Genomic DNA, 71,839 nt, shown 5'->3' on the forward strand with positions numbered 1-71,839 from the left:
CTTTGGCTGGACTTGGCTCAGGTGTGCTTGGTGGCACTACTGATGCCTGCTGTGCAGGCTAGTGTCTGGCATGTCCAGGATGGACTTCCTGGGTGAAGCCTTGGAAGCAGCGCACAGGAGCTCTGCTGTCCCGTCTGTCCATCACTGGTTGCTGTGGCTGACTTCTCTTCCTGTTCCTTTACCCTGTCTATTTACCTATGTACCTTTCCTTCAGAGATTACGGCTGTAAGACTAGGCCTGTGTTTTGATGGCTGCGGACAGTCAACTGAGCGAAGTTCCACACCAGCAGAGCAGCATGAGGAGGGAGAAGCCAGTGTCCTGGCTGAGGCCAGCCAGTCCCTGCAGCCTCCTGCAGTAGCCATCAGTGTCGGGGTTGGCATGCCCTGAGATGCACACCATATGGCTTGGAAGGAGCCCTAGTGGGCCAGACCAGCCAACCTGGTATCTATCCCCCCGCCGAGCAGTTCTCAGGAGCTGTAAGACCCAGAGCACCTCTCTTCATTACTGAGCAGCCAGCCCCGGGTCTCCCCCGTTGCCAGGACTACTTTAGATAGATTACATCCTCTAATGAGCTCTATCATGTTTGGCATGTGATCTCCGACTGTGAATCCATGGCAGACCCAGAAGATGTGTCCTCCATGGACCAGGGGGCCGCACAGCACTGAGTTTGAGATCTGTTGTTCTCTGCACATAGGAAGAGTCATGGCATCTGCGGTCACCTGAGACCCAGCTAAGGGATACATGGAGCCTGGGACAACTTTGAGCTGTAGCCCATGGGAGTCTAACTGCCACTGGGTTTTTGTGTCATTCGTGTGGACAAGTGAGGGGCTTACTGGGCTCATGACACCAAAAAGGGCCCAAGGAATGCAAATTTCCCCAGACACTTCCAGTCCTGAGAGCAGACATCCGGCTTCACGCCCTGTGTGACTGCATGCCTGTCTTAGAGCAAGGCACGTAGAGATGCCTTGCACAGGCCATGAACCTGACCCTGATTACCGCTCTCCCTATGTTGATCAGAAACACCTCCTTTTGCCCACCAGCTTGATGCCGTCCAACCACCCTTCGTGTCTCTGTAATCTGAGGCAGAGTGGACGGGCCCCACGACACGCAGAATGCAGACATGGAGGGCGGTGGAGAAGCCCGTGCCTTTGGGAGCAGATGGACTGACCATGGGACAAGACCGAGCTTCTCCAGGTGAGGCTTTCCTGACCTGTGTGACGGTGAGCCTACCTCTGGAAAGCATCCCACTGAGGTGTGCCTCCTCTGTCTGACTCTGGGCCTCCTCCCTCTGATCTCAGCCAGCTTCCTTTTCCCCACACATGACCTCCACTTCTGCCCAGAGGGACATGTCCATTCACAGCGCATACAGTTTCCTGGTATTCCTTTATATTTCTGATTGGAAGAGTAAGGCATGCCCGTTTTAGAAATAAAGGAGAGTACGAATAATAAAGAAGTCACCCTTATATCTTCTTGCTGTATTTTGATCCGTCTCACTCTGTGGGTGTGTCTGTTTTGTTAACATATGTCGGACCGTCCCCTCTATGCTGTCCTAATGTCCTCCAGAAGCGTCCCTGCCTCCACACCTTTGGTCTTCCTGCTTCCTCCTCACGCCCCTCCCCTCCCAAATGCCTTCTTTGGGACTTGCCGCACTCCTGCCCCCCTTGCTCCTTGCAGACCCTCTTCTCTGACCATCCAACACTCAGGACTCCTTCTCTGAGCACCGGAGCCCTGTTTGTGCTCTTTGTCGCATCCTGACTTGTACTGTTCTCCAATTTTGTCCAACCTCTGGGGTCAGGAAGGCACACTTCCATTTCTCTGTGTATCCTGTGGCAGCCAACACTGGGCTACGAAAGGATGCTTTAGCGAGATAGAAGAGGATGTTACTGAAGACTAAAAAAAAAAATTAATATATTCAGAGGAACACTCATCTTCATTAATCATGGCAGTCTCAGCCACTAGCCTCTTTTATGTCCTGCTGGTAAAAGTTCATGTGCTTCTTGATTTTTATTCCCGGCAAAGATGACCGTGGACTTGACTACACTCGGTGTTCTCTCGACAGTGTTGACGGAGACTGGAAACAAGCACTTCCAGCTTCCCGCTGGGTGGACCTGTGCTTGGGAGGGCACAGCGGGGTGGGGTGGGGGATTTCAGGCCATCAGCCCCGCTCCCGACTCTCCTCCCTCTCCCTCTGGCTGATGCAGGATGAGGAGCTGGAAGCACACAGGACGGGTGCGGGTGTGGGTGTGACTTTTGTGGGGTAACCACTTTGAAAGACCTTCCTTTGGCTAAAGAAAAAAAAATGACAGGATCCTACGCAGCTTTGGTTTGTGATTCCGACATCAGGGCTCCCTGCCGTGGCGGGGGCAGACCCACGCCCATCTCTCTTAGTGATCTGACCCAACGGAGATCTCCTGGTTACAAAGACGCAGCCTCTGAATTTAAAAACCAAAACCAAAACCAAACCAAACCAAAACAAAACAAACCTAATAAATAATTTGTTTTAGTCACAGGGTGTCGCGTTGCCATGTTACTGATTTATTTATTTATTTGCTGTGTTACTTATTATGGAACTAGGATAATATTTAAATTGCTTATTTGCAGCATCAAAATAAACAGTGGTTGGGGCATTTTGGCGAACATGAGGCCACGCGTGATGAACCCCCGCCTCTTTCCCCGTCCCTGGCTTCCGCACATTCTTCCTTCCTGCCGGGTCTGGGTTCTTTCCCCGGTTGCAATTACTCCATTATGCTATTAAAGTTCAGAATGTGCAACACGCCCGACCCCTGAAGGCATTTGCCAGTCATTTTTTTTTATCTCTCCTAATACCTGTAGCTCCCTTTCTGTGCTAACATTTGACTGCGAGCGTTCTGTACCATCTGCTGGTGAGCTGTCTCTCCAAGGCCAGTGGCCTCTGCACCTCTTAAGGCCACTAATCGGGCCCCTGTCAGATCTCCGAGGGGGGTGGCGGGCAACACAGTGAATTAAATATCAAGCAAATCAGATCAAATGGCAGCCTGGCCCCCCAGGTAAGGAGCAGGCTCGGGGTGGCTCGCGTTTGGACGGGCGCCTGTCCTTCCCCGGTTCACGCAGGGCGCGGACCCTTGTTACATCAAGTGCCCCTCGCTTAAGCCCCACTAATTGGGTAGGATTGCTGCCGTCTGATGAGTCATAATTAGGACGAGACGGCTCCAGCAGGAGCCGTCTTATCGGGCGAAGGGTCAGGGACTAATGACTAGCAGAAGGTAAGGGTTTTGTTGATGCCTGTAGTCTCTGTTGGAAAAAAAAAAAAAAAAGGAAAAAGAAAAAAAAAATCCACTCCTGCTGCATTTCTTCCGGCAGCAGGCACTGAATCTTTCCCCTCATTTGATTCAGTGACCTCTCAAGTGCATCATCGCCCTGAGGGCTCCGGGCCGTCCAGCAACTGTTAAGCCCCTTGGGCTGATAATCTTCTCCCACGTTTGCCCTTAACACCGGTCGCCCCACCATTAGCCGCAGCTGCGCTGGTGCTCATTAGAGACGATCGATGCGGCCGAGCTAGAGCCGCCCGCACGTCCGCACGGCCGGCTCCTGCAGATTTATGGCAGGCCCACCAACGCCTTTCTGGCAGCCCCGAGAAAAAGGGGCTCTTAAAAAAAATGCAAAATGTGGACGAGGATGAAGAGAAAGTACTTATTTACCTTCCTGGTCTTGGGATGTTGTGGACTGTCCAGAGGAAATTTGGTTTCCGCTGTGATGTGCAATTTTCACATCTTTACCTCTGATGCCCCCTGGGTCAGGCAGGGTCAGAATCGGGAGATTTCCTCGGGAGAGAAGGACGGGTCCTGCTGAAAGAGGCGCATGAGGTGGTGTGGACTCTGGGCGCAGTTATCCGCGTGGTTCCTTCCAGAATAGGGCAAGCTGGGGAAGCCGGCAGTCTTTGCTGGAGTCCTGCTTCTCACCAGAAGGTGCTGCCAGAGAGCCTGGGAATGCTTGCTGCCCTCCTTCCCTAGGAGGGATCAAGGCTCCCAGGGTGCACTGGAAGCAGGAGAGGTCTGGGGAGGCGGGGTGGCAAAGGCTAGAGTCGGCTCTGCTCCTCCGACTTCCGCAGGCCAGCATCCTTCCAGGAGGGCTCAAGTTGCCCACCAGGCCATTCTTTTGTGATGGGCTGGGTGGCGGCTGGACCTTCCCGAAACGAGGAGCAGCCGTGGGCTCTCTCTCCAGGGTTAGCAGTGGGCAGCAGAGGTGCCTTTGGCAGGTGCATGGTTGCTGATCCCTCGCAGTTCCTGCTACCCGTGGGAAGGATGGAGAAATGTGAAAACAGGGAAAACCCAGGATGGGAGCGGGAGGCCACAGTAGCAGCTCCGCATCAGAAAACTCAAGATACTGGGCTATGTTTTCTGCTGAGGGGCCCAGATCGAATGAAGGGATGTCTTGGCTTTGTCTTCCCACTGAAGAAAATTTTCTAGAAGAATGTCCAACAGAGCTGCCCAACAGTTTGCTAACAGGGAACTGCGTGGGCTGGTGACCAAGGAGCTCAGGTGGCAAGAGAACCCATGTAGCCCCTGCCAGCAACCATGCCCGCAGAGGATGGGAGCTCTGCTCCTGGAAGTGGGGAGCTCCTAACCAAACTCGGGACAGGTGGGCCCCAGACAGAGCAGAGCTCCTGCACGGGAAAGCCTCCAGCTCTGCTTCCCTGAGTGAGGGATGTGACAAAGCAAGTTTAGAGCAGTTCCCAACTTTCTCTGTGTCCCTCGGTCTAGGCCTGAAATGTTTAGTGGCAGAATCCGTAACATCTGGAAAATGGGCCAAAAGAAACTTTCCTCTGTAAGGATAAGCAGAGAACAGGGACTTAGGACAAGAGGACCGCAAGTTCTGAGCAATGGCCTTCCATGCAGTGAAGTAAGAGCGAAGACCGGAGGACTCCAGAAATTGGCGAGTTTCTGTTGTTAACAAAATGTAGAGTGACCTTGCACCGGCGAAATCAGAACAGGGCTTTGTCAAGGTGGCAGAACTCAAGACCCTCAAAGGCACAAATAAATAATTGCTGAGTTTAAAACTGCGGGTTTGGGAAGAAGAAGAACAAGAACAACAACAACAACAAACCCAAAACCCAAACCTCCTCAAATCCTCTACAGTTTTGCAACTAGAAAGTTGCATCAGTGAGGCAGGGGATGAACTTGAGAACTTAGGGAAACCCAGAGAGAAGGGACAAATAAATAAAGTGATGAAGGAGAAAGTAGGAGACCTGGAAAGACAAGAGATCAGGGGCGCCTGGGTGGCTCCGTGGGTTAAGCCGCTGCCTTCGGCTCAGGTCATGGTCTCAGGGTCCTGGGACCGAGTCCCAGATCGGGCTCTCTGCTCAGCGGGGAGCCTGCTTCCCCCTCTCTCTCTGCCTGCCTCTCTGCCTACTTGTGATCTCTCTCTGTCAAATAAATAAATAAAATCTTAAAAAAAAAAAGACAAGAGATCCAATATATGTATAATGGGAATTCTGAAAGGAGAGAGTCGCATGAGCAGAGAGGCCAAAATAACGATCACCAAGGAATCCAAAGGGCTCGCTGAGCAGCGGCACAAGGCATGGAACTTGAATTTCAAGGTGGAAGCAAATACATGCGTAGGCTGAAAAGTAATTTACCTGCCAGGAAACAAGAAGCCACTAGAGTTAGCTCATCTGCCTACAGAATGCCAAGTGTGTTTCACTTTTACTGGAACCCCAGCTCTCACACAGTTCTGCTTAAGATTTCCATTTTTTTTTTAAAAAATTTATTTTGTTCATTCCTTACTGAAACAGTTAACCTGAAAAAAAACAAAAGGTCAATTGCAGTCCTCCTCATCTCCCGTCATAATTGGGATACTTCAGAGAAAAGTAGACAGCTGGTAGCCTTCTCTGCGGTGATGAAGACAAGATGACGCATCAGTGTTTACAGAACTTTTATAGAAAAATATTTTGACCCAAGTACTCTCTACCATCTACTCTGATTTCTACTCAAAATGTGTGATTTCTAAGTGGCATCCAGTTAGCTTGTAAGGTCCAAAAGATTGCAAGGACGTGTACCCTCTCATCATCTTCTCTCTCCCTAGCCCCAGAAGGTGCTCCCGACACGTACGCTGACTTAAATGGGTCACTGCAAAGGATACTCTCAGAGAGGAAAAGAACCTGGAAAACAAACCGTTCACATGTCCTTTTTTGAAAAATGTACACAGTGCAGCCACGTCCGGCGGGATGGGGAATCCCAGGGTAACAGAAAAGAGATAAACGCAGGATTTGGTCACCACGGAGAGCTTGAAGAACTCGTGTTTGTATGATGAAAAATAACCCCAATACAAAAAGGAAATATTGAGAGCAAAAACTGGGTAACTTAGGCAAATAATATAGTATGAATTATCTGGTCTGTGCTTTCAGATAATAGCGAAGATTGGCAAATCAGAGAGGGAGAAAGCAAGCGCATATGCTACATTTTTGTTTCACTTAGAAAACGGTGATAGATAGTGTCCCAGTGCTAACAGTGACCAGGGAAAAGTATGGGACATAAAAAAAAGAGGTGTGAAAATCACCACACATAGAACCAAAACAGAATTTACAGTGTCCAAAACTCTGAACAAAACAACAAAATAAAAGGGCTAATAAAAATCATTTTTATCAAAAGATAAAATGGAGTGAAAAGAAAGTATTAAAAAAAGACTTATCATAGTAAGTCTAGAGATAAATATACAAAGGTCAAACTCCCCAAATGATAGGCTTTCAGGTTTGACTGAAAACAGAATCACATTAGAACCTATTGATAAGAGACACAGAATTTTAAAGACTTTGGAAACTTTGAAAAATAATGGCTGGCCTAAGACATATCAGGTAAATACCAATGAAAACTGAGAAGTGGTAGCAACATTAATCTCAAATTAGAGTTTAGTTCCAAATGATTGATTTTTATGTTGCTAAAATGTAAAATTCACCATGAAGAGACATATCTATTGCACATTACATAAATAATGAACACTTACATGTAAAATATTCTTATTAGAATGCCTAAAATCAATTAAAAATGTTAGAAGAAAGTGACAAAGGCATAAGTGATAGGAATCATAAGTGAGTGGACTTCACATGAACAGGAGTGGATGAGACAAGTTGACAAAAATAAGCAAAGAATTGGATCATATATTAAAAATAGAGCTTATTCAATATTTTACAAAGTATAGTGAACTTTATATCATTGGAAGAAAGAAGATGATGCCCATGTTATGTTTGTAAAAGTTGATGACAAAAAGAATCTTAATCATAAGGAAAAATTTAATGTATTTCCTTCAACAAACTGTACAAACTGAATCCAGAGCTGTAATAAAATAGTAAGTTTAATAACAATGTAACACAGATCGCAATACACTTAAAAAATTAAGATAATACTCTTCTAGTTCCCATTATATAAAATAAGAATTTAGTCTATAATTCCAGAATACTTACAAAATAAGGACATATAAAGCATTAAGGGTTGAAGCTCAAAGTGAATTCAAGGTCAAATACATCAAATTAAGTGTATTTGTCATGACACCAGAATAAACAACAATGCACAAAGTAATAAGCCCTTAATTTAATATTGCTTGTAAAAATCGAAGATATTAGATATATAGATATATTCTATATAAGACTATATCTTATATAATATATACTATCTTATATAGATATAAGATATATGTAGATATACTAGATATAAGATTAAAAATCTAAGATATTAAGTTCAAGGAATGTTCAAAAAATGAAAGCAAGAAATATCACAAAAGAGAAACTTATGAATTAGGACATAGTAAGCAGTAAAGTTAAGAAATTCAAGAACTTTAAAAATAAGCAATACACATTAAAATACATTAAAATAGATAAACCGTTGGCACATCTGATTTAGGATAAATACATAGAAAAGGAGGAGTAAGTGAATGTGACTGAGGAAACAAACAAAAATAAAATACTAGGATATCTCCATGGTAATAAAAATTATAAAGAAATACTGAGAAGTAAGTGTACAGTTGACCACTCAGTGATTGGAAGATTTTTTTGAAGAAAATAAAATCTCCATGTCTGACTATAAAAGGAGAAAAATTCTATGGGCTAATAATCTAGGAGAGTAATTTCAGATGCTGCTTATGGTTTAATTATTATACCTCTGTGAGATCTTAAAATGAATCTCTTTGTCAGCCCCTCTCCATTATTATTCAGTATTTTGCTCCTTCTTCCAGAATAATTTTAGAATTCTTTAGAGTTTGGGGGTGAGGGATTTCAGTCCTGTAAGAACAAATAATTCCCCTGCTGTATGAAAGATTGCCAAGCACAGGGAGAAAATGTTTCCTGGTGCATTTTACATAGCCAGCTGGGGCTTGAATCTAAAACCTTTAAGGCAGAAAATTCCAGACCCATCTCACTGGGAAGGTGAAGCTGGAACAGTGGGTGGGGTTGGCCCCTGGTGAGATCAGACTGGAGCCATCGAAACAAAGAACAAAAAACCCTAAATAATATATAACAAATTGAAAACAACAGTTTCATATACTATGTAGATCTATTTCAGGGATGCAATAATGTTTTAATATTCAGAAATCCATTAATAAAATATATCACATTGGTAGATTAAAAGAGGAAAAACTTAAATAAATTCCCAGAGGACACTTGATAAAATTCAACATCGATTTCTAATAAAAACTTAATAAGCCAGGACTAGAAGAATGTTTCCTTGACATGGGAAGACAATATGAGATCTGCGGCAACGTCACATTTAATGAGGACTCTCCATGGGTCCTTGAAAGTCTGGAGCAGGGCAGGGATGCTACTATTCCTTCGTTAGGGACATCATTCTAGAAATTCCAACAAGTGTGATAAGACAGGAAACAGAAATCACAAGATTAACTTCTAGAGCAGACACAAATCTACATGTGGTATGGTTAGATATCTAGGAACCCTAAGAGAATATTTTAAAGAAAATAGTTGGCAGAGTTTCTTTTGATAGTTGCTTGTACGAATCAATCGCTTTCCTATATTCCATTAAAGATCAGCTGGGAAGTAAAGCAATACAAGGTTTCCAATCTCTGAGATCAATATAACACACTAAATCTTAGGAATAAACCTAGCAAAATGCGCAGGGGTCCCCATGAAGGGAAGCAGGTTTTGAGAGATGCCAACCAAGCCTTGAGTATGTAGAGATACAGACCTTGATACTGAATAGTGGAAAGAAGCCACATTTCCCCAATTTAACTTATGCTTTTAGGACAATTCTTATCAGAATTCAAATTTAAGGTTTACTAGCTTATTCTAGAAGCTATTCAGATATTGAATACTAAATCAGAAGGAGGGCACGAGAGAGGGTTTGAGAGGTATTCCACAGCTCAGTGCGTGGTGGGGGCGGGCATAGGAGGAGACCGGTGGATGGATGCCCACTCACCCGACGTAGGGTACTTGTGGATTTCAAACACATAAGGGAAGTTTGATTGCTCAGTAAATGATGATGAGATAGCAGGCTGATTATTCAGAGAAGCGTCCCGCTCTCACCTCTAGATGAAAATTCATGCTGTGATTAAAGAGGTAAATACAAGAGAACAAACGGACTTTGAGTTCTAAGGGCTACACTTCTGTCTGCTTTCCAGGTAGGGAGGGAGAACCAGGGAGAAACCCAACAGGAACACGACAGAGGGTTTTTTTTGGTAAAAATTGGAAAATTCCCAACACCAAATTACACCCTAAACAGTCTTGACAAATGGGGACACATTGTCGCAGACTGTTAAGTAAAGAATGGTCACCTTCAAATACATAAAGAACTCTTACAATTCAGTAAAAATTTGGGTGGGGGGGAATGCCCCAAAACACGAAATAAGAACTACTGGTACTCAGTAAGCATCTCCGGAAATATTCATCCTATTAAGAATGAAGGAAATACAACTTTAAGTAATCACAGTTATATTGGCTGATCAAATTAATAAAGATTTCTGAAAGAGGTAATGCCCAGTGTCGGCAAGGTGATAGGAAAACAGTAATTCTTACGTATTTGTATATGAGATTTTCCAGAGGTGAAATTGACAATATGAATTAAAACTTCAACATTATCTGAGACCCCGGACCTGGGGCACATATCCCAGGTAAACAATTACCGAACCATGAAGGGTCACGTGTGGGGGTGGGGGTGCTGGGATCCGTGGTGCTCATTATAACCCCAAGAAAGGAGAAACAGGGTGAAGACCCAGGGAGAGGAACAGGTTCAATAAATTGTGGACCATGAAAGGCTACGGAGCACTAAGCTGCCATTAAAAACCATGTTCTCAGCAACGAAGCACACACAGCAATAGTCACAATATATTAAATAATAAAAGTATGGGGCCCCTGGGTGCCTCAGTCGTTGGGCGTCTGCCTTCGGCTCAGGTCAGCATCCCAGCATCCTGGGATCGAGGCCCATATGGGGCTCCCTGATCAGGGGGAGCCTGCTGCTCCCTCCCCAGCTCCCCTGTGCTTGTATTCCCTCTCTTGCTATCTCTCTCTCTCATAAATAAACAAAATCTTTAAAAAAATAAATAAAATCGTCAAAGTAGGTTGCAAAATGTTAGATACGTTATCATCCCAATGTTGCAAAAGTGGTAGCGATGCCAAGACAGAAGACAGAAGGAGACACAGAGCTCACCTCCTTCTCTTGGGAATAGGAGGAATTTTTATTTTCTTCTTCATCCTTTTCTGAAGTTTTCAAAATATATGCTATGACACTGTGTGACATATATGCAAGTCACAATAATAATTATAATAAAACATTTAAAAGCTTCATAAGGGAAACAGTCCTGGTCTTGTTACCTGGTGCCCATCTGAACGGAGCAGCCCAGGGTTCCAAGAACGGAAGGTTTGGCGTGCGTTCTCTCTGGACTTCTCGCTCTGTTTCTCTCTTTCCCTCCGTCTCCCCTTCCTGTCCGTCTCCGTCTTTCTTCCTTTCTCTCTCTCCCTCACTTCTCCTCTCTCTGTCTCTCTCTGCTTCTCTCTCTGTCTCTGTCTCTCCTTCTCTCTGTCTCTGCGTCTCTCTCCCAGCTGCCAGTCACTTATCTCCCTCTGGCCGTTCCCAAATGGTCCTGGTTTCCAGTTTCTTGGCTCAGAGGTAGCATCTCCTTACTTAATGTCTGACTCCCTCTTTTTATATCAGATCGATTTTCCTTCGCAGGCTTCTGGCATCCTGGCTTCATTTCCTGAGAAAGCTGTTTCCGAGTCACAGACAGTGCCTTGCCTCCGTCCGTGGAGTCCCTGTGAGGGAGGGAGGAGGTGGAATGTTCTCTCCTCCTGGTCGTGCTCTGCTCCGTCCAGAGGGGCCACTCGGGCTCCTGATTCACGCTGATTGTTCTGGGCGTGAATGAACTAGGCTGCCTCATTGACAGAAATCTCGAGTCAGAATTGCCAGACTTCCCAAACAGAAATACACAATGCCTAGTTAAATTTGACTTTTGATGAACAATACATAATTTTTAGTGTAAGTAGATATTAATCGTTTCATGGGACATACTTACCCCGAAAACAAGCATTGTGTGTGTGAAATTCAAATTTAACTGGGCAACCCCTATTTTATCCGATGACCGTACCCCACAAGTGCCTTCAATGGGTCAAATGCCAAAATGACCTCCTGTGTTACCTTGGCCTAAGTCACTCTGTCTCCAGTGGGTTTTTTGTACTCCACCATCCAGTGTTTGAGCAAACACAGTCGTCTCCTGATGGATCTATTTGGGTCCTGCCAATGGCTAGTCATCAACTGGCTGCTGGAACACGAGAGCTTGGCTGTTCCTGTCTGTAATCGAAAATGGAATAGCCACCAAGTTTCATAAGCAGAGAGAGAAAAATTAAGGAGCTGAAGAATTAATGGAAGTGGTTGTTGTTTTTAAATATTTCATTTTATTTATTTGACAGACAGAGATCATAAGTAGGCAGACAGGCAGACAGAGAGAGAGAGCAGGAAGCAGGCTCCCCACCGAGCAGAGAGCCTGATGTGGGGCTTGATCCCAGGACCCTGGGATCATGACCTCAGCCAAAGGCAGAGGCTTTAACCCACTGAGCCACCCAGGCACCCCATGGTCTTTGTTTCGTTAAGGAGAGTAGAACGCTGGCCTCATGGATGAGCTTCTTTTCCTCTACTGGGTTTATTAGAGTCGATGCCCGTCACCTTGTCTCCTTCACGGAGGGGTCTGTCGCTCTCCCTCGTGGACACACGCTGGACTGGGAAACACGGAGTGCGTGCCAGAGGGGTGCATAGGACGGCCTCTTTCCAGGCATGCAGACCCTTGTGTTTCAGCTCTTCTCTCCGCTGAGTGGAAATGATGAAACTGGCAGGATAGACCTGGGAAGAATCAGGAAAGTATAAGCACGGGAAGAACCATGAGCATCAAAATCCAGCTGGAGTCACTTTTTTCCAGTGATTTTAAAAATGATTAGAGAAGGGGCACTGCTTGTTACAAATTGCTCTAGGATTGAAGCTGGCAAATGAAGCTTTTGTTTGCAGCAACCACCTCTACGTTCGTTCGTGCCCCTGAGTTCGGTCAGAGCCAGGGCAGTGCAGACGCCCCGTGTGCAAGGCTGGGTTTGGCATCCTGGTGCCCCACACCCGGGGAAGGCATGGTGCCCAGCACCCCGCTGGGGACGTCGTTGGGTCCCTTCTACCGAGAGCAGCAGAGGCATGTGGTCCCGCCTCTCTCCTGGCAGGAGTTATCTCTTCTCCGGGAAGGAGCCTGTCCCAGAGCTGTCCAGGGAGCAGACCATGTTTTATTACCTCTCCGGCTTCTGGTTGCCCGCCAGGAGCTGGAGCAGAAGTGCCAAAATGCTGTAAGAAATCAGATCACGGAGAGCGGCTGCTCACATGGCATTTCCAGCTGTTGGCTCTGCAGCAAAGCTCTTTGTAAATTTTGTAAGAAAACATGCTCTCAAGAGGTTTCCATTTCAAGTTGGCAGCCTTAAGTCAGGAGAGCTGGAGTCAAACTTTTTAAGGAATGTCTGAGCTTGGATCCTGCTCTGTGTTTAGCTTGGTCTCCAAGTTTTGGGGCCTCGGATTTGGAAGCGCTGTGGCTGGCTGATAATGGGCGAGCTTGAACATGCCCGAAGGGGGAGCAGGGCGTGAGGCTCCCATAATACCCTCTTTGGCTTCAAAGGGCACACCGCCCGCCCAGGAGATGATTTATGGAGCCCGGTTAGGGAAGAGATTAGGGGCATCATTTAAACACAGCTCTGGTTTTCTTTCTTCTGGGAAAGTAGCCTCTTTTCATTCAGAAAAAGGTAGCAGGAGTTCTATTTAGCATATCCAATTTAAGTCATCTCTGGGCTCTTGAGCTCTTTTCCCCAAATCATTGTGCTGATCCTCTTCTGGCCCGACCATCCAATTCTGACTTCTGGGCTGCTCTCTAGTTAACACTCGATTTTTGCTCCTAATGTTTTTACACAGACGATTTTTCATCTTTCCTTTCATTTATCTCTCTTAGTCTTCTTGTTTTCCTGAGTTTTGCCGACGGCGGATTGACAGTGACTGACACCATGCAGAACCCGGTGGCAGGCGGCAGAGAAGGAAACTCAGCTGAAAGAGAAATGTGGGGTCTCCTAGATCCCCCCACCCTTGAAATGGCCCTCTGGTTCGAAAGGTGGTGAATCCCGAGCTGTGTCATTTTTAGGATTCCGCTCGTGGGAAGTTTGTACATTTTAAAAACGTTTGAATTTAGGAAGTCCCAAACTTTGCTGCATTTAATACTTTTGTCCGGAGAATGTCTTCATCCATAAAAGCAAATATTTTTCTCCGGATAGAGTCTGGGAATGATGAGATATTTCTGTACCGCAGTGTGGTATACGAGATTATAAACTTCCCAAACATTAAAATCAAGCACTTCTGGAGGGACATTAACTCTTTCAGGCCACTTCGATATCTCCCCAAGTGCCCGTCATAAATCCAGGAAACTACATTGTCACTGTTCTATTCAGGAATAATTTTGCTCCAATGCATTTCTGCACCATACATAATTCTATTTTAGGGAGTAAAGATGTTAACTTATGTCAGGAGAGCCTGCTGATTGGTTCTGTCTCGCACGGTATTATTTTAAATCGATGGCCGCGGCTGCAAAATCAGATAATTTCTCAGAAGACTTGCATGGAAGCATATTCTACGGTTGTTTATGTTTGAGGTGAGAGCTTTCGATTTGAATCATTGTTCCAAAATAGATGAATGTCACGTGTGATATCAGTTAATGTACATCAGGCGTTTGGGGAAACTGAACCAAAGTGGAAAATCAAGCTCCCCAAAGTGTTGCTTCCAGTGGGAGCTTAATCTCTGGTAGGCAGGAGAAGCCAGCATCCGGGGGCAGGGAGCAATACCCGGGGACAGAGCAGATGGGTGCCTTCCCCCAGCCAGGAAGACCCAAATGGAGCAGCCGACTCCAGAAGCCAGGCCGGGGCAGACAGGCACGCGGAGGGAGAGTCAGGCGGCAACGTTGGAGGGGTTGGACCAGTGAGTGCATCGAGGTTTGCAGAAAGCCCCAGACAGACAGACGGAGAGAAGGAGGTATAATCACATATTATTTCTCAGTCCTCAGACTCCACGAGAAATTGGAATTCTGAAACATGTCTTGGGAATTTGTAGATCAAAGCCTCTGGATTCCGCCTGGGAAGTTGCCCCAGAAAACTAGTTATTAGGGAAGAAACCGGCATAGATTGGCTAAGGAGATGACATTCTCTTTTTCCACAGCCAAAGGCAAACGTCTTCGGGACGCTCGCCTGACCTTAGCGAGACCCGGCTGTGCTCCCGATTGGCGTGTAACGTCCTTGGCACGACAGTGACCTGCGACGGTGCCCCGAAATGACTCAATTTGTTTCCCAGAAATAAGAAGGGATAGACATTTGTTGGAACCCTTTCAACTCCAGGAGGGGAGGAGTTTCAAGTTCCAGGGAGGAAAAGACTGGAACATTTTGTCACATCTGTGTGGAAATTGGCGGTCCAAATGAGCACGTCCCTTTTCCCTGGGCCTCACCGGGGAGCAAATCTCATTAGCTGTGTGTGTGGGACACGGGTGGTGCAAGGCGGACACACCTTTCAACAGGCACAAAGCACGGGAGCAATTAGGTGTGACTGAGACACAGCAGGTAACAGCCAGAGGACGAACACGACGGCTCCGAGTTCCGGAGAGTGTGTGGCTTGACTCCGCGCTGCAGATAATGAGGAAACATCCTGTCGCAAGAATTGCCACCATGTTTTAGGTAGACACTGACAGTTTCACAAAGGCCACCAGGAGGGGATGAGCCTTGGAAAATCTGAACCACGAACGTGGAGACTCCAATCAAATTGTCAAGCCTCACAGCTGTAGACAGCGTGGGGGCGGCAAGAGGACCAGGAGTCTGGGTCGGGAGGCGTCCTGCTCTGTCCCCCTCTGCCCCTCCTTCTGGAAGCCCTCTCGGCTCTCAGGCGCTGGGGAAAAGCCAACAACAACACCCTTCCCTCTGACACCCTGCTGCAGAGCTAACCCTCTTTGTCTGTCTCTTAGATGTGCTGATTTTTATGAACAGAAAGATATTTTTCCCACTGTTTTCTTCAGGGCCTGGGAATGTCCCCCAAAGTTCATAGCTAGTAAGTATAATACATTGATAAAGTGAGATCATGAGATTTGGGGCTAGCAAGAGTGATTATCTCTCCAAATTTTTGAGACGTACATAATATAAAAATTAAACGCCGGTGCAATTAAAGGAATTTATATTTTCAGCATCAGAATTACTGAAAAGAACACACACGTGGACATGGGGTTTGTTATAAATAATTCCTAGATTCCTGGGATCTCTGAAGCCCTTTTCCAATCCTAAATTAGAACAAAGAACAGGTTGCCCACCACGGTCGGTTAGGGTGTTACTAACAGTAGATGCCAACTAACGGGCCGGTGGTGGTCTCTCTCTCTCTCCCTTGCAGAGACGGAGGATTGCATCATTACGTCACGGACATCTCTTGTAGGGTCGGATGTTGCTTGCTTTGGAGACATCATTTCTCGGTCAATGGAGAACGGAACATTCTGGGAGGGGGAGGTGGAAGCGGGCTGACCCGGCCCGCTCCCCAGATCACCCGCTTCCTCAGTAATTCACTTGCTCTTTGAATCAATTTAGGTCTCTGCAGCTTTGTCCCATTGTAGGAACTTTTCCTCCACCCTTGGCCCCCAGCCTCCCTGTGACTTAGTCACTTATTTATTTGGGCTTTGGGATTTTTATCCCACGCCACGCATGCCGGGAGAGGAGGTAGCTCTACCCATTCAATTTTCCAGAGTGCGTTTCTCTGTTTGAGATCGTACCTCCTTCTCTGTTTCCCCATCTGTCCATGGGGGTTCGAGAGCTCCCTCCTGAACCTCTAGAAGGTCTTTTGCATAAGCCAGGCATGTCCCACTGCCGACCTCGGCCACACTAAATAATCAGTCATATTCTTGTTAATACTGTTTATTGGGGCACCTGGGGGGTTGGGTCAGTTGAATGTCCAAGGTCCCCGGGGTCCTGGGATGGAGCCCCACATCTGGGTCCGCGCTCAGCGGGAAGTCTGTTTAAAGATCTCTCTCCCTCTCCCTTTACCCCTCCCTCTGCTTGCTCTCTCTCTCTCTCTCTCTCAAATAATCAAATAGATCTTTAAAAAAATACTGCTTTATTACACAGGGCAACTGGTCATAGTACTAGCTCATTTAATTTTCTTTGTTGAGGTGCATGCTATATTAGTCTCTACCCGCATTCACAGTGAGTGAACCAAAGTACCGAGGGGTCGCTGTGATGACCCCTGACCCGGGGCTGCCCCCACCGCCCAGCTGGCCCAGCTGCGGTAGGCAGAATGCTGGCGTCGGCAGAGCTTGGGCCGGACCAAGCTGGACTTGATTGGAATCCAGGGGCCGGACCAGTTCAGGCAAGTTATTTATTCAGTCTTGACCTCTGTTTCCTCTATGAGCGGGAGATAGCAAACGACCTAGGTCATCCGCCTCTCTGGCTCGGAGCAAACCCTCGCCTGGTGCTGGCTGTCCTCCTGGGAGGCCAGGCGGGGTCGCGTCTCCCCGACCTCCTTCTGGCTCCTGAGCCAAAGCGTCCCTCCGGCTTGCTGCCTCTCCTTTCTCTTGCTCCTTCCAGCCCCAGCCTCATTCCTCCTGACAACAGTATTTTGTGTCTGGCTACTCCGGACAGGAGCACCTTAAGATGGATTTTTCCTAGTAGCTACTTGATTCTCTACTTTAAAAATTCACTTCTAAAATGGTGAAAGTAATTTATATGAACTATAGAACAGTTTGGAAAACCTGGAAAACAAAGTTGAAAAAATAACAGAATCTCACTACTTAGAAGTGAATTTTTGTATATTTGCTTCTGCTTATGTTTTTTTAAGAATGTTTTTAGCCTAAAAAAAAAGAGAATTTTTTTAAATTAATTTATTTATTTTTAGAAAAACAGTATTCGTTATTTTTTTACCACACCCAGTGCTCCATGCATTTTTAACCTAGTTGTGATTGTACTAGAAGTTCAATGTCCGGCTTTTTTCTGTTCAATCAAAATTCTAACAGAAGTATTTTATCTTTTTATTTATTTTTTTTTATTTCTTAAAATGTTTAAAAGATTTTACTTGTTTATTCGAGAGAGAGAGGGAGAGAGCGAGCCAACACATGCAGCGGGGGAGGACTGAGTGAAAGGGAGACGCAGGCTCTCTGCTGAGCAAGGAGCCAATGTGGGGCTCGATCCCAGGACCCTGGGATCACGATCCAAGCCCGAGGCAGGCGCTTAGCTTAATAGGCTGAGCCACCCGGGCGCCCTATATTTCATCTTTTTAATTAAAAAAGTACTTAAAAACATACTTTGGTGAAACAATAATATTCTAATATATGAACAAACGTAAGTTTGGAGTTTAAAATACCACATTCATGTAAGGTTTACTTTTTTATTTTATAAAAAAAGTGTTACATCTAATCTTGGGAATGGAACTTTTCTGTGTGTTTTGGATTCTTTTTTGAGAATGCATTAGTAGTCCTGGTATGACTGGGTCATAGGTTATAAACAGTGTTAAGGCTCTGATTAACAAGGCCAAATTGCTTTCTGAAAGGGTGGTTCATTGCAATTATGTCCCAAGTTTGAGAATCCATCCGACGGTGTTTCATATCTCCTATTTCAACTTACTTTTATTAGGGTAAAATTTATAACTAATAACACTTAGGCATTTTCAGTGTATATCCAATGAGTTTTGACAAATGCACGTAATCTCTCTCTCTATTCCTGTGTGTATACATACACATAGAATCAAGATACAGAACATTTTCATCAACCCACAATTTTTTTTTGGTGCTCCTTTCTGTTAATTCTTTCCCCTAAGCATGCTTGGCTCTAAATAACCACTTTTATGCTTTTATTATCTTTTTGGTCATGTGAGCTTTGCTTTTTCTGAAGTTTCATTTAAATGGAATCATAGGATATGTGTTATTTTTGTGCCCGGCTTCTTTCACTGAGCTGGATACTGTCTTTATTAATGTCTATATCCCTAGTTATTTTGCTTTTTTCTGTGGAGTAGGATTCCCTTGTGTGGATCTAACCACAATTGGTTTATCATCTCTCTGTTAATGGATGTTTGAACGTTGCCAGTTTGGGGCTATGATTTCCGAGTAAGTCAGTTCCCAACATTTATGTACAAGCCCTTTTGTGTGCCCATGTTTTTATTTCTCTTGGATAAATATTAAGGAGTGGGATTGCTTTAATTTAAATTTCTTTAATGATTAATAATGTTGGACATTTTCATGGGTTTATATGGTTTTGTTATCTTCTCTTGTGAAATGTCTGATCAAACCTTCTGTCTACCTTTTTTTTTTTTTTTTGAATAAACCGACTTGTCGTTTTATTTTTGGGGTGCAGGAATTCTTCAGCTAAATTCTTTATTGGATAATGTATTTTGAAAACCATTTGTCCTTTCTCCAAGTCTATCACTAGCTTCTTAACTTTCTTATCAATGAACAAAGGTTTTTAATTAAAAAAAAAACTTAATGACATATAAAACATATACCATACAATTCACCCTTTAAAGTGTATAATTCAGAAGTTTTGGTATATTCACACAGGTAAACAACCATAACCACTGTCAATTTCAGAACATTTTCTTCACTTGAAAGGAAACTCTGTATACTTCAACTATCCTAATTCTATGCCCTCCGAGGCCCCCTTCCCTGTCTGACCTGCCCCACGCTCTGTATCCATTTCCTTATTCTGGATGTTTCATATAAATAGAACCATTGTAGTTGTGATCTTCTGTAAGCAGCTACTGTGAATAGCATGACGATTTCTAGATTTTTTTGTACTGTAACATGTATCAGAACCCCGTTCTTTTTTATGGGTTATGGTTGAGTAATAGTCCATTGTACGGATGTACTACATTTTGCTCATTCATTCTTCAGTAGTTGGACATTTGGGTTGTTTCTACCTTTTGGTTATTCTGAATAATTCCTATCTATATATTTTTAAAATCTTTACATGTATAATTTTACCGTTTGACATTGCAAGTAGCAGTATATGAAGGTTATGACTTCACCTTTTTGCCAACACTTAGCGTCTGACTTTTTGATCATAGCTCTCCTAGGGGTTGTGAAGTGATATCTCATTATGGCTTTTTTCTTTTATATTTATTTTCTTTTTATTGACCGTGCACTGGCAATACTCGTGGTGATAATGCAGTCCAGAATAAAGTTTTTAAACACTTTGTGCCTTATGTTCACAGGAAATTAGTTCTTAACATTAACTCATTATCATAAAATGAATATTTTCTCCCATTACGTGGTTTGTCTTTTCACTTTCTGAGTTCTATAGTTTAGGTCTAATGTTTTAGTCTGGATCCATTTTGAGTTAACTTGTGTATACGGTGTGAGGTAAGAGTCCAACTTTATCCTTTTGCATGTGCCAGAGATCCAGGTGACCCCATGCCATTTGTTGCCGACTATTCTTTGGCCATTGAATGATCTTGGCACCGTTGCCAAAAGTAAGTTGACCATAAATGTATTTTATTTCTATTTTATTGATCTAAATGTTGATCCTTAAGGTAATACTGTGGAATTTCTATTTCTGTTGCTTCGTGTTAAGTTTTGAAATTGGGAAGTGTGTGTTCTCTTTGTTCTTTTTATTTTTATTTTATTGTTCTATTTTTTTAAAAGATTTATTTATTTATTTGAGAGAGAGAGACAGAGAGGTGAGGGAGAAGGAGAGGAAGAGAGAGAATCTCCGGCAGACTTCCGCTGAGTGCTCCATCCCAGGGACCCTGAGATCATGACCCATGTTGAATCCAAGAGTCAGATCCTACTGGACTAAGCCATTCAGGTTATCCACTTCCTCTTCTTTTTAAAGATTGTTTTGGTTATTCTGGGTTCCTTGCACGTCTAGATGAATTTTAGCTTCATCTTGTTGATTTTTATGAAGAAGGCAGCTGTGATTTTGATAGAAGTTTCCTTGAATCTTTAGATCAACCTGGAAAATATTGCCCTTAGGACAATGAGTTTTCTTTAAAATCTCTATTAAAGCTGTGTGGTTTCTGTGTGGGTTGTGTTCCATTGATTTAGAATAGAGGGAACTTCCTCAACTTGATAAAGGTTACCTATAAAAAACCTACAACTTACAATCATTCTTTTTTTTAAAAAAAGATTTTATTTTTATTTATTTGAGAGAGATCATGAGCAAGGAGAAGGTCAGAGAGAGAAGCAGACTCCCCGTGGAGCTGGGAGCCCAATGCGGGACTCAATCCCGGGACTCTGGGATCATGACCTAAGCCGAAGGCAGTTGTCCAACCAACTGAGGCACCCAGGTGTCCCCAACTTACAATCATTCTTAATGGAGAAAGACTGGATGCTTTTCCCCCAAGATCAGAAACAAGAAAAGGATGTCCACTCTTCACACTTCTATTTAACACTGTACTAGAAGTTCTAGCCATGACAATTGGGCAAGAAAAAACAGTAAATGATGTCCAAGTTGGAAAGGAATAAATAAAACTATCTCTATTCACAGATGGTATAATATTGTATATAAAAATTCCTAAAGAATCTACCAATGAATTATTAGAATTAATGAATGCAGCAAGGCTTTAGGATATAAGATCAATATACAAAAATCAATTGTATTTGTATATACTTGCAATGAACAATCCTAAAATGAAATTCAGAAAACAATTCCTTTTAGGGTAGCATAAAAATAATCAGAAAAAAATAACAGTAGAATTATAAATCTTATATTATGAAAAGTATGAAACATTGTTGAAAGAGAAATTTTAATTTAGATGAAGTCCAGTTAATCTCAGTTGCTTATTATTCCTGTTTTTTCTTATTAAAAATATTTGCATACTGAAAGTCACAAACAGTATTTTTCTATTTTCCTGTAGAAGTTCTATAGGTTTACTCTTACGCATTGGTCTAGGATCAATTTTGAGTTAATTTTTGCGTACATTGTAATATAAGGATTAAGATTCATTTCTCCCATGTGAATACCCATCGAACTGCCTTGGTGACCTTTGTCAAAAATTCATTGATCACATATGTGGAGGACAATTTCTGAACTCGGTAATCTGTTTGATTGACCTATGTCTATCCCGGCACCAAGACCACACTGTCTTATTTACGGTTGCTTTGGATTAAGCCTTGAAATCAGCAGTTTAAGTTCTTTACGTGTGATTCTTTTCTAATTGGTCGCAGCTATTCTCAGTTGTTTACATTTCCCTTTAATTCTTAGAAACAGCTTGGGTTTTCTGCAAAAAATCCTGCCGAGATTTTGATGGGAATTATGTTATGCCCATAGATCAGTTTGGGGGCAGTTGACTTAATCACTGTTTTGGTATCAGCATAATGCCGACCTCGTTGAAATTGTGGCTGCTTTCCTATTTCCAGAGTAGTATGTGTGGAATCAGTCTCATTCCTTCCTTTACTATCCAACCAAGTTCACAAGGAAAGATAGCTGGCTCTCTAAGTTATTTATTATGAAGAGGTTTTTAACTAGAAATTCAGGTTCCTTATTTCTTCTTGAGTGAACATTGCAGGTTTGTGTCTTTCAATCAATTTGTCCATTTCATCTTAAGTTGTCAAATGTGTTGACAATTTTATAATATTGTGCTATTATTCTCTTGATTGCATTATAATATACAGCAATGTCGCTTCTCATTCCTGACACTGGTACTTTCTTTCCTCTCCCTGTCTTTTTTTTGGTCAGTCTGGCTAGAGGTTTATCAGTTTTATGGTTCAGCTTTAGGTTCCGTGCATTTTCTTCCTCTCCCACGCCTTTCTCTCTCCCTATTTTCTGTCTCATGAGTTTATCTTCTGACCTTTATTCTTTCTTTTCTTCTGCGTATTTTGGTTTTAATTTGTTCTCCTTTTTATAATTCCTTAAGGTGGAGGGAGGCTGAAGTCATTGATTTGAGACATTTCCCATTTCTAGCACAGGTTTTTAATGCTATAAATTTCTCCCTAAACACTACCTTAGCAGCATTCTGCAAATTTTGGTATGTTAGATCTTCATTTTCTCTCAATTCAGAAGAATTTTAATTTCCCTTTTGATTTCTTGTGTTATTCATGCAACATCAACAAGTGTGTTATTTCATTTCCAAATATTTTATGACTTTACAGATATATTTCTGGTATTGATTTCTAATTTAGTTCCATTGTGGTCTAAGAAAATCCTATGATTTGATTCTAATACAAGTCTTGGTTGGTGTCACAGAATATGAACTATCTTGTTAAATATTCCTTGTCCATGTGAAAAGAACATATAAACTCCTGTTATGGCGGGGGCTTTCTATGCATGTTCATAAGGTCAAGCATGTTGTGGTTCAGTCTTCTAGAGCTTTATTAATTCTTTGTTCTACCAGTTATTTAGAGAGGGGTATGTAAACCCCTCACTATATGCGAGAATTTGTTTATTACTCTTTAAAGTTCTATCAGTGTTTTTTTTTTTTAAAGATTTTATTTATTACTTCTACCCACTTACAACCCCAAGACCTGTACCCCTGGGGATAAAAATATATGTTTATAAAAAATAAAAAAAAATAAATTAAAAAAACTTAAATTAAAAAGATTTTATTTATTTATTTGACAGACAGAGATCAGAAGTAGACAGAGAGGCAGGCAGAGAGAGAGGAGGAAGCAGGCTCCCCGCTGAGCAGAGAGCCCGATTTGGGGCTCGATCCCAGGACCCTGAGATCATGACCTGAGCCGAAGGCAGAGGCTTTAACCCACTGAGCCACCCAGGCGCCCCAAAGTTCTATCAGTTTTTGCTTTATGTATTTTAAAGCTTGTTACCGGATGCGTAAATGTTAATCATTGTAATTTCCTCCTGATGAAGGAGCTCTTCATCCTTTAAGATCTTCATACATGGTAATATCCTTTGCTCTGAAGTCCACCTGGTCCGATTTCAATATGGCTATTCCAGCTTCTGTTTCTTAGTGCCAGCCCCATAAGTATAGACGCAGCTATGGTCCCATTATTTTACTTTTAACCCATTCGTGTTCTATTTAAGGTGGGTTTCTTGATGGCAGAATCTGGCTGGGCCTTTTCTTCTTTCTTTAAACATTGTCTGACACTTCTGACTTTTCCATGAGATGTTTAGAAGATTTAAATTTAAAGTTGTTATTGACGCGGTTAGGTTAAAATAGATGGTCTTGCCCTATGTTTTCTTTTTGTGCTACTTGTTCTCTTTTCTTTTTTCATTCTGGATTTATTAAACATTTTTATGATTGTATTTCATTTGTTTAGTAGTTGTATTAGTTAGAACATTTTGCATATTTTAGTGATTGTTTTCATGTGTCTGTTGAACTTACCACGACCCACCTTCAAGTGATACACACTTTCACAGACAGCGCAAGAATCTTACAATACTGTAGGCACAGTTATCCTTCCCCAGCCTGTGTGCCTCGGCCACGCTGTTCAGTTTCGTATGTTACAAACGCCAGCTTACGTTGTCATTATTGTTGTTGGCACAATCAATCATCTTTTAAAGAATTTTACGTAATTTGAACAAAGACGGCCTCTGTTTACCCATGAAGTTACTTATTTCAGATGTTTTGGATTCCTTTTTGTGAACTGTTATCTCCATCTACTATCATTTTCCTTCCTTGTGCCTGACTTTGCCATACACTTATTTTAACGCAGGTCTATTGACAATAAATTTCTACAGCTTTTGTTTGTCATAAAAAATCTTTATTTTTGGGTGTCTGTTTGGCTCAGTAGGTTGAGCCTCTGCCTTTGGCTCAGGTCATGATTTCAGGGTCTTGGGATTGAGCCCCGTGTCGGGCTCTCTGCTCAGTGGGAAGCCTGCTTCCCCCTCTCTCTCTGCCTGCCTCTCTGCCGACTTGTGATCTCTCTTTATGTCAAATAAATAAATAAAATCTTTTTAAAAAGTCTTTATTTTTACCCTTATTAAAAATATTTTGCTTAGTATGGAATTATAGATGAACTGTGTTTTTTTTTTTTTTAAAGAAGTACTTTAAAGTGCTCGAGCCCCTCCACCCTCACTTGTACTGTTTCCAGTGACATCTGCATTGGCACCTTATCTCAGATTATATGTATCTAATATGGTTTTTAAAAACTGTATTCCCTTTAGAACTGTTTTTGACATAATTTGATTATGGCATGACTTAATGTGGTTTTACTCACATTTCCTGTGCTTGAAGTATATTGAACTTCTTGGGTCTATAGCTTTATAATTTTCATCAGATCTGAATAGCTCTTCAAATGGTTTTCCGTCTTCTGTTCTCTGTCGTTCCTTCAGAGGCTCCAATTATATGTGTCATATCACTTGAATTTGTCCCCGAGCTCACGGATGTTCTGTTTATTTTTAATATCCTTCCCTCTCCCTCCCCATTCTATTTAACTTTGGGTAATTTCTATGGCTATGTCAAGTTCATTAATCTTTTCCTCTGCATTATTTAATCTGTTATTAACTCCATCCAGCTCATCTTACACATTGTAATTTGCATCTGGAATTGGGTATTTTTTTTATCTTTATTTTGAAAGAGATTTTATTTATTTATTTGACAGAGAGAGATCACAAGCAGGCAGAGAGGCAGGCAGAGAGAGAGGAGGAAGCAGGCTCCCTGCTGAGCAGAAAGCCCGTTGGGGGCTCGATTCCAAGACCTGATCATGACCTGAGCCAAAGGCAGAGGCTTTAACCCACTGAGCTACCCAGGTGCCCTGGAATTGGGTATTTTAAAAAATGTTTTATGTCTCTACTTGACTTTTTGAACATGGAAATACAGTTACAATATGTGTTTTAGTAACTCAATCTGTTGATTCTAACATCAGTGTCAGTTCTGGGTTAGTTTGCATTTAATGGGTTTTATCTCCATTATGGGTTGTGTTTTCCTTCTTTACATACATGGTAATTTTTAAACGTGTGGCCAGAGATTGTGAATTTTATCTAGTTGGAGCAGAATACTTCTGTGTTTCTACAAAAATTATTGAACTTTTTTCTCAGATGGGGTTAATTTACTTAAAAGCATTTTTATCCTTTCATGGCCTGTTGTTAAACTCTTTTAGGCAAACCAAAGTAGCATTTAGTGTGGATCTCATTGTGCCCCATGACAGGGGCAAGATTTCATGATGCATCCTATGAGCTCCCCCCCAAATTTATTTTTTTGTCTTTTTTTACCCTTTTTTTCTTGAGCAAAATTTCTTGTCATAATATTCTATTCCTTTAATATATTGAGTTTTATTCACTAGTACTCAAAAATTATTAACATTTGTCCTTACAAGTATTTTATAAATTCATATTTTTTAAAAATTTTACTTTAATTTCACTTTCTAATATCCTAAAAATAGGATAAAAAAATTAAAAAGAAAAACAAGTGGTCACTGCTTGCTTATCTTTGATTTAGCATTTAATACTTATATGCTTGTTGTCATGTATCTTCTCAAACTAAATGATTTTGCTTCCTTTAGAGAATGAAATAGAAAGTTAAGATTTCTTTATGGCATGTTCATTGTTTCAAGTCTCCTAAGTCAAAGATGACTTTGAATTCAAATGGCTTGCCGGGTATTTTAACTTTTTATGCACACCAAGAAAAAAAAAAAGAAGAATAGTCTGTTTTCTTTAGTAGGCCATTTCATTCTGTCTAGGGACTATGAATTATAATTTTTAGAAAATTTTTAAAAAATACACTTGCTCACGTCAGGTCTCTGTGGACATCACATTTATTTGGAAATGCTGGGTTGAATTTAATTATCACTTATTTTGAAGGCAAGGGGATCATAACTGCTTACTAACACGTTTAAGGGAACTCAGCTAGCTGTTTCTATATTGGTCATTTGACCTAATTAAGATGACTGTGAGAACGGGTGATAGAAATTGCTCTGATTGCATGTGAAATGGCCCCAGAGCACTGATCAAGATTTTGTTGACTCTTAGGTAATCTGTCACTATCGCATTAAGAAAAATATGTGATGTCATAAATATCACCTAGGAAGAGGTATGGAAATCAGTCCAACTCAGTAAAGTCTGGAGATTTTTATTTTGTGTTCATCATTTGCAAACAATGTCAACAAGCATTTTCCTTACTCTTTCCTCACTGCCTAAAGTATTTTTATTAGTGAGTTGTCACAGAAAGTTACTATAGATTAAGAAAACAATTCATTTTTCTGAGCTTTGAAAAAAAAAACACAAAACATTGGAAGAGTTGTGGGTTTTGTAGATTATGCTGTACCATACTGTATGGGGAATTTCTGTAACCTTAAAAAGAAGTTTTCTAAGAAACACTAGAAAAGTTTATGAATACTTCAGTTGCATTTCAACTTCAGGAAGGTAAGCGTGAGAAATGGGAGACACCCTCCCTCGCCCATCCAGACTGACTCTGGACTTCCATAAAATAAAAGCGGACTTAGTTCCTTAAGTAATGACACAAGCACGCAGACCTTAATCTCACTTTCTATTTAGAAACTCCTAAATTTACTACAGAGAACACATGTTCAATGAAAAAAGAAAAGCATCTCTCTTTTTTAGGGAGAGAAAGAGAGAGTGAATTGGGAAGAAGGGGCAGAGGGAGAGAGAGAAAATCTTAAGCAGACTCCCCAGTGAGGACGCAGCACAAGGCAGGGCTCGATCTCACGACCCTGAGATTACGACCTAAGCCTGTCAAGAGGCGACACTCTTCACCGACAGAGCAACCCAGGCCCCCAGGAAAAGCATTTCTACGTACAGTTGGAATATAGAATGGTTTGGTTGTTAAGAATTTCAAGAGTTAATAATATTCTCTATTCGTGGTTAAGGCACATACCCAAACTGGTTTCCACACGGAGATGTGAATAAAAGTACACTTGACTGAAGATGTTTGTGAGGAGAACAGATTTAGAAATTGAGAAATTTCCCCCTTTACCATTAGCCTGTGAAAGACACTTGGAACTGCTCTGGTCTCATCTGCATTTGCTGCACATATTTGACCTCAAAATACTTTTCCAGAGGAAAAGGTGATAAACCCTACCGTTCTTCTGTGGCCTGAGGAGCCTCGTTCTCTGACCTATAATAACTGGATCTCCTACCTGTTTCCTCTACCCGCTCTGACTTCAGCCAGTGGCCCCTGGCTGTTCCCCATCGAAAACACCCTGTGTGTCACCTCGGAGCCCTTGCATAGCCACAGTCTGTTTCTTCTGCCTGGACCACTGTTCCCTCAGATGGTCGCTGGCTTGTCGCCTGCTTCCTTCAGGTGTCTCATCAAGGGCCATCTGGTTAGAAATGTCGTCCCCGATCGCCCTGCATAAAATCCTAAGTCCCGAATCCTCTTGCCCTACCCCTGCCCTTCTGTCCACCTGTTGAAATGATACACACTTGCCTGAATTTGCCACTGACGGTCTCCTCCACCGAGAAGGCCAGTCAGCTCCGGGAGGGAAGGGGCTTCGTCCGTATTGTTTTCCGATGAATCGGCGGTGCCCGAGTAGTGCCTGGGGCGCAGAGGTGCGCAGTTACCATCTTGCGGGACGTGAGTGAGTGAGTCATGGATTTTGCTCCCGCACCGTGTGTGTATGTGAAAGCAGTAAGAATTATAACAGTGACAATCACAATGACGATAGTAATAACTAGAACCCTTATCAAATGCCACCAGGTGCCAGGGAGGGGCTCAGCTGGCTTGAAAGGGAAGCAGGCAAGACTCGGCCGAGCGCTGGTACTGTCGGGACAGAGTTTCAGCTTCAGCCTCCTGGCGGTGAGGAGTTACGAGCGTCCCGTGAGGAAGGAGAAGAGCGGCCTTTGCAAGGATGAATCTGGGATAAGAGGACCGGAGGAGGGGCGCCTGGGGGGCTCAGTCGTTGAGCCGCTGCCTTCGGCTCAGGTGATGATCTCAGGGTCCTGGGATCGGGCCCCGCATCGGGCTCCCTGCTCAGGGGGAAGCCTGATTCTCCCTCTCCCACTCCCCCTGCTTGTGTTCCTGCCCTGGCTAACTCTCTCTGTTAAATAAATAAAAATATTTTTAAAAAATTTCAAAAAGAGGATTGAATGACGGAGAGGCTGGAGGGTTCCCTTAAAGTCATACTGACTGTCGTTAATTGTTATCCAAACTGGGGCGGCGGGAGGAGAGAATATTCCCGTCTGCCCGGCGTTTGGAAGCCAGCAGTAATGTGATCATGGCATGACGAGGGCGGAGTGGGGGGGGGGGTGGATCTAGGACCATTTCTGGGGCTTTTGGCACACCGGGAAAGGTCCCAACTTTGTCCGAGGACACGCTGCATTTTGGGGGCGCACTGTCAACCGTGGGCGGACTGAGGCTGGCGGTGGGGCTTCGGCGCAGCACGATGGGCCGGCTCAGACGTCCCGGCTTGACGGTCCTTCTCACAGGTTGGTGGTTGAAGGGCTGGATGCGTTCCATCCGGAGGCCGGAAAACACAGGATGGGGAAGCCCAGTGGGGCGGGGAGGAGGTCCTGGTTCGTGCAGCAGGGCTGTAAGCTGGAGCAGAAAAGGAGGGAGAGACGGCACTGGATCTGGCACTGACAACGCTGGGGACGGGGTCAGGAGAGAAAAGTTTCAGAAGAGCACCAAGGTGTAACCACAACTGCGGTGGTTTTAGGAACGGAGCTTCTCAGAGCATGTATTCTTTTCAATAAGCTTTTAGCCCATGGCGATTCTTTCCCCAGTATCCCCTGACCTCTTGAAGGCGAGGGCTTGTCTTCCTGCAGCTCTACCCTCCACACCAAGCCAAGCATCAAGCCGGACAGATGCTCCGTTCTCTGTGTCTCGTGAATGGGGCAGAGGTTGGAGGCAAGGGAACCATGGGTAGAAGAAACTGACTTCGAAGGTTATAGACTTCGGCTCCTTGTGCTTCTCTTCAGGGAAGGAAGGGAGTCCGGTGAGCTGCTAGAGCGAACCTCTGGTCCGGGACCGCTTTCTGATGTGGGGGAGATGTGGGCATCTGGATGGGCTAACATGAAGCAGAAACCAGTGGGGAGGAGAGGCTGATGGCACAGGGGGAGACAGGATGATGGGATGATCTCCGAGAAGACAGAGGAGGTGTGCCCAGGTCACTGCATGACAGGGTGTGGTGATGGATGGCTGGGGGGCGGCACAGCTGTTTGCTACTTCTGTTCCAATGGCTAATAATTGCAAGATATTAGGTTCCGAATATCCCTACCATGGCATCTCTTTTATTTCCCCACTTCTGAGATGGCCCCTTGCAGGCGCTGGTGATCAGGGTTGGGACCAGGGAGGGTTTATAGCTGGGTCTTGGGGAATGGCTGGGCCTATCCATGCAGCAGAGCTGACAGGACAACCTCCTCTGTGTCCATGGGGAAGCGTGGTGTTGCACTCACTCAAGGGGGTCTTACCCTGCCTGGCCGGGCCTCTCCCTTTTGGGCTTTAGTTTGTTCCAATTCTTCCAGGATCCTGTCCTCGGGAGAAAGATAGAGCAGCTCTGCACATTGGGAAGTTCATCTCTGTCTTCCCAATCCATTTCTCCTTTCCGTATTGCTTCCTGCTGCGTGCTTCGTTCCCCGCATAGACACATAGACGTCTTTGCACGGTGCTGAGCTTAACCCGCGGTGAGCTTTGTGCTGCATTTACTCCTATCATCGGCTTGTAGCTGGTGACAAGGGGAGATGTTCGCTTTGTAAATGAGATCTGTGTGCAGTTCCGAAGGCAGAGCACACAAGCGGCAGGAGCTCGGGAGGTACGGTGTGCCGGGAAGGGAACGCTCCTCCTTCCTCTAGGTATGAAGAGTAAAGGGCCTGGTGTGTGTGTTCAAAACAGCTGGAGATGTGGCATGTGCGTGTTGGCTCATAGGACAATTTTAAATCGGAGGAACCTACTGGTTCCATCACTGAAGATTGCTGCTTCCAGTACTCTGCTCGCTCACGCAGTGATTTTCTGCCGGGTTCCCTCTCCAGGCCACAGGCACCCGCTAAGCTTTGGGATTACCAAGAGGGTGGTCCAGAGGAGGACACAGACAGGAAGGCAGGACCTCCACGGTGATGGTGGCACCAGTGAGGACCCGCCGTGGGGAGGGGGCTATGCCGGCACGCGCCATTCGACAGTGAATCTCTCTGTGGAGACCCTGATTTGATTCCACTTGGGAGGGTGAGTTTTGAGACGTGGTCCCCTGGCTTCTAGTGAATTAGGTCTGACTTTAGCTCATTTCACCTAACTCACAGTGGTTTTATGGGAATTAATTAGGTAAAGGGCTCCTTAGGGGGAGGACCAATCCAAAAACAGGTTCTTTGCTTTCTTTTAAATTATTCGAAGAACAGGTGTCAGAATGGTCAGTTTATCACTTCTCACCTCCTAAGGTCAAAGACCTGCTAAAACAATTTCTTCATTAAAAAATATCAAAACACATTTCCAGATCATCCAGATTTTCAGGGCATTTTCTTGTGACGGCCCTTTATCCTCTTTCCACTGGGGTTGATGAGTAAATGATGAACAGGGTAGTTAAGCACATCTCCCCTGCTACAAGCTTCAGAAAACAGTTTATAAGGCAATTAACTAGCAAGCCACTGATTTCAGCCAGGAAGTCCATATTCCCCAGGAAGCCTCATTGTTCTGGAAAGTCTGTTAAGCCTGAGACTTGCCCAGGAAGGAGGGGAGAGACAGTCTTTGTTTCCTTTCTTAATAGTTTACAAACACCCGAGGACCTCTCAGGTCCAGGGCTGTCCAGGCACAGGGGCCCTGGGGTGCATGGGCGCCACGCCTCATCCTCATGACCCTCGTCACATAGCGAGATGCTCGGAACAGGAATCAGGCAAGGGAAGCCTTGTGCTGGGAGTGAATACCTCATATTCAGAAGCGAAGTAGAGAGATGCCCAAGCGACTTCGAGCCGCAGACGGATTCCCGGAGGAGGTGATGGGCAAGCTGGAGCCTGGAAGATAAGGAAGTGCTAGCTTCCAGGAGACAGAGTCCGTGTGGGGAGCTGAGGCAGGGCATGTGCCTGGGGTGTGGACTATGAAGAGGTGAGGCCATAAGGAGAGGCAAGTCAGGGGCAGGCGGGGGCTGGGCAGCACATCTTGGCTTTAGAAATCCTCATGGAGGAGCCTGGTCTTCCATCAGAATCATGGAAGATGGTTTTTAGTTCAGTGCTTCACACGAGAACTGGTCTATAATGGAGTGGAGAGAGCCGACCTGGCCGGCAGGAGACCAAGAGAAGTTGGGACCATGGCTCTGGTGACAGACAGTGGAATTCTAATCTGAGAAGGGGCAGACAGAACAGAGAGACAGAAAGGTGACCTGACGGCAGAACTGATGGCCAGGTCTTGGGGGCTGGCAGGTTCTTTTGCTGGGACGAGAGGACAGAACCCAGAGCAGGTCTTAGAGAGGAAGTGCTGAGTTTACCTTAGGACATGTCTGATGTAAGGAGCTTGTGAGATCACCCAGCACAGGGTGGACGTTGTTGTGAGTTCAGCTGTTTCTCCCAAAGTGATAGGTGCAAATTCTAACCCTGGCTCTTGTGAATATGACCTTACTTGAAAACAGGGTCATTGTAGAGGCAATCAAGTTAAGATGACATTGTCCTGGGCAGGAGGGACCTGGGACTAGTGACCGGCGGCTTTGTAAGAGGAAAGGAAGGGAGACCTGCAGACAGACCCAGGGAGAACACGACGTGATCACGGATGCGGGGACTGGAGCCACTTCGAGGATGGCTGGCAGCCGCCGGGAGCTGAGCTGGGAGGAAGCAGCCTTATCAGCTCCTTGATTTCTGACTTCTGGCCTCCAGAACTGTGAGACGAATTTCTCCTGTTTTCAGCAACCCAACTGGTAGCCCCAGGACACTGATACAGTTGAATAGATGGAATTTGAGAGACAGGTCTGAGCTGCAGAAGCAGGTGTCTGAGCGTCAGCCGGCAGGGGGGCTGGTGAAACCCTGGGGACCTGGGAGCAGGCTGTGCAGGGAGAGGGGGGTGAGAACCTCCAAGGCACCAGGCAAGGATCACCCTCTCTCCCTCTGGGGGAGGGGACCTCCTGATGCCCCAGGCGATGTCTGTGATTATCTAAGGCTGGAGGTGCTGCCCTAAGATAGCCCTTTCTAGAATTTACTGTGTGCTCAGACCACCAGGGAATCCTGCTAAAATGCAGACTCGGACTTGGTGTGTCTGGGGAAGGGGGTGAACTCTGCATTTCCTAGAGCTCCCTGCTGGAGCCTGGGGCACACTTGGAGAGGCGAGGCCTCGTGTTGAGAAGAATCTAGGGAAGTCCCACGAGGAGGATCCTATCTTGAAGCCAGAGGAGAAGTCCCAGCAGGAAGGTGGCCTTGCTGTCAGAGCCAATGCCATGGAGGAAGCGGGAGTGAGAGCCAAGTTGTGTGTGCTGGCCGGTGCAACAGGCCCAGTGTCTGTGGTCAGAGAGGAGGGAGTGGCCTGGAACAAGTGTGAACCAGAGGGCAGGGGTTGGTCTGGGACGGGCAGGCTGAGGGCTGCTGCAGGTGGCAGAGGGGCACGCTGTGCAGTGCCATGAGTGGTCAGAGGCACGTGGGGGAAGAAGCCCCCTGGCTGCAGGATGTCTAGGCTGCCTCGGAGCGGGAGGAGCAGGCAGCATCTCAGCATTGGAGGCAGAGGGCAGGCGGAGGGCAAGCGAGGAGCTGGCTTCCTCAGACCCACACCCCTGGAAGCGAGAACCCACTGGCCTGGAGGGGAGGCAGGTGCCTGCAGAATTTGGGGACAGATGCAGCCACTGAGGAGATGAACTTCTGGTAGTGCGCGGAGGGGCACGACGGGCGAGCTGCGCTACCGGGGCAACAGGTGGCTGTCAGGGCGATGCAGGGAGACAGAAACCCGGGGAGCACGGGCGCTGGCCAGCGTGCTGAACCCCACCCCGTTCTCTTCACTTTGCTCCCGGCGTGCCGTGGCGGAGGGCTGGGTTCAGGCCCCCAGCCCCGAGGCTGACCCCTGACATAGACTTCAGGGGAAGAGGATCCAGTTTGCCACAGCCGCCGCTCGCCACAGCCCTCCGCCTCCCTGTGCCTTCTGGCCCCCCACACCCGCAGATGTGGCGCAGCGGCTGCCATGGTTTGTGTGCACGACGGGGGCAGGGGGCGGCGTGCGGGTCCCGGGCTGGGCTCGTATCCGGCGCTCCGGGAAGGTCCGGTGGAGGGTGGCGTAAACACTGCTGGGGCTGGAGGTGGTGTGGAGACAGAATCGCTCCGGCACCCGCGCAGGGAGGGGGTTCGTGTTAGCAGCGCAGTCAGGTTGGCCACGTCTCAAAGATTCCACTCCGGGCCGGGCCGGGCCTCCCCCTCCGCGGGAATGAACTGACCCACGGGAGGGTTTGGAGACGATCCCGGCCAGTGGGTTTCAGCCCCTGAATATAGTGACTGTGCCTCCCAGGACCCTCCGGACTCCCCGCCCTGCCGAGACTGCGGCCACCTGATGCGCAGGAAGGAAGTGGGCCGCGCCGGTGCCGCCGGGCCTTGCCATGACCTTGACGGTGCTGGGCTGAGGTGGGCGGCGGGCCTCGGGCGCAGAGAGCTCGGGGCGGCCGGCCCGGTCCTCGACAGAAATGGCCTGGCTCCCAAACCCATGGTTTATGGCCGAAATGGAAAGGCTCCCAAGCGCCATCAATGACACTCTCACTGCTTATAAAGACATGTGGGTTCTTTTCCAGAAAAAAATAAGGCTGCTTGCCGCCATCTCCCCCCCAAGCCATAAATGATTCAAATGTCAGGCTCCCGGTGCCTTATGCTATGAGGGCGTATTAACTTATCAAAGGAGCCGATGCCTTCCCGGCTGCCTGCCTGCCCCCACAACTCCATATTTATGTTTGAAATCTCAGGATATGTTACCTGCGCTCCCACCTCCCCTTCCTCCAGGGGAGATTTATGGCCCAGGCAGCTGGCAGAAGAGGGACAAAGAAGTAAATATAGTAATATGACAGATTTATTCTGATGTGTTTTATGTGCCTGTGGTCTTGCGTGCTTTATGTGTTTCTCCGTATCTTGCTTCTGTCGCTCTTCCCTGTTTTCACCCCTTCCGGAGAGCAAGTTCGGTACCTCCTTGGGTGGGAGGGCCTGGGGAAGGAAGGTGGGAACCAGGCCTTCTCCAAGCTTATTTGGTTAATCGTGACACTCTTTTTTTTTTTTAAAAACCTGCGATTTGATCATTTCTGTCATAGTCATACCTGACTCCTGGCAACATTTTTGTAGGAGAAACGAGTCATGTCCTGCTTCCCGTTTTCAGGCACTGTTGTCTGTAAGGCGGCAGGAGCCATCATTCGCGGCCTTGATCAGTCTCCTTCCTGTGCGCCGTTCTCCTCTCTCTCTCCCGAGTCCCTATCTGGAAGGGGTACGCGGATCCTCTTCGAGGCAGGGGCCAAACCAGGAGTGGCGTTTGGTGTGTGTGTCCCTGGAACAAAGCCATGGGCTGGGAGGCATCCGAGGTTCACCCGGACAGCCAGGCTGGGGCAGGTGAGGGGTGGGCACCGGTCTGTTCGAGGGAAAGCTCTCCGATGTGAAAGGATGTTCTCTGCATCCGGAGGGCCACTTAGCCCGGTTGAAATGCCTTGCCAGAGTGGCCATCGGAGGAAGGGATGGAAGTGCCCAGGCTGAGAACTGCTTTGGTGGCCCAGAGGCTGCCTGCCATGTCCCGCGAGAGACAGTGTCGCGTGCAGCTCTCGTGAAAACTGTGGAACAGAAGATAAGTGGGAGCCAGTGGGTCTCAAAATGGTGAGTGACAAAGTGCATCTCCGGAGACGCACTTTGGGTGGCCCAGACAACCCAGGTGGTGGGAGCTCATAGCGACCGCAGCAACGCTGCAAAATCACTGAGCATCAAAATCCCAGGAGAGCCCCAGCACTTTTGTTACCTTAAGCAAAAGAGGCTTAAGGAAAATAAAAACAAAACCAGAAACAAAACGAAAAACAAAATCTTTGAGGGCATCTATGAAAATGACTAGAAAGGTGCTGGGACTATGCGGGCTTCTCTTCTTCAGGGGAAGTATTGTATAGGACTTCCTGCTTGGCGACAATACTTGGGTGGGCCCCCAACTTGTAAAACTTTGGGGTTGATGAGGCTGGAGGGCTTGCGTTACCGAGATTCTCAGAGGACGGGTGCCCGGCCTTGCTGCGCACACTGCACAGGGCTGGCCCCAACCCCACGCAGAGCCTGACCCCGTTACAGAGGCTGAGCCACATCGAGCCGTAGCCACCAATGGGGCCAGAAGGGGGTGACAACCAGTGAGTGATTTGTCCCTTCTACTCAGCAGGTGAAGGCTCATTCCCAGCTTCACAGAATTGGAGGAGACGCTGGCGATGCTAAAAACATACACGGGCGGACAGGTTGTTCCTATGGGTGTCATTACGTGCCTGTGATGTGAAATGATAAAAAATATTAAGGAGACTTTTATGTTGTAACAAATGAGGCACCGTGCGCTGGACGGCCCGGAGTGGAGGCAGGAGATGAGTCTGGAGGGGCAGCGTGAACCCTCGACGTGGGAGGGCGCGAGAGCAGCAATCTGCCGCGACCTTGGCCTCGCCATCCATCCTGCCTTCATTACGATTGCTGTTCCCTCAGCTTGAATATTCGATATTTTCAACTCATTAAAGGAAGAGAATTTTAAAAAAATGGATTGCCCCCGGATTTTCTACAAATGGCCACTCGGAAGATTATCGGGGCCCCTTTGCCATTCGCTGCTCGATCACTTTCCTGAGGATAACGAATGAGCGTTTGGGGTGTTTCATCGGCTCCAACAATTTCCCAGTTTCCCATGGATCAGTGGTGACAGGAAACCCCAGGTAAGGATGACGGAAGGAAAATGAAAAGACTTAATTTTGAAAAGCTTCTAAACGCCTCAAGCCTTGTCTTCCACATCTTTCAGTGACTGAGTGCTTGGAAACGTGCACGCCTCTGGCTCAAATGTGATGATTAAAAAAGAAAATTAAGTATTCTGTTTACACCGGGGGTGGGGGGAGATACCGGCTTAAACCGTCCTGCCTGCTGGGGGGCCATGAACTAAGGATGCTGGAGCTCTGGGCCCCCCGCGGCAGTGTGGGGCGCTGGAGAGGGAAGGGCCCCACACAGGTGCACAGCGTCCTTCCCGACACCAAGGTCACAAGGCACATGGTCCTCCTGGTCCGTGGCAGTGGTGGCATAAGCAGCTCTCGCTCCCAGTCCCTCATCAGGGGTCCAGTGGGCCCCTTCGGAAATTCCCACAGCAGCTCCCCCTCCTCTCCTGGGTCAGACGTCCCCCTACCCCACTACTTCTGGAAATTTGCCATCATGGTTGCAATTTGGAAGAAAAAACCCCAGCAAGGTAAAAAGTGATCATTGTCAGGTACCTTCAAGGAAGAATTATGTTGCCTTTTTCTCAGAACCACAACTAGCCATTCTAAATTCTCACCGACGGTGCGTTATAAATGCTGTGGGCGGACCCTGGTCCTGCCTCCGGGTCCTCCTCGCTCGGAAGCGGGCGAACACCCGGGACGAGGGGGAGAACATCCTCTTCCTCTCAGGGTCACTTCGTGCACGGGCTCCTCCTTCGTGGCTTCGTGGCCGAACGGGTCCCACGTGGAGGAGTTTGCTTTGGGATGTTTACTTCGTGCTCCAAGCCATTGTCACTATCCCCGGTCCAGACTTTACTCACATCCCCGTTTCAAAGGCAACTTTGCTTCTCTCTCTTAGGCTCCATGAAATGCTCGATGGTGCCTCTAACAACCCACCAAGGCCCCACGATGGGATATTATTTGAACAAAAGCTCACGAAAGAAGAAGGGACGCGGAGACGTCTCCCACCCTGGGCTGCTCCGTTTTCCACGCCGTGGTGTATCCTTTCTCCGGGACCAAGCGTCTCTGTGAGCTTTAGCGATGGCAGGTTACCTTGGACCCTTTCTGAGAGGAGCCACTCATACAGAAATTTGTTGTTGTGTGTCTCTGTGTGTGTGTTTAAATTTTCAAAGTTCTGGTGACCTTCTATCCAAAAAGTGATTAAAAGAAAACGAAATGGGTCATTGGAAATGAAATTCCTAACCTTGAAGAAAGTGTGAAGAGCTCTAATAATTCTAATACGGAGGATTTTTTTTTTTTCTAGTGTAGTTTTTCATAGGTCTCCTGTGGATGGACTTAATGTTGATTCCCACCTTATCTCTCGTGGGGAGGGCGCTGTGTGCTCGGGGCCGGGTGGGGCGCGATGCGGAGAGGGATCTGGTGAGGGGTTTCGAGAAGTGTCAGCTCTGTGCTCTTCCTGCTCGTGCATTACTTGGTGACGGTTTTATTTTTGAACGTTCTCACATTTTAAGAAAAAAATTCCACCAATTTTTCTATTGTGCGAAGGTTTTTCTCTCTCAAGCATGGAATGATTTAAGTAGAGGCATCAAGATAGAACTTGGCACATTTCATAGAGGAGATCTGAGGATAAGCATTACTTTGGGCCTCTTGATGAAGTGAAGGTTAACATGTGGTCTCTTCTCCTTGGATTTATGAGACCCACAAACTGGAGTGGTCTATCATTTCATGGTCTGAAGTAGGACAATCTAGAAGAAACGTAGGTGCAGCTGTGGACGGGTGAGTGTGTACAAGCAGAGCGGCTCGGATCCTGGAGCTCTGTGCTCGCTCCCGACGTCCGTCTACAGGAGAAACCCGGGGAGTGTAGACAGAGAGCTCTCCCGTGTTGGCCAAGGTTGGCGAGACGTGGGAGGCGCGATGGTGGCGCGATGCTCTCAGACCGAGCCTGGCTTGGTGCTCCCGGGCTGACCGTGAAGCTTCATGATGGAACCCATGAGGCACCTGCCTCAGAGCCTCCAGCCCTGCCCGTTCTCCCTCCCTGAGGGTGGCTTCCACCTGCTGCTTCCTACGGCTGGCGATGGGGGCCAACTCAGCTTCCCCATTTCTCAGGAATTTTGCTTAGAAAGTATCTATTGACCTCGCCCTCTTGTAACAGCAAACACTTCCAGAGCGGCTGTTTGCTGGAAGCAAACACTTCCAGAGTGTCGGACCCTGTTCCAGGACTCCAGGAGTATGAGCCGTTCGAGGGCGCACAGCACCTGTGTGGGGAGCAGGGGTGTGAGGGGGGCCAGGGCAAGGGTGTGATGGTGTCTTCACCTGGGGGGGCGGGGGTGCAGGATCCATGCAGCGGTCACCCCGGAGGGTGCTGGGATGGAGAATGACAATGGGGTCCATCAGGGACAGGGACAGCAGCCTGCACACTGGGAATGCGTAGCCCCCAAAGGAAGGCCGGAATCTGTGATTCATGCCAAACCCACCCGAAAGCTGCCGGATAAACACTGTATCAGGAGACAGAGCCTCGACATCAGGACTTAACGATGATCATTTCAGGTTAGAAGATTTCACCGTGATGCTCCCTCTATTTCTTTTTGTTAATCACCTCTGGCACCTTCGTTCACCAGAACCTTCACGGGAAGAACATAAGGGATCCCCAGCACGGCACGCGGTCTGCGCCGGTGGGGGTAGGCACTGCAGGGACGGAACCACCTGCAGCAAAGACGCTGAGTCCACGAAGAGCCCTTCTAGCCTGAAACACTGACCCGCAGCCCTGTTTGGGGCACAGGGAGAAGGATGGTGCCTGAGGGCCAGTGAGAGGGAGGGTGGTGGCAAGGTCATCCCTGGTCTTGAAGATTTTTAAGGGCTGTGAATTCTTTTCCATTACAAAGCAGGTCCTCAAAAACATCCAGGCAAGAGAGGGACAGGATCTGCTGTCTGCTATGTAAGCAGGGTTGCCAAGTAAATGCCGGACGCCCAGTAAATGGGATATTCCGATGGGAGGAAACGTATTTTTAGTTTAAGATACGCCATATATTTCATGGGACGAAGTCTGCCTCCACTCCAACACCGCTTTGCTGAGATAGAATTCACATAGCCTGCCATCCAGTCATGTCACCTGGGACTTCAATGTGTTTGGAAAAGTCACACTTGTGCAGCCATTGCCACAGATGATTTGAGAAAATATTCTTTGCCTAAGAAATCCCAAAGGAACATGTACCCTTAGCCAACATTTGTCCGTCTTCCCAGCCCTGCCAACCCGAATCCAGTCCAGAGCAACCACTAATTTCTCTTTCTCTATAGATCTCTGTAGTCTGGACTTCCACATACTATGTGGTCTTTTGTAACTGTTTTTTTCAGCTCAGTGTACCATTTTCAAGATTCAGTCATGTTACACGCGTGTGTGTCTCTGAGTAATGGCCCATTGTACGGGTGTACCACGTCACGTGTATTCACTCCTCTGTTGGTAGGCATTTGCGTTGATTCCGATGTTTGTCCATTATGGATAATGCTGCTACAAACATTTATATACGAGTGTTTGTATGGAAACTGTCTGTGTTTGTCTTGGGTTTACACCTAGGAGGGAAATTCTTGGGCAGTATGTGCGTGAGACATACTTACACTAAAAAATATTCACGATCTGTCTGAAATTGTAATGTAACAGAACACTCTGAGTTTTTATTTGCTGAATCTAGCCACCTGAGCTGTAGAAAGGTCCTTTTGGCCATAGAGTGGAGCATGATGCAGAGGCTGGCCCCAAGTAACAGTGCGGGCTCAGCTGGGGACCGTTTCAAAAAGACAGCATGCCATGCTGGTGGCTTGGCCTCCTGCTGGCTCCACAGACACATAGAGAAGGGGTAGATGTGAGAGAGACCTATGGGCCTCGGACGGGTCATGCGTTAGGGGGTTGGGGAGGGAAGAAGCAGTCCGGAGGGACAGCGCCGTTGGAGGGCAGGGCCGTCAGAGAGATGTTAAGTCTGGTAGGACATGGCTGGGGTGGGGTACTGTGGCGAGTCTCCTGCATGCCCCTTACTCACTGGTTCACCACCAATAGAAGACTCTTCACTCTCTGCTGCCATTTCCTGTGGCATCAGCTTCTCCCGCCGGTCCCGCTCTTCCTGGGCAGTCCCCACACTTGGTGCTGGTGGCAAAGCTCCTTCCTTCCACTTGACCCTGGTGCCGCACCTCGTTTGTGCACAGCTCTGCTTTTTTCTCTGGACATGGGGGGGAGGGGTGCAGAGCGAGTATCACGTATGGGTACGATCTGCAGGATTTAAGATTTGAGAAAGAGAGCAAATAGATGAAAAAGAAAGTGTTTAGACTTTATGGACAAGCAACTTCTCACCTGAGTGTCCTTGGGGAGGAGAATACACACCATACTGGTGAACTTGGGCTCAAGGCGAGAACGGGAAGACTCTGATCAGAGTCCTGGGGACTGGGCGACCTACAGTTCCGTTTTTTAATTTTAAAATCAACCTAAGAGGGAATCCCAGAAATTACAGCTAGGGGGTGACAGCCTTGGGCTCCATGACAGAGCAGCCTTTCCCGTCTGCGAATCAGAGGGGCTAAAAGTACTCGAGGTCTGTCATCCTGACAGCGGGGTTGGTCAGGGGACTTCAACCTTCTTCCTGTGTCAGCAGCTGGTCTAAAACCAAGAAGGAAAACCAAGTTACTTGCCTTCTAACTTCACTCTTCCAGGGGTAGGATTGTGTTTTCATGGCTTCTACTCCCAAAGAAAGGAAGCTGGGGTTTTATCGTGTGTTGTTGTGTGTCCCACAGTCAGGACCCCAGGAACCGGTGGGGGTCCTAGAAACCTGTTGAAGAGAACCGTCTCCCCATGAACACTGAAGAGCCCGCATGCCTAGCTGTGTAAGGCTGCTTGGATTTTCTAGAGTTTGTCTTGGTTTTCCTTGTCCCTGGTTGAGTTATGACCTTCTTGGGTCTGGTCTGTATGATCATGTAGAGTATGTTCTATGTAACAGATAAGAATGCCCATATGGGAAGCAGGTAAAACCCCACGTCCCAAGAGTTGAAATGGACTCCGTGGGGCCCTTAGTGAATGTGTCTTCACTTTGTTACCCTCTTCCCGTGTCATTTCTTCTGACCCAGTTCAGCTCAAAGAATTTAGCTGGGAAAGCCTAGATGTAGAGAGAAAAAGACCTAAGAAGGGCCAGAAGCACAGCTGAACCACTGGCAGGGACTGAGGCTGGACACTGCGGTCGGCTGTTCCGCTCCCAGCTCTGAACTTGAGCCCCAAACCTCTGTGCCCAGGGCCGCAAAGAGTCTTCTTCAAGGTCAAGGAACTACTTATTGCTCAGCCTATGGCTGCTGCCTCTCCCCCAGCTTCTCAACACAGGGAGTGTCCGGCATGGGGCTGGGCATGGGCCCACGATGCTTGGAAAGGGAACGTGGATCTTTCCGAAGGCCGGCTGCCTCCCTGCCTCGAGTCCGGACGGAGACTGTAGGGAGAGGTGCAGTTGGTTTCACTCTCCGTAGGGCCGCCTTCCCCGGATCCTTTATAGCAGCTCTATGAGTGGCCTTTGGAAGCACAGGCATCTCTCCCCTGGTCCATCCCCCTGGGGCCACCCCCAGGTCATCTGGGGGGCCAGGCCAGCAGACGCCACAGGCACCTGCAGAATACCATCTGCCACGTGACCTGTTGGGTGAGCGGTCCCCATTTTGGGGGCTGCCGTTTGAATGTGTCCGTCCCACAGTCCCTCCTCCCACCCCCTCGCTGCCCCCGCCGACCATCAGTCCCTTGGGGTGGTAAAGAGGGGGAGGACCCCTCTGCCATCACACAGGGAAGAGAACCAGGAATCCCGAGGGCTTGGCGGTCATCTCCCCATATAGCTTTGCTTTTATATTTCTGAGCGTAATTATTTCTAATATGAGCCTTGAAAATCTTTCTGATTTTTCCTTCCTCTGCTAGTGATTTATTAATGGATGCACCCGCAGTCCCTACCTCAGAGGAGTTTTTTATCTGCCAGTTGTAAATATAAGGTATGCAAATCCAGCCAGCCATTCGCCCGATATCTGCAATCCAACTGAAGTGGTCACATAATAAATTAAACACACATTTGTGCTAGCAAGTGTCAGCCTTCACAGAGCCTCATGTGACCACACCGTGGCCTTCTAGGGCCCCTTACAGGTGTCTGGAGAGGAGGGGCTCTCGGCAGCCCATCAGCAGAACACAGAGCTTTGCTGCTCTCCTGTGAAACTCCCCAGGCAAATGACTCAGCCTGCGGATGACAGGTGCGGGCAGAAACAGCAGCTTGTGAGTCTGACTTCTAGAAATAGGCCGGTCCTTTCATTTGCCTCCTTGCTTCCCAGCCTCTGCCTCCCTTTCTCCTGATGTTGGCCACAGAAGAAGGCAAAGAGTCTTAACAGAGAGCAGTGATTTTTACCTTGTTACAAAATGGATTTAACCTGGCCTGGTTGTCTTTTTGAAATAAGTCCGTGGCACAACAGGCACAGTGAAAAGTCTATACTTCGGGGAGCTGGGAGAGAAGCTGGAAGCTGCGAAAGGGCAGGTTACTAAAATAGATAGTGCCGTTGGCTGGGTTTCAGCCACTGGGCTGCGCGCAGAATCCGGGAGCCATTACAACAACTTGGGCCACCTGTTCGCGGGGGTTTGGGGGGGGATGCGGCCAGGTGGGGCAGGCTGAGGGTTGAGAAATCTGCCCTTTAGGCTCATTTTTACCTCTTCTGTCACCAGGGGAACGGAGCTGATGTTGAGCCAGATAAAACACGATTTCTATGCTGGGATAATTACAAAAGAATTACAGAAATTATAATTTCTGGACAATTGGGAACTGGGTTAGCCTGCACACCCACACACTTCTGATCAATGCATGTGCAGATCTGGGGGGGGGGGATGTGTGCCAAAGTGACCTCCAGATCATACACATGCTGCTCAAAATGTTTGCCTATTGAGTGGGACTGAACACCGATTGGTGGAGTGGAGCTGGTGCCTCAGATCCTGTGGGTAGAGCTCGACCCACCAAACCGGGGCAACAGTCAAGGAAGGTGAGGGTCCTGGGGGTGACCTTGCTGGCGGCTACTCCCTTAAAGGAGAGCAGTGGAAGGAAAGAACAAAACTCTGAATGAGCCAGATGTTTTGTTTGCTTTAAGTATATTCTTCCGTTGAAGCCATTTGATACAAGTTAGACACAGTAGATTCTTTAAGGTTTCTGTTTGTAAGAGAGAAGGTATTTGCTACTTAGGAAGGAGGTGAATTTGACAATGAGACTCTGTGTTAACTCCAAGACAGTAAAATAAAATATTTGCAAGGCAATCATGCGGTAAGCTTTAAGTATATCTGTGTGAAATATTCACATGATTAAAAGGCACTTAGCAAACCCAAAACTAGCAGAAGGAAGGAAATCATAAAAATTAGAGCAGAGATAAATGAAATAAAAACACAATAGAGAGAATTAATGAAATAGAATTTAAGTCCTTGAAAAGATTGACAAATTTGACAAACGTTTAGCTAGATAGATTGGAAAAAAAGAAAAGGCTCAAGTTATTAGAGTCAGAAATGAAAATGGTGTATAACTACCTATTCTAAAGAAATACAGAGCATTAGAGGAGCAGACTGTGAACAAGTGAACACCAAAGATTGGACAAACTAGATGAAACAGACAAATTCCTAGAAACACAAAACCTACCAAAACCAAATCACAAAGAAATAGAAACTCTGAACAGACCTACAACTCACAGGGAGATTGAACCAGAAACCAAAAGTCTCCCATGGAAGAAAGACCCTAGATCTAATGATTTCACTGGTAAATTTTATCAAACATTTAAAGAAGCGCTAATATCAATTCTTCTGAAAACTTTCCCAAAATTTGGAGGGGAGAGAACACTTCCTAACTTATCAGATGAGGCCAACATTGTTCTGATACCAGAGCCAGACCAAGTCTCTACCAGAAATAAAATGTTGATGCCAAATTTCTTGACGAAATACTCACAAATCAAATCCAGCAGCATATTAAAAGGATTATACGCCATGACCAAATGGGATTTACTTCTGGAAGTCAAGGATGATTCAACATGCAGAAATCAGTCAGTGTGATATACCACATCCACAGAATGAAGGAAAAAAAAACTCACATGGTATTTCAATTGAGGCAGAATAAGCATGTGACAAAATCCGATATTTTCATGATGAAACATTCAAACTAGGAACAAAAGCAAATAACGTTAACATGATAAACACCACATAAGAAAAACCACAGCAACATCATAGTCAGTGATGCAAGGCCAGGAAGGAGAGAAGGCATGGAAAGGGGCAAGAACCCTCACCCCTGCTTCCAAACACACTGAAAATCAGCCAAAGATGAGGGTAAAGGTTAGATGTAAAAATATTACCCCCGCCCCGGCCGAAAGTACTAAAGAGACTAGAGGAGCACAATTTATACAATGTACTAACCACTACATTGTATACAAAATTAATTTATACATTATATACAAAATGTGTACAATTTATACAATCTGGGGGTGGGGACAAACTTTCTATGTAAGACACCAAAGGTAGATGTCCCAAAAGGCACCACTGTAGGCTTGACTAAATATCAAACATCTCCCCCCACATGGTCTCAAATACCATGTATGAAGCTGAACAGCAAGTGAGAACTTGGGGGGACCTGAGCTACCTATAGAATAAATAGAAGCTTCAGTACCTAACATATATTTTATTAAAAAGTAAACAAATTCATGAGAAAAATAAAAAGATGTTCATAGAATAATAGATGGTAAACAGGTCATAAAGAAAATGAAAACCACAAATGGACCGGGCAGGAGATAAAATACTTTACTTCTACTGCGGTAAGTCATATCACGGCAAGCTTTGTCATCTTTAAAATGAATACAAATGAAGTGTGTGTGTGTGTGTGTGTGTGTGTGTGTGTGTGAGAGAAAGAGAGAGAGAGAGAGAGAGAGAGACTAGAAATTGCTAGTCTCGAAGACCTGGAAGAAATGTTAATGAATACAGCATGTCTGGGGCATGACTTTGACAATATGTCCCAAACACCTTAAAAATGGATATACTCTTGACCCTGCAATTGCCTGTGTGATGGCAGGTGAAGAGTTTACTCTAGGAGCATCACCAAGCCCACCATGGAGCGGGCTCATAGGTGTTTGTTGCAATGCTTGACAATGAAGCATTGGAAACAACTTCATCGTTCATGTCAAAGCAAACATTGTATTGCCAAAAATCAGCGATTCTCAATCTGTGTTCCTGGCAACTCTTGGGGGGGTTCCCTGGGGAACCCCTTCAAGGCTGGCAGGAGAGAAGCTGTGGGAACTATCTTCTTGATTTTTTTTTTTTTTTTAACCAACATGAAGACTTAGTTTGAATAAAACTTGCCTCACTGTAAAAAGCTTTAAATCTAGTGTGGTCGAGTGATGTTTAGGCACTTGGGAAGTCGTCCCAGAGGCAGTTCTGTTTTAAAGGCCATTTATGGGATGGTGCCAGGGCACGACTCACTGCTGCCTCTGTAAGCACGCACGTACACAGCAGAGGTCCCAGGGCTGGTAGCTTTGCACCGGCTCCTCTGACCAGGACCACCTCCCCAGGGCTCCCCGCTCTGTGCTCTGGCACCTCTGGCTCCCCCAGCCCTGCTCAGCATGCCCCCACCCCCCCACTGCTGGATGCCCCATGCTGTGGGGGTAAAAGCTGGGCTCCCGGCCAGGCTGCTCAAGCTCCACTTTCCATTTGTGTGACTCGGCATGCTCCTCCGTGCCTCAGTTTACACCTCAGTGTGAGGAGTAAGTGGGTGTAAACTCATTCGGCCTTGGATATTAACTGTAAGTGTGTGTACTGCTCATTGTGTGTGTGTACTCAGTAAGGTACACTTATAAGTGTATATTTATACTTACCCATTTATAATGCTCATTACATACATATTTATATATATTCCTTTAATCCCACATATAGGATTAAATATATACATATATAAAACTAATACTTACATATACATTTATTTTTATATATGACACAAAATAGCCATGATTAAATATATATATTACATACAGGAATCATAAATATTTCTCTGCATATATTAAAATGTGTTAATTTATATCTATATGTAGGTGTTTGTACAATGATTGAAGTGTCTTAATAGCCTTTACCTCTTGGTGGAGGGACTTTACAAATTCTTTGATGGACGTTCTAACCCTATGCCACAGACCCTGGTGCATCGTAAGCACTCCAGGTATTGTTAGCTATTACTGTGATTGTCTCTTTACTTTTTACATCATACCATGTCCTGCTCTGGCAGCACTTTCCTTTCTCTCTGAGAATAAAAGGCAGCGCCTCACACAGCCCTGGCCCTGCTGCCTCTTGGACAGACCTCACCTTCTACCACCTCCCCCTTTGGCTCACTGTGCTCTGGACCCTCTGGCTTGGAATCATCCTCAGACAACCTGGTGTGTTCTACCACAGGCCCTTTGCATGTGATGTTTCTGCTGAATCTTGCTTATCGCCTCAACCCCTTGCTCAGTGTCACTTTATCGGAGATACCTTCCCCAGACCACCAGTTTTAGAGTGCTGCCCTGTCTCTCTCTGCATGCTCTTCGTCAGAGCATTTGGAGTGGATTGCCTTATGGCTTGGTGTTCATGCCCTGATGAGTTCCCACACTGAAATGCAAGTTCCATGAACCCCATCATGATGCTTTGGTATCCAATATGTAAAAGTGTGTTGAGTATATAGAGGAGACTCAGCAGGGATTTACATCGTGAATGTGATGCGCCAACATTGCTTATCTCTGGGTATGATCTGTTCTTTTCATTCATTTAGTTTGTATGTATTGTACTTATTTTTAACAGTGTACATCAAACAATGATCGTTGTCTGTAAAAATCAGTTGAAGAATGAGGACAATCTGAGAGCCAGTAAGAGTCATCTGAACATAGTAATTTTTAAAATTTCAGAGACAGTTATCCTCAGGAATCTACCTAATCATCATAGGTATGGGCTACCAAACATGTCTTTTTTTTTTCTTAAAGATGCATAAGCAGGGAGAGGGGCAAAGGGAGAGGGAGAGAATCTCAAGAAGACCCCCCTTGAGTTTGGAGTCTGACATGGGGCTCGATCCCATGACCCTGAGATCATGACCTGAGGCAAAATCAAGAGTCGGACGCTCAACCGACTGCACCATCCAGGTGCCCCATACGTGTGTCTTCTTCTGAGGCTGTTTCTGCCCCCCTTAGATGGACATGTCCTTACAGATCATGTTTTTTTCTCTATATAGTTAAATAACGGGATTCTCTCTTCCTTTCCACACACAAACTCTCACTTTAAGTTAACAAAGAAAGACAGGGAATATGCTAAACCTATTTTCGCGTTGTCTGGTTTTGCGCACTGACGCATGGGTGCTGTGCACAGAACCGGAGCGAGATTAGTAGGAAAGAAGGAAGACAGGGAGGAAGAGCCCCTTCAAGAGGGAGAGGAATTGCCCTTGCCCAGAGCTCAGTTAATTTTGGAAAATGTTAGAAATTCTTAGCAAGATCTGCTGTGTGAATTTCTGAGCCCTTGTTATATAATTATCAAGAATTTCAAGACAGACAGGAGAGCAGGCTTTTCTAAGTTGGGGGATCCTGCACAATGTCCCAGATGGCTGGTGGGTTTCATCCATTCGCCAGCTGATAGTGAAGACGGGACACATGAACCCGGCGTCCTGAGGCTTTCAGAATGTTCCAAGAAAAGGAATTGCCTCTGATAGTTGGATGGAATCCATTCACTATTTTGACCTGTGGAAAGGGTGGGGGCAGAATATCACTTGCTGGAGAAACGGCCCGTCCTGGCTGGTGACAAATGGGGGTGGTGTTGGTCAGGGCCTGACAGCTGGTCAAGGCCCAGGGCACAGCTGCGGGGGCGTGGCCTGTGGTCACTGCCACACCCACTCAGGGGATGGAAAGAGGCAGTCGAGTGCTCCGTGTCTGCCCATCGATCCAAATGTCAGGAATGCAAGACAGGACAGGATAGTGCCGGGAGCATCAGGAAAGTGGTGTCAGCCCATCTGCGTGGCAGGATTCACAGCTGGTGGAAGAGTTAAAAAGGGAGTCAAAGAAACTCATGGAAAAATCATATGGAGCGGACGTTGCCTTCCGCACATCTGCGATCCTAGCGTGTCCCTCCATCCTCCAGGAGTTTGGCTCCACTATTGTTTGCCTCTCTCTCTCCCTCCACCGCCCGTTTTCATCTGTTCTCTTTAATTCCTGCGTTTGGCTTCTCCTGGTTTAATTGCACGGTGTCTGTTATGGGTGGCATCTCATTAATAGGGCGCATTCTTCGGTTCTTATTTAGCAAAAGGTGACCCATGACCTGCTCTCGGCGTGCGGCTCCGCCAAGCTGGCTTCTGTTCCAGACGACTTGCTGAGCTAGCGGTCTTGGCTGGGCTCGTGAGCAGTCCTCCTGAGCTCCATATGCACGCGGACGCTAATTAACGAGGAGGACCCTCCACCAGCTCTCACGGGATGACATCAAAGTTTCCATGCTTCTCTCCAAGGACTGGCTCTTTCAAAGGCCTCTTTCATTCCTTCTTTCCCTCTGCCTTCTCGAGACATCTTTTTCTCTCTCTCACCTTGCTCCCTAATCCAGTCACCTCCTAGCTACATAGTGGCCTAGGCTTCCATCTGTCACCAAGTCATCACCTCAACCCTTAGACACCAGGGCATCTGTATAAAGTGACCGCTTTAGTGCTAGGCCCGAGGAGGCAGCTGTGAGGAGCAGTCCCTGCTCTTGAGGTTGTGGTGTGGTTCCTATTATCATTGGGCAGATGCAATTCACCCATGGAACACCTAGGAATGCTCCTTTTCCTTTTTTTCTGGATTTGTGAAAAGAAGTCTGACCACAATGAGATCTGGCTTCACACCTGCTACAATGGTGACTGTATAAAAACCAAGCAAAATAAAACAAAAACAACAAGTGTTGGCGAGGATGTAGATAAATGGGAACCCTTTTGTCCTGCAAACCCTTTTGTGGGGATGTAAATCCGTTCAGTTGCTTGGAAAATGGTATGGTGGCTCCTCAATAAATTTTTTAAAAAACCACAATTACTATATGATGGAGCAATTCCATTCCTGGACACAGACCTGGAGGAACTGAAAGCAGGGGTTGAGCAGATTTTAGTACAACTATGTTCACAGCAGCATTATTCATAAGAGTCAAAAGATAGAACCAACTTCAGTGTCCACCGACAGACGGATGAATAAATATAATGAGGCTGTGTAGATACAATGTAATATTATTCAGCTTTAAAAAGGAAGGAAATTAGGGGCACCTGGGTGGCTCAGGGGGTTAAAGCCTCTGCCTTCGGCTCAGGGTATGAGGGTATGATCTCAGGGTCCTGGGATCGAGCCCTGCATCGGGCTCTCTGCTCAGTGGGGAGCCTGCTTCCCCCCCCCCCACACTCTCTCTGCCTGCCTCTCTGCCTGCTTGTGTTCTCTCACTCTCGGTTGGATAAATAAATAAAATCTTCTTTTTTAAAAAAGGAAGGAAACTCTTAAAAATGCTACAACATAGATAGAAATTGAGGATATTATGCTCAGTAAAATAAGCCACTCACAAAAGGACAAATTGTATAGTTCTACTTACATGAGGTTCCTGGAGTCGTCAAACTCATAAGGACAGAGAGAAGAATGGCGGCTGCGGAGGGCTGGAGGGTGGGGCGTGGGGACAGGAAGTCCTCGTGTGGCGGGCATATGAGGTTTTGGTTTTGCAGAATGAAGAGTCTTAGGGATGGATGTGGAGTGGATTGCACAACAATGTACTTCATGCCACCGAACTGGACACTGAAACGTGGTTAAGATGGCAAATTTTATGGTATTATATTTTACCACGATTAAAAAAATAAATAAATGAAGAAGAAGAAGCCTGAATGCCTAGACACAATTCTCATAAGAGACATTTTATTTTTAATTATTTTTTATTTTTTAAAGATCTTATTTATTTGAGAGAGAGAGAACGGGAGGAGGAGCAGAGGGACAGAGCGAGCGGACTCTGTGCTGAGTGCAGGGCCCGATGTGGGACTCGATCCCAGGTCCCCGAGATCACGACCTGAGCCACAATCAAGAGTCGATGGCTTAACCAACTGGGCCACCCAGGCACCCGCATAAGAAATATTCTAAACGAATATAAATTTGCATGAATTCCCCAATGGCAGGCTGCTCCCGCATCTTGATGAAACTCTGCCCCCCATGCCGGTGCCTCTCAGTTATTAATACAGCGTCTCAGATGGTCTGTTCATGTTGGACAGATCACTGAGGATATCTTGGGGAGGGTCAGGGGATGTCTGGATTTGTCAGGACAAAGCGTCCCTAGTTCCTGCCCAGGGTGGTGCCGGGTGCGGGCCGGTGGCCTCCCCGCCTCGCAGGGAGGGCTCCTGGCAGCCGAGCTGCCCCCCCTGCCAGGAGTGCAGGCGGCCAGGGAGATTCATCTTCATTCTGGCACCTGCTGTGATGTGCCCAGCCAGCCCCACACTCGGTCAGCTCCGGTCGGGAATCCAACCTGGTTCCCTTTTCAATTTTGGAAGCATTGTTGCGGATTAAAAACTGGTCAAATGATGGGAAAGAGTCAGAGCAAACAGCTGCTCTGTACCCACCATCCTGCCAAGGCCTAAATGAGCCTTCAGGAAGCTTGCGAGTGATGAGGGTCTGTCTCCCAGCAGGAGTGATGCGCAGCTCCGGGAACCGCAGAGTGTCGGGCGGGCTTGGGCGGCTCTGGGGAGGGGCTGCCATCACCGAGCGGGCGGACTCCTGTAGCCCACGGGTGCGCGTGGACGCCGGAGTGGTCTGGGATCGGATCAGACTTTAAGGACTGTAAAAATGAAGACATGACCAATTTCACTCTTCCTAATTAGGTGACTAATCTGCTTAGCTCCCTAGAAAGAACTACCCAAGGACTCAAAACACAAAACAGTCAGTCATTTTCTGTTGTGTGGGTATGGGTACGTGTTCTACCCCTCGTGTCTGCCTCTTCCCTGTGGAAACCATCTTTGTGTGAACAGCTTGAAGAGCCACAGAACTCTGGTATGTGAGTCAAACATGGAACTTCAAGATGGTCTCTTCCTGATCTGCTGTGGGGAGAGGGCCAACTGACAGGCAAAAAAATGTGGAAAACCAAAAATGCCTTGTTCTGGGTTGTCAAACGCGAGTCAGCCGCAGAGCGAAAGCTCCAGACTGTGCTTCTCTGCTGCAGAGGAAACACCCAAGAGCACCACAGTCTCAGCTGAGCCTCTGAGGAGGCTGGTGTGCAGTGAAAGTCACCTTCTCAAGCATTCTCAAGGGACGTTCTGGAAAACCCCGTCTTACCTAGACTGTGTTGAGTTCAACGCGAGTCTCTTGACTGGGGAACCGTTGGCTTACTCGGGTGTTACAACCAGAGAAAGGAGCCCAGCTTCCAAGGATAGGGTATCTGAAGGGTCCCTTTGGAGCCCGGCTCTCTCCAAGGAGGGCTTCTGTGGGTGGGGTGGGTGCGGTGTGGAACGAGGCCCAGGAGAGAGAAGCAGCTGAGGAAAGACGGAGAGACACCAGGGTTTGGGGCAGCAGGCGGAGAGAGCAGCCGTTGGCGTCTGTAATCATCGGTGACAAGTGGTTTTGGGTATGGAGACCCAGACGGAATGTTCAGCTACTCACCTTCCTTTATTTGTCATTCAAGGAGAAGTTAATGGGAATGTTGCTCTTCCGTCACGCGGATGTTCATGTCGGTGTTCTTTATGCCCCTGTTGGAGTTGCTCAGACTCCTTGTTTGTAGATCTAGGCACGGTAGCATATATGCTTTGTAGACTGTGTTTACTATGGTTTCTTAACATGAAACAATGATCAAAACTAATTGTTATGACCCTAAGATAGGTGTCATCATTTCAAGCAGCTGCAGACATTCTACCCAGCTGGCGAGCTAGATGTAACAGTTCCCTCTTTGTTACATAGCTAAGGCTATTTCTGATCTATAATTATTACGAAAACATGGGAAACATACATCTTTGTAAAAGCGGTTTTGTTTATTTTGTATTAATTCCTGGTACCAAATAATTGTGACGGGCCCACAGGTGTTCTGCTGCTTCCTGCCATTCTCGGCAATGAGTTCATTTCTCTTTTCCTACGGCTTCATCAGCATGGGTTTTAGGATTAAAACTTATTTTCTAATTGATTTTTACGCCTATCATTTTAATGAGCCCTTCCTTGCTAGGCAGCGGACTGGAGCGGTGACCCATGTGTTTGCAGTCCTTGTGTGACGTGCCATCCCGTTACTAGCTGTTTCTGCTGCTGTTGGGAACCCTGTGCTGCACTCAGCGTGGCCCCCTTCCTTCTGAGTTCGATCTGGGAGTCGGAGACTAGGACGGTAAGCACATCAACAACTCCACGCTATTCAGGACGTGTTCCACAAAGGAAAAGAGCCTGTGCTATGTGAGCCGGTATCCAGGTGGGTCTGCTCCGAATCGGACTTTGGAGAAGGAGAATTCAGCTGAGGCCTGACAGGAAGGAGGTGGCCACGAAGGGCAAAGGGAGGGTTTCCCCACAGAGGGGCAGGAAGGTCTGAGAGCCCCGTGGTGGATGAGGGCCACACATGCTCGCCACCCCACCCCCAAGAGTGTGGTGGGCAGCAGGGCCACCTGGAGTGGAGCACTTGCTGGGACCGGATTATGACCCTGAAGGTTGGCTCATGTTGGGGGTGCTGTGGGAAGCACGAGGGTCGCCAGAGCACAGGTGATTGACGTTTAGTCCGAATGGTTTTCCCAGCCCACTTGGGAGGTGGCTGGGGGTTGCCTGAGCAGCTCAGTTGCCCCGGGCCTCGAGAATGGTTTTCTACATGAGACGGCATCTTTGCATGGCTAACACGTGGTCAGCTTTATACCCTTCACACCAGGCTGTCGACACACTTAGAAATTCCTTGCAGGCAACTAGACGAACCTCTTGCTAGAGATGTGGACAGCCACAAGGTGATGCAGCACGCCACTGGAGAAGTGAAAGTCACAGGGACTTTGCGGCGTCTCTCTGTGCTTATCCACACTGCGTCATTATACCAAAGACTCCCGGAGACATTTTCTCTAGACTTTAAAATGATTCCTTCCTCTTTCAGGAAGTTCATATAGTGGGACCCTTACTACTTTTCACTCCCTCTTGTGTATCCAGATTCGAACCAGGCTTCCCTTACAGAGGACAGCCCCCAGGCCACCAGAAAGGACCTGCGCCATACCATTTCTGCCTGTGGGCCTGCAAAATATCTCCTTTCCCCGTGAGTGGGGTTTATCACCCTGTGCGGTTATAGGAGTTACCCTGAACGTGAGACCCCCATTGGAAAAATAAAAACTGTCCCATGAATTACTACATATATCTCGCTGAGCATTCCTTGGTTATCTGCTCCCTGCCTAGGCCTTGTCTTAGTATGGCTTGGATAACCACATCGACACAACCATATTCAGAATCACTCAGACGTCTGATTTCAACCAACATTTTTATTCTATATTATTATCATTTTCAAGTCTAACTTTGAATTTTAATCTGTTAGGGAGGTAGAGAGGATGCCACGGAATGTGTACACGGGACAGCTAACCTTCAGCGTACAATCCGACAAAGTTTTGCGCCTGTCTGCAGCAGATCAAGATGTAGGACACTTGCAGCCCCAGGGTTTTCTTTGTTCTCATCCCCACTTAGCGCCCTCCTCCCCGAGGGAGTCACAATGCAGAATTCTTCCACCATCCATGAGACTTTCTTGCTCTTGATTTTCATATGAATAGATTCATGCAACGTATAGTCTTTTGTGTTTGGCTTCTCTTTTTCAACATGAGAACTGAGACCCAGCCTTGTTGTTGTGTGTACCAGCAGCTCATTCTCTCAGGGAGGACGTGGTTGATTATCGCCCTGTTGAAAGATGCTTGGATTGTTCCCAGTTTGGGGCTATTATAAGCAGCACTGTCTTGGATATTCTTGTATGGTTCTTTTTTGGACGTACAAACTCATTGCTCTTGGATAGGCCTCTGGGTGGAATTGCTGGGTCATAGGGTAGGTGTATTTTAATTTTAGAGACCTTGCCAAACCCTGTTCTAAAAGTGGCTGCACTAACGTTCACTCCCGTGTGCAGTGTTTTCATAGCTTCATTTGCTCTGCGTCCTTGCCAACACTTGGCTCTGTCTCACATTTAATTTAATGTTGGAGTGTTTGTGTGTGTTTCCGGGGAAACCAGGAGAACACGAGAGTAAGTACTGAGATTATGCTGGGTTCCTTGACTCGTTGGGTCCGAGTCTCTAAAACAGTGGTGAGAGTTTATCTGGAAGTTGGAGTCAGGTTGGGGAAGGCCAACAAGACTCACTCATGGGACCCCCGTCAAGGTGTTGGTAGAGACCAAGGTGTTCTCTCTTCTACGATGTGGTCCTGAAGCTAACAGGATCCTGTGGGGGAAGCTGAAAATCAAAAGAATCAAGAGAATCCAGGGGAGGACTGAGAGAGGTGTCCTGGTGGCATCAACAAGGCCCTGGTCCAGCCACCCTACCTCGGCACCCTCTGCTAAATGACACAGATAATCTCTGGTTTTGGCTTACGTCAATTTTTATTGTATATTCTGTTGTTTCTGATCAGAAGAGTTGTACCTAACGCAGATATGGTTGGAAGTTGGACATTCCCTGCTGACTATCTTCTCTCTCATTCTCATGTTTCATGATGTTAGTTAAACATTCGGTACAACATATAGACTTCTCACCACTACTGATGGGCAGGAGACTCCCTGGTGATGGGAAAATTACACTTTTCCTCCATCCCCACTCGCCCAGCACCACAGATCAGCAGCAGCACACTTGTGAAAGAGCTCGGCTGTGGCCACAGGTAAGAATAAAAATGGCTCCAGGCGGAAGCCAAGGCTTCGATCACATGCCATCCTCTCCACCCAGCATGACCCACCTCTCCTGTTGGAGACCGGCTTTAAATAGCCAGCTTAGACTGAGTGTGAGGACCGAGAGAACCAGAGCAGCCCAAGAAAGGGGGAGGGTCCGGGATGCAGATGGGCAGCCTGGGGTCCAGTTGAACAAACCAGGGAGGGCTCAACTCAGATCCTTCCCAGCCCTGTGAGCTCCTGGGATTTCCTACAGTTCTTTCACCAGCAAATGAACAATAATGACCTTATTCCAACCATTCAAGGATTGTGAGAATTCAAGCCAAATGTGATCTGTGTGAACCATGGACACAAAGCAGATAGAGCGAGAGAAGGAATCCCTCCCATCCAACAGAACACTTTCCAGGGGGCTCTTGTACCATATCTCTGTTGTGTGTGTGTGTGTGTGTGTGTGTGTGTGTGTGTGTGTGTGTTATCTGTATTTTTTGTGGTTCCGGTTTCTCTTTCTCTCCTGTAGTTGACCTTGCTAGAGGGGCTCATACCATTTCATTCCCACCCCTTCATTCCCGCTTAGTATCTCACCGGGGGTCCCGAGATCTCCTTGGTGAGGCGCAGGCTTTCTGGGTGGGAGAAAAATCTTAATCACATGCATAAGGGTGACAGTGGCTGGGACTTGCAGTTTACAGTCTTCATTGCTATTCTATCAGCATTGCTGAGGTGTAGACGGTCTGGCGCCCTGGCTGGAACAGCCTGATCTGTCTTCTCGCTTCGGCACGGGATGTTTATCCACCTTTCAACTCAGTTGGGCTGCAGATGATGCGCCATTTGCCTATTAATCCTCCTTGTGGTGGCAAAATGCAAATGAAGTTGCTTTTGATGTATGAGAAGCCTAATAGCAATTTCTGACTTTCTTTCCTGGAGCCAGAGTCTTCCCAAACCTCAGCACCGGGGTGATCGTCTTAGGAGTGGCGGGATCTTGCAGGAGCCTGGCTGGTGGGCAGGCTGCCTTTTCTATGAGGTGCCTTCATTATCGAATTAGACTGTCAGTGAGTATCCTTGAAACTCCAGGAGAGAAGAGAAGGGATTCTTTTTTTTTTTTTTTTTTTTAAAAGCAGAGAGAAAGTTAGAAAGTAATTAGTATGCACTAATTAAGAATAATAGTAATAGCATTTTGAATTGGTGCCTAGAATGAGAGCTGTTTCGGGCTCCTCGCCAAACTTGGTATCTATAGCGGTGATCTCTCAAGTTGTCATGCATCTATTTTGAGATATGACTATGATGCTCTGTTTTGAAACATTTAATTGCTGGCATTGTTTGTTGAGAGAATTTTATAGCCTCACTTAGGCATCTCGCTTCACGCAGCATCTGCCATTGATGTCACCAATGGAAGCATTTAGAAGAGAGACTGAAGGAAGTGAAGGAAAGAACGACAGGGATGCGCCACTGTGGGGCGGTGGGGCGGCGAGCGTCGCTTGGACAACTGATACCTTAGAAGCCATCGCACCAGCGATCGAATGTGAGCCACGCTTTGCCAAGTATCCCGGGCAGGGCACATCTGCCATTGCCACCTGTGATCATTTTCTTCTTCTTCGTGCGCTAAATAATCAATGACAAGGTTCTGGGTTTTGTCCCCTCACTCGTTCATGGCTGGCTCAAGACCTTGCTTCCGGGAGTGTGAGTTTGAGAGCACAGAGCTTTCTGCCTCCGAGGACACGGTGGGGGGTTCGTGGAGCATCCCCAGCTGGGCTGAAGGCAAACATGGCCACGGGCAAAGTATGTGACGATCTCCCTTGAAATGGTTTTTAAAATGTAAAAACTCATAAAACTCAGTGCATCTGAAGGTCTGGGGGTGAGCCAGGGTCTCTTGGGGCTGTTGCTGGGTGTGTCAAATTGTCACCCGCTCTCTCGAGGGTGATTTACTGTGTGCGTCTCCTTACTATTTGGCTCAATATCTCCTGCTCTAGGAAGTCATCCGAAGAAAATGATCAGTACCTAACGCATTGTAGAAGCTCAAGCTTGGTGAAGTGAATAAAATGTAGCAAATGATATATCCTAAAAAGAGACCTTTTTATGGCCCCACCAAAGAAAGCAACCTAACTGTTTGGTAAAAAGGTGAATTGGTACTTTGTAATGGAATGTTATGTGGCCACCCAAATGGAGATTTACTTAATTTCCAAAGAGGCCATGATACTGACAAAACATTAAGTTAGCGAAGAAGGAATGCTGTAAAAGCATGTATTCTATGACCTCAAGATTTTTATGCACAGGAAAGAGGCAGATGGTGAAAGTAGGCATGATTTCTGATATGTTCATATTATTTCTTTGTTTAAAAATTTCGACAATGAACACATTATGTAGGTTTGTGTCTGTGGCATGTGATAATATAACATTTTAAATGTGCACGCAGAGAGTAAAATATTCTTCAGAAAGATCCTCTTACATAGGGCAGTGTAAAGAGATATCAAGTCTCCTGTGTTATTTTCAGATCTACCCTCATTAGCAGATGCTAGATTTTCCTCAGATCTCTCATCAGCAGGAGGCAGACACCGTATCTGGTAGTCCCGGTGGTATACACTTGGTCCTAGTTACACGTAAGGCAAGTGTGGAATAAGACTGAAACACTGTCTGGTCATGCTGGGTGTCTTAGCGGTTCAGCATGGGGTCACATGAACGTTCTAGTCTGGTTGGTGCAGCAACACTGTTCAAAGGAGCCCTTGGCCCAAGAAAAACTAGGGGTTGAGGATATCTCTGCTTTCGGGTGGGATGTGCTCTAGGTTTTAAATCTTAGACATTGACAATATGTCTAATATGGGCTAAGAGCACCAGCATCACTGGGAGACCGGTCAGAATTGTTATCAGTAAGACCCCCAGGGGAGTCGTGGCTGTGGGGTGTGTTCCAGGTTGAGAAATGCTACCAGGGAGTGTGGCCTGGGAGAAGGGATGGCAGACTTGGAACCCTGGGGAGAGGGCACATGGTGATCAGCACCCCTTGTGGAGCAGGGGAATTTGGTGGTGATGGTGACTGGTTTTCTGTAGGTGACAGGAAATAAGCTTTGCCAAACATTGTAACCTGTACCAGGCCTTTGGGGGAGATGTCTGAAACAGAACTCACTGACTGGTTATAAAGAAGTGAGGTGGGGGTCCGATGGAGAGATCGTAGGGGGCTGCCCGGAACTCCTGACCATCCCTTTTAGGAGCGCATGGCCCCATGACCCAGGATGCACGGACAAGCCCCTGGGAGTGAAACGCCCCGAAATCCTTGCGTGGTCCTGCTTGCCTTGGAATGATAAACTGGCTCGTCTTTTTTTTTTTTTTATTTTTCCCTAAAGAAAGAAATGGACAAATGTGTGCACTGTAAGTTTTGCATGTTTTCATTTGGGGGACATCCCTCAGTTTTGAGGTTTCTCTCTAGATAGCCTCCATCGGATGCCTCTTTTTCTCTCTGACCCTGTGTGGCAAACCCACCGCTGATTCCAGAGGTATCCAGCAGAGTGGCAGACAGCTGCCACTCACAGCTATGTCAGTTCTGGTAGAAAGAGCCAGAAAACCAAGAACGATAATTGGTGGGTATAAATCAGTAGACTCAGTCTGCAAGGCTGTCCTTTAGCTAAGACTAAGATCTCCTTCTTTGCTGTCGACATTTTTTTTTTTATGATAAAACATATTTTGATGTTCCTGGGCGGGGGGAAGTGTGAATTAGGTACACTAAGAAGTTGGACATTTTCCTGGAGATCTGATCCCAGCTCTAAGTGCAAAACCACTCACTCAGTGTGAGTGGGTCCTTTGCACCCTCCCCCTCCCCCCACTTACCATCCCCCATGGATATCATCATGGCAAGCTGAGACTTGATCTCTTTCTAACAGACTTAAACAATAGCAATGATCCATTATCTTCCAACATTAACTACTGGAATCTCATATAAGCAGGGGGCTGGCTCCTCTTTGGGGTTTCAGAAGTAGGAGTCTGAAACCCTCTCCATTCCCTATCCGTTGGAAGCCCGAACGCTTCCAGAAGGATGGCAGGTTCCAGGGCTGGGGTGTGGAGCTCCAGCTCATTGGATCTCATCACTGTCATGCCCCCAGTGGTCTCTGTTCTGCAGCCCCTTTTCCCTGTTCTCTGCTTCTTTTTCTATTTTTTAATTTTTTATTTTCATTATTTTTTCTTTTTTATCTATTTATTTGAGAGAGAGAGTGAGAGAGCATGAGAGGCAAGAAGGTCAGAGGGAGAAGCAGACTTCCCATGGAGCTGGGAGCCTGATGCGGGACTCGATCCCGGGACTCCGGGACTGTGACCTGAGCCAAAGGCAGTTGCTTAACCAACCTAGCCACCCAGGTGCCCATTTTTTTTTTAAAGATTTTATTTATTTATTTGACAGATAGAGATCACAAATAGGCAGAGAGGCAGGCAGAGAGAGAGGGGGAAGCAAGCTCCCTGCTGAACAGAGAGCCTGATGCGGGGCTTGATCCCAGGACCCTGGGATCATGACCTGAGCCGAAGGCAGAGGCTTTAACCCACTGAGCCACCCAGGTGCCCCCTGTTCTCTGCTTCTTGTCCCCAGCCAGGCTCCTCAGAGCCTCTCATGTCCTGGGGGGAGGGGTCTCATCTTCCCCTTAAGGGACTCCCCAGGGTCTTGCCCGCCTGATGCCAGCTGTTGAGATAATACCGATTTCACCATGCCACAAGGCTATTGGCAAGGATTAGCTGTGACACACTTGTAGAGCAGGGCCCTCCTGGGACCCCCTGTCCAAGGCTGGTCCTCTGATTACCTCTTATCACCTGGACATCGCAGGGGCCTAAGCCTAGAGCTCCTGGCTGCAGAACTGGACCTCACCGTTCAGAGCTCACAAATGCAAGCTTGATTTTGCCTTGAACTGAGCATTGTGTGTGGGTGGCCACGTCTGAGCCCAAAACCTTATTATACTTTTCTGTGCAGGAACAACTCGATCTACTGTCCAGACTGGCTGTGTGTGGCTTCCCACAGGTCTGGAAGGAGCCCCGGATCCCACATGAACATGGCTTTGGCATTTAGGCTTCACTCTGCCCACGACAGAGCCCGCAGTCCTCTGGCATTTTACCTGATGCCAACAGCTGCTCATAACCTTTTTCACTCACACAGACTTCCATCTGGGAAGCCTTCCCCATTCCTCAGTGTCCCTGTCACAGCAAATAATGTCATGCCACAGCACACTGCCCAGGGCGCAAGTGCTGGGCGCCGAGAACAGACCAAAGGAAGCCGGCGCAGCTGAGGCTGGCTTGTAGGAGAGATGTGCCGTCGCTCGGGCTTACCCTGAAATGTCTGGAAGCCTGCATTCATGCCATCGTCACCCCCTTGCTCTGAGTGAGATTTTATTTTCCCTGTGTCTCCATTTCCTGCCGTGCTTATGGCACAGCCAGAAGCAAAGGAGACCCATAACTTGAATCACAAAACACCTTGACATTTCATTCCAGAAGGAGAACGTCCCCAAGGCTTATGTTGGGGAGCGAGACAATGCATTCGGGTGTGTTTTAATAGGTCCCCCCCCCCAACTCTGCCGCCTGGGAGCCCGTCTTGTTGGGGACTTGAGAAGGATTCAGCAAGTGTCTATTGCAGCCTGTCCTCGATATGGGGTCCTGGGGGATACAGAGATGGGGAAAAGCTGGTGCGACAGACACATTAGTACATGTATCGTGTGCAGCTGGTAGAGAGAAGGAAGAGCGTTGACTCTGGTGGGTGGTTCAGAGTGGGGTAAACGGTCCCTGGAGGGTAGGGGTTGGCAGGCTGGGCCCTTGGATGAGTGGCTTCTGGGCACTGGATCCTGAGAGTAGACACATAAGAAAACAGAGACAGCCTCCTGCAGGTGACAGAGAGGACAGGAAAGATGACATCCAGATCCTGATGTGCTGTCAGCAGGCTGCGCCCTGAGCCTCACAGCTGGCCCGTGTGTGTCCCTGTGCCCCCAGCCCAAGGCAGGCGCTCAGCGTTTGACAACGCAACCAAGCCGAACTCAGAGAGTTCTGTGGGGGCTGGCAGGGGTGCTGCTGGGACAGAAGGGCAGGCTGTGAAGACCTGCCCCTCCTCCATGATGCTTTTAATTACGTAACTTGAGTTTCATCATCTCAGCCTTGAGTGAAGGAAGCTGTATTGGTCCCAGGGAGCTAGTCTAGAGTGGCCAGTAGCCGAAATTGGAGTAGCCTACGACAGCAGAAGGCGATTTCCTGTTCTTGTCTTGATGCTGAGGGAATGTCCCAGGAAATCAGAGCGGTCTCTGCGTGACGTCTGGGCTGCTCTGAGGCTGGGCGTGGCGGTTACAGTCACCTGGAAGGAGCCAGGCCCAGACTAGAAGTGGTTTCTGCACCCAGCCTAGATCACCGCCCACGTGGGCCCAGGTTCCATGGTGGAGGACATGGTCATATGGGCCACACTTATGAGAGACGGGAGATGTCATCTAACAGGTGCCCAAAGAAGGGAAAATCCTTGGTGCCTTTGGAAGTTGGGGGAACTTGGGTAGCAAAGGCGTAATTGAAGTCACAGGCTGTGTTGTGACTCTTCTGACTGTCCTGCTCGTCTAGGACAACAGTGAGCTGCTCCTCTCACTGCTGAGGAATGGAACGTAACATCTTCCCGAATGTTGTCTGAAGTAGGATAAGCACGGTTTCCCTTGAAACCAGGCCATGTTCTTGCTCCTGAATGTCATGTTCAACGGAAAGAACGAATCTCTGAACCGACACTCGAAGCCGCTCCCACTGTCTGGGTTGACTCACGTCCGTCTGAGAAAACTGATGCTTCCTTGCCCTGGTGGGCATCCCTGTCAGTTCCAGTGTCCAGGGATCCTGGAACCCAGAGGGACTTGAAGCCACATTGCCAGTGATGGCAGTGCTAGCCACCCCCGTGGTCCCCATCTCTGAGGGGCCACCTGAACCTAAGCCCGTCCCATCAAGTGCAAATCCCTTGCCATCGTAGCTGAGAATCAGCGGTTGAATTTCTACCTGATGATTCAGAGAACACGTATCTTTAAAAAAATTTTTTTTTGGCTTAATTTTGATTCCATTAAAGGCTTGTATTAGTTTTAAGTGTGCAATAGAGTGAGTCAACAATTCTATACATTCCTCAGGTCCCCTTTGCCTACACCCCCGGCGCCCCACCCACCTCCCCCAGTAACTGTCGGTTTCGGATAACACGTATCATTACAGAGTGATAGGAATCACTCTGTTTGTTCAATCTACTTGGGTTTACTTAAAAATGTTTGTAGTCGGCATGGGAATGCAGCTGGGCCAGGGGCTTGCCCCTGGGGTCCTGGCGTTTTGCCACCTGTGTGGGGGTAGCCCAGCCATCGGACTGCAGCGGAGCTGGGAAGTAGGATCGCTCCGCCTGATTTTATATATGTTCTCACTTGTCTAACATCATCAGAATTTCATTGAATATAATCACGTTAAGGTAAAATGTGTTTAAACTGCTAATGGACTGGGTCATTGACTTTAACGATGTTCTCCATACTACATTTAATTACTGTACAAGCTCTTCTTTAAGATCATGTTTCCTGGGATCTGTTGGAGTTATGTTAAGTATACTTCAGCAGATAATAATTAATGAAACAACTCTTTCATAAACCGGGACACATGGATGGTGCTTTCTGTGGTAAAGAGGAGGAGGCAGATGGTTCTGCGGGCACATGCAAGGCACACAGCCACGCCGACAACTGTCCTGTGTCACAGTGAAACATTTGGTGATGTCACAGAGAAGAGGCAGGCACACTGGCAGCAGGTGGCACCGAGTTGGGCAGCCCCAGGCTGGATGGGTCCTAGAGAGAGCACTGCAAGAAGGAAGGGCCCCTCTGGAAGTGGCTGCTGCTGTTTGGCGGGGTGGGGGGACACAGAAGGGCTGAAGCCAACTTCTAGACGGGAGAAGTGTCCTGAGCCCAGCCCGGCAGGGCTCTGTATCAGTTTGGACTTAGAGGAAAAGAGGACCTTACCCAACTTGGGGAATTTGAGCAGGATTTAATGAGGGGAGTGTTTCCCCTTGTGGGCAGGATTTGGAGAAACTTGAAGGGAGAGAGGTATCCCAGGCTGTCACCCCAGGGACTTTGTGACCCTCAGACTGGTAGGAGGGAAGAGTGGTCCCCAGAATCCAGAGGGAGAATTATATGGATGCGGGTGCTTGACAGAGTTGTGGCTGCAGTTGGGGAGAGATATCTCCCCAAGGTGACCTGCTAGGGAGGGAGCAGGGGCATAAACACCTTAGTCCTCTCTCCCCAACCCTCTGGATCTCCCGCAGTGGCCTCTCCTTGATTAAACCCTATTAGAACCTGAAGCATAAAGAAGCCCATGATACATCCAGGTTCGTCTACCTCCTGCCCACGGAGCAGGGGAGAGAGTCGTCGCCAAAGCCAAGAACAGGCAATCAGCACGGTCTGCAGCATCAGACCAATCGGACAGAGGTGGCCCTGCTGTCAGGCTCACCTGCACTCAGACCAATCAGACAGAGGTGGCCCTGCTGTCAGGCTCACCTGCACTCAGACCAATCAGACAGCGGTGGCCCTGCTGTCAGGCTCACCTGTAGAACCTAAGGCAGGAGGAGAGGTGGCTGCGCTCCGGAGAGGGAGAGGTGGAAGGAGAACAGACTCTGTTTCCGAAGGTCCCAGGACGGTGCCAACAGCATCACGCATCCGCGGTGGCCCTCGGTCAATATTGTAACCCCGATCCTCCCACGCTTAAGAAAAGACGTTGGTGCCAGACTGTGCTCTCATCTGAAGGCTCGACTGGGGAGGCTTCTGCTTCCCAAATCATGGGATTGGTGGCAGTGCCATTCTCTTGCAGCTGAAGAATGGAGGGTCTCAGTTTCTCATCAGCTGTTGGCAGGAGGCCAGTGTAGGTGTGTTGCCATGGGGCCCCCAGCTCAGTCAGCTCCCAGAGCCGGTGGGAAGGAGCGTGCCCTGGCAAGACAGATGTTCCAGTTGTATGCAGCATGATTACGAGTAGGTGATCTCATGCCTGCTGCCACTTGGCCACATTTGATTGGTGAGTGCAAGTCACAGGCAGCCCACGTGGTGAGGGCAGAGAGGGACGCTCGGTGGGATGGGGGTCGGGAGCGAACAGCAACAGAAGGGGACCCTGGGCCACCTGGGAGTATGTCCACCATATGTCCTGGGACATGGGCAGTTTTGTTAATAAAAAATTGGAATAACTAAATACTCAATATAAGTTTTTTTTGTGTGGGTGTAAATATTCTCTCTTTTTTATTAAAAGAAGGGGCAAGTAAGGATTGCAGTTTCTTGAGGGGACTGTCGATCTGAAATATATTATTTCCTTAAGTTGTGGCATCAGAATCCAATTATATTTCTATAAGAGAAGGAGCCAAGGAAAAATCCCCAAAGTATATTCGAGACCCCCAGGGGGATTCTGCAGGCCTCAGTAAAAGAAACAGTCACTTCAGAAACTGAAATTTTATTCCAGGGATATGGCTTTTGATGGGAAATTATCATGGTAAAAGAGAGGTTTTTATATTAAAAAAATTTTTTTTTAGACCTTCAGCCAATGACAACAGGAAAAAATTAAAAATTCTCAAGTAGCTGATGAAACTCCCTGGGATGTTTGTGAACCCGTGGCTTTGGACATAATGATGAGAACTATTATTTCAAACCATGAATCTCATTGTACACCGTTCTAATGATGTCAGACTTATGGAGATCATAGCATTTGTGTTTTAGGATATGTGCAAAGTGTCAGGAGAAAGTTGAATTTTGGCTTACCACACCTTCCAGGCTGAACGTAATAGGTAAGAAATACTACAGTTGTTACCCCGAGAAGACCCTAGGAATGAATTTGGATAGTAACTAGATATTTTGCTCCTTGTTTTAAAACTGAATTTAAAGCATCTGTCTGTATGCTTTTATGTAACTAGAAACCAGTGTGATTAATTAACCCTCCAAGTTTTTCAACTTCATCTGAACTTTTTAATAAAACATATTCATTATTTTCTCAGCTATTTGTTTCCTGCATCGGCATGATGTATGAGTTCAACATATTAATTATAATAAATAAAAGATAAGAGAAGCAGCAGGTACTGACTTCTGTGTTCCACAAATAACTTAATTCTTTAAATTGTCCCAGGTTTTTTGCGGGGTTTCTGCTGAGCTCGGCTGTGGGCTCAGCGCAGGAAACCATCTTACGGGTCGTCCCTGGACATTCCGCCAAATGGGTGGTAATTTGTCCCAGAAAATTTGGGAAGTGTCCCTTTCAGCCCTTCTCTGTGGGCAGTTGAAACCAAGCCAAATTCTCGGGCAACTTTAAGGTCTAGTCAAGGATTTCAGAACGTCCGAGCAGCTGACTCTCCAGTCACTGTGTCTTTCTTTTCTAGAAGCTCCCTTGGGCCCTTTTCCAAATCTTCCATGCCCCTTTTTCCTGTTTTTCATTCTCTGCAGATTTCAAGCTGGTGGTTTCTTCCCCAACCAGGAGAGAGAGAGACGGTCGAGGGACGACACCTAGCTCATCGTTCCAACACCGAAGTTTGTAAAGGTCACAAAGGTCGCGCTGTTGGTGCTTCCCGCTCCTTCTGGTTCATCCTACGTCCGGGGGCCTGAGAACATCTATTCTAGAATTTTGTACGACTCTGCCTTCCCTGGAGAGGTTCTGTGGTGGCTTTTCCGGGTGCCAGTTGGGGCTCAATTCAAGCCGCATTCTCCTCTGAGCTTCCCTGACACACCGGGGCTCCCGGGCTTTTACACAGCTGCCCCGGGGTCTCCGCCTCTGAGGGACAGGGCGCTTTTCTAGTCCTTTTTCTTCTCCTTCTTTGGTTCCCAGGATGGGGGAGGCCAGGGTATGTTGGTTTTTGACTCACCATCTCCAAAGCAGCCTGTGCACGCCCAAGAGTGTGGGCTTCTCAGAGATGCTCAGGGTTGTTTCCGTTTCCTCCTTCCTTGGGTAATTCTAGAATATGGCTTGGGGCTCCCTGTGACCATTTCGATCCTCTGCTTTGAAGGGGTTGTCTATTTTGTGGATCATTTTTCATTGTTTTCCATCAGAGTTAATCCCAGCAATTTAGCTGCTGTTACTGGTGGCAGGATCTTCCCTTCAGATCTTCCCTGTTGACTGGAAGGGGTGGTGGTTTAAATTTTAACGTTCGAATTAAGTTTTTGTATTTAAATGTAAACATTTTAGATTAACTTGAAAATATATTTAATTTTAAAGCATATTTAAAGTATATGTTTTTAAAATATCAAACTTAAAACGTGGTCTTCGGATTTCCAGCTATATAGGAGGAAGACATTTTAATTAACTTTAAACTCTTTTCTATCCTCCTGGGATTATAAGCCCTTCAAAAGCGTAGGGACATTTATGTCACAGAGGAGAAACCTGAGGCTGACCACGGTTGCTTTTCGTAAACAATCATCTTTCCGTTGCTGCTTTTGTGTTTGTGTACATCCGTGGATTCCCCCCCGCCCTTTTTTTTTTTTTTTTTTTTTTTTTTTTTTTTTTTTTTGGTGAAAATCCATTTTTCTTTTGCTGGTGAATGGCCCTTTTAGACTTCAGGTCCAAGCGTTTCCTTCACCCTGAGGAAGACACATTCTGCAGCTGTTGCTTCTCTTCCATTTATTCTGGAAGCTTCTTCGTGAGAAACAGTCATCAACGTATCCAGTCTCCAGTCTCTGCTGTTTGTAGCTGTCACATTCTCGCTTCCTATTTTAATCATTTGGCTCTTCTCTCTGCATTCTCGCTGCCCGGAAGGTCATAAATCCTTGACCGTCTGATTTGGTATTTTCTTGTAGGGTCAGTTCTCTCACTCAGAGCCTCTGGTCCTGTCTTATTCAGTGTCGACATCTTTTCTTTCCTTTAATTTGTTCTTGACTGACTCCCTTCAATGACTCACCGCCCCTCATCTTGGAGTTACGCGTTCATCCTTCATCTCTTCCTTCTGAGGTTCTTTTCCTGTTATTTAAAGACATTTCTGAGAGCTCCAATAGATGCTATCCAACTTCCCTGGTCAGTTTTTGGCAGGTGTCAATAAATTTTTTAAAAGTGCCCTTCTTCACAGTGGGAGTTCTTGTTCCTTAATGTCACCGCATCTTTGGGGTTTTTCTCTTCGCTTATTGTTGAAAGCAGGTCTCTCCAGGTCTGGTAAATGATCATAAGGGATGGGGCAGGTTCCACCATCCCTAGTGCTACTGTAATGATTATTAATGGGCACAAGTGAATACAAAGAGACCAGCAGCCTGGGGTTAGGGGTGGAGAGGGAGCTGTGCACAGTCCAACACGTGTGTTCCTTCCTGGAAGACGGTCTCCCTCTACTCAGCCATTTGATGAGTCCCTCAACTAGTACCAATCCTGCACCTTTTCTGTACAGTGATTTTCACTTGGTGCTGACCCTAGAAACAAGACAGTTATGGCTCTTGCCTTCAAAAAGCATATATTACTGTAGAAGGAACAAATTAAAAAAAACCTAATTACATAGTTTAATAATATAGTTCTGTAGGTCATACAAGATGCTATGCTGCAAGCTAGCTTTAGATAAGCAGCTCTCTGTTCTTTGTTGGACTCTCGTTCCTTCACAAGGTACGGATTCTTGATGGAAACAGAATTCCTTCAGTGACACCTTGGTGCCACTTCTATGTTGCCTGTATCTTCCGGCAGGGCTCCTCTCCTCTGTTGGGTTGTGCTTGATGAGGAAGTCGAATGAACCATAGGTCTTTTGGGAGGAGCGTATTTTCAAAATTTTGACCTACCAAGGAGAGGTGCCTTCCCACAGAAAGGTTCCTTAAGTGTGCCCTGGGTCACACATAGCCTCAGCCTGCATGGACGATGGGCACAGGAGAGTGACATATACACATATTTCTGTCCCTGTTTTTAGTTTCCATTTGTCCTTTGGGTGGTGTTTTGGTGAGATGAGTGGCCACTTTTTCTGAGATCACAACTTTGCTTAAAAGGTTTTCTTTTTTTTTATAGTTAGGAGCGTGTGACCACCTTCTCCATTGTTACCAAAGACAATAACCCTTCAACTGGAGGAATTCTAGGAGTTGTGTACAGGACCCGTGAACTCTGGTTTGCCCTGGGTTTTTCTCAACTAGCCTCTACCTCATCTCTCTGTGCCTCACTTTGCTTATTCATAAGCAGAGGGCAGTTGATCTGGGTATCAAAAGGATCGTGGATGTCTTATAGTTTACTTAAGAAAGAGTTTCTATCAGAATGAAGCTGTCATGTTGGGAGAAGAGCAGAAGAGGAAGAGAACAATCAGAAAAAGGCAGAAAAGTGAGAGGAGAAAAGGAGAGGGACGGAGAGCCAAAGTCAAAGGCAACGGCCGGAAGGGACACAGTGTCAGATGGCGGTCTGAAGGTCAGTGCCATGAAGAAGGATGCCCAGAGGAAGCAGCAGTCCTTCAGGAGACACATCTGTGCTGATTCTGCATGGAACCATAAAAATGAAGGCACCATATTCTCCAGTCTGAAGATAGATTTCCTCATGCCTTTGATTCTGATTTCTGGCATGATTTTCTGATGCAAGATTTTAACAATGGCAGCGGAAGTAGTGTTTTTTTCTCTTTCCTTGCTTGATCTTTTGACAGTGCTTTGTGTTGGGACAAGGAGGATCTATTTTTCATTTAGTTGTCTTATTCTTGTCAGTTCTATGGGTTTGTCTTGGCCCTCACAGATGCTGATATTTATTCTGCAGAAATTATGAAGTTTGAGCCAACATTCCTTTTAACTCAGTGATCTCTGCTTTCGATATGTAAGTATTCATATTGTCTAATAGGATATCTTTTTAGTTGCTAAAGGTGTTTGGGGAAATGTTGTCCTAGGGTCTATATGTGGAACCACCTTGTTTTCCCAGTACTGTATGACCTCTCATGGGTGAATTCTGGGTGTGCCTCTGGCATGACTATATAGACAAATGGGGTGGGGTATCTCAAGGGGTGGCCTTGGTGGTCTCTACAGTTTTGTTGTAGTGTTTAGAGTGGCTCTTGACTGAGAAGGGGAGGAATGCCTGATGCACATGGTTCATGGGCACCTGGAAGAGGCCTGATCCCTTGTGGCCAGTTGGTTTTGCTCTAGTCCACGGGGATTACACCCTTTTCCTTGGTTGGCTGTTTTCAGGAAGTGCATGCCACAATCTGGCGCCTGATGCATGTGGATTGGGAATGCCTGCCCTCCTTGGACTTTCCCCTCCGAATAGCTCTTTCCAGAGAGAAAAGAGAGAAGGAGTCATCCAGACTCCAATACCCTCCTCCACTGCTTGGCCTTAAGGAAGGCCTCCTGAGCCTGTCATGATCTCAGTTCTTATCCATGAAAATGAGGTAAGAGGTAGGGTGATTTCCAAAAATGGTTGTGATTCATGCTCCCTCCATGTTTTGGCCCAGATGGGAGTCAGGGGCAGTCTTAAAGTTATAGCACTACTTCCCCATGACAGAGGAGGCCAGGACAAATTCTGGCATGCTCTGACTTTGGGTGAGGCTGGCTGGAGGGCTGGCCTGGTGACAAAGCTGGCTCAAGCCCGAGCCGAGATCCCCACGTGGAGTCCCTGCTCAAGGAGCCAACTCCATTCAGCATCTAATGACTGCTCTATAAAGAGATTTGAGCAGTAAAGAAAGCACACAAGAGACAGAAATTAAAAATATGAGAAATAGAAAAGGTTGTTGGGAGAGAAAAATCAATTATAGTCCGAGCAGGGTTGCATACAACTTACCTGTTCCCCCGATGAGGGACTTTCTCAGTTTTAGGGAAATTTGTATGCAACCAACTCACATCAGAAGCTTTTAAAAAGCCATTAATTTTGGCATTATTTTTCTGTTTCAAAACCAAAGTGAGGATTATAAACAGTTTAAAGAGCTTTAAAATGCTAGCACCATCCATCAGAGACCCCGGTGAATACCCAGAAGAATATGAAAATGGACAAGGTTCTGTTTCATTCCTGAAAGCTCCCTGAACCTTCTACTTTCTTCCTGCCTTGATGTTTGGTGCCCATGAAAGGCGACGGTCTCCTGAGGGTTCTCTAAGGGGCTTCACTGGAAGTAAAGCAGATTGGGTGAAGGAACTGACTTGAGTTCTTTCTGTGTTTGTGATGGTAGGAAACTGACTTCTAGATTATCTCACAAACACATAGAAAACATAAAAAGAGGCAAAATTATGCAGAGGCACATAAATTATGTAGATGATGGAAAGCCTATGCAAAACATGATATGTGCACATAATAGCATATTTCCCCAGGGGCTAATTGTATCCTTTGGGTACCTTTTGAAGCATCTGAATATTCAGAAGAAAGCAAATTTATTATAATTTGAAAAATACCACAATAAATAAGGCTGAAAGAATAATGCATATTGTATTGTAAACTGGAAACTCACAATCTGGCCATTTCCTCCAGTTTGACCAAAGCCCAAAACTACCAAGTAATTCATGCATGGTAGTGTCTCATAGTCTCCAAAATCTTTTTTTTCCCATCTATACAAGTTGTGCAAAACCCACTCAGTTGTTCAACAAATATTTATTTGTTGTCATGACAGCATTTATTCATTTTTTTTCTGCCATCCAAAAAGTATTTCCTGAAACCTATAATGTGCTTTCCCTTCGTGGAATTTGTGACATCATATGGGAGTCGGTCTGTGGAAAGAAAGACCACCCAGATGAGAGCAAACACAGAGTATTTGCTCAAAACTTGCCATTGCAAGGGGCTCAGGCTTCATCCCTTGCTTTGGGCAGAGAGTCAAAGGCAGGCAGAGTAGCAGAAGAGCTTTAGAGTACAAAGAGGGGCGGCTTCAGGTGGGCCTGCCTGGAGGCTGGCCATTGGCCTGGGGAAGCTGGAGGCAGCGCACCAGAAGCAGAGCTTGGGGAAGATACTCAGATTTCTCTGGTGAGTCCTGATTTGGATGCAGGAACAAAGATGAAGGAAACTGGCCATATTGGCCACATCCGGACTGCCATAGGCAATGGCAGCGGACCCTGTGGTTTGGCTTCTTATGTTGGACACTAGAGAGCTTGTGGATCATCGTTCTCTTCTTGTAAATGGTCTGGCTGTTGTCTATTTATGCATTTGGTCTTCCAAGACTAATCACCCATAACTTCTCCACAGAAGTTCAGGGGCCATGAGGACCCAGGAGCCCCCCCCCCCACCAACAACAGAAGACAGAGCAAACACGAGCTGTCTGAAGTCCAGTGATGATGAGGCCATAGACTGTTCAAATGCCTTGTATTCGTCAGCTCAGCTGCTATGACAAATACCACAGAGCAGGAGGTTCACCAACAGAAAGGCTCTGTCTCACAGTCTGGAGGCCAGAAGTCCCAGATCAAGATGGCACCTGGGTTGGTTCCTTCTGGAGCTGTGAGGAGAATCTGTTCCAGCCCCCACCCTTCCTGGCTTCTGGTGGCCTCAGAAATTTCCCGGTGGTCCTCTCCCTGTCTTTTTATATCATCTTCATTCTATGTGTGTCTACCTCTGTCCAGTTTTCCCCTTTTTATAAGGATGCCAGTCTTTATAAAAAATCATTTTTATAAGGATGCCATTGGGGTGTGCTTTAATCCAAAATATACTGGATTAAAGTGCACCCCAATGATCCTGTTCTCACTTGTTCAGCTGCAAAGACCCGATTCCTAAATGAGATCTCCTTCACAGGGATAAGAGGATGGGACTTCAGCATCTTTTGGGGGAACAATATTCAACCCATAGCATACCTGAAGGAAGCTGTGTCTAGTCAGAGCCTGGCAGTTTTAAAAATGTCAGTTCCAGTGCCTAATTATTATTATAAAATACATTTTGTGGGTACATGGGTGTCTCAGGTAAGTGTTTGACTCTTATTTTGACTCAGGTCATGCTCTCAAGGTCCTAAGATCAAGCCTGGTGTCAGGCTCCATGCTGGACGTGGAGCCTGTGTAAGATACGCTCTCTCCTTCTGCCCCTCCCCCGACCCTCTCCCTAAAGAAAAAAATAATAAAATAAAAGAAA

At 46.6% G+C, this 71,839-nt stretch overlaps 1 long non-coding RNA gene across 3 annotated transcripts; it reads left to right on the forward strand.

Moving 5' to 3' along the window:
- Nucleotides 1-10,943: 10,943 nt before the first annotated feature.
- LOC116573307 lies at nucleotides 10,944-58,258 on the forward strand. 3 transcript variants are annotated; one of them, XR_004278700.1, is made up of 7 exons: nucleotides 10,944-11,081; nucleotides 13,438-13,542; nucleotides 13,978-14,127; nucleotides 15,897-15,975; nucleotides 52,301-52,453; nucleotides 54,776-54,930; nucleotides 58,132-58,258. It is a non-coding gene; the product is annotated as an uncharacterized LOC116573307 (long non-coding RNA). The 3 variants fall into 3 exon arrangements; XR_004278702.1 differs by lacking the exons at nucleotides 52,301-52,453; nucleotides 54,776-54,930; nucleotides 58,132-58,258 and adding an exon at nucleotides 34,971-35,027; XR_004278701.1 differs by lacking the exons at nucleotides 52,301-52,453; nucleotides 54,776-54,930; nucleotides 58,132-58,258 and adding an exon at nucleotides 16,701-16,828.
- Nucleotides 58,259-71,839: the final 13,581 nt, after the last annotated feature.

This window comes from Mustela erminea, chromosome 14, assembly GCF_009829155.1.
Source record: "Mustela erminea isolate mMusErm1 chromosome 14, mMusErm1.Pri, whole genome shotgun sequence".
Classification (NCBI taxonomy): Eukaryota; Metazoa; Chordata; class Mammalia; order Carnivora; family Mustelidae; genus Mustela; species Mustela erminea.